The sequence below is a fragment of the Musca vetustissima genome, unplaced genomic scaffold (assembly GCF_032173495.1).
Source record: "Musca vetustissima isolate MV318-11 ecotype Yass unplaced genomic scaffold, APGP_CSIRO_Mvet_v1 utg37697, whole genome shotgun sequence".
Lineage (NCBI taxonomy): Eukaryota > Metazoa > Arthropoda > Insecta > Diptera > Muscidae > Musca > Musca vetustissima.
This window is the reverse complement of record NW_026886803.1, coordinates 8,561-79,467: the sequence shown is the minus strand read 5'-3', so window position 1 is coordinate 79,467 and position 70,907 is coordinate 8,561. Positions and strand designations below refer to the sequence as shown.

Genomic DNA, 70,907 nt, shown 5'->3' with positions numbered 1-70,907 from the left:
CCTTCACCACTGGGTATATTCAACAGATGAATCCTAACAGTCGTCGCATTTTTTGAAGGACCAGTAAATGAAATTGGATCCATAAACATGTCATTCTGCAACCTATACTAAATTTTTCATTTGATCAGATATAGAGTTGCTTCTTACAATGGGACAAAAAATTATATACATCAATTTTAAGCAAATATCAATCGGATACCCGTTTATTATTTGGATAAATATCTGATAAACATGAGAAGTTTGGTGCACCTATATCTAAATCTGAACCAATTTCAATTATTTATATTAACTACAGTTCATTGTACAAAATTGTGTGGCAATCGTACAAACATTGGGTCTTTAGTGCACAATTTGCATAAAATCGGAAGAAAAATTATATAGGAGCTATATCTAAATCTGAACCGATTTTCACGAAACTTTGTACACATCATTCTGGACCTAATTCATAACTCTATGCCAAATTTCTTGCAAATCGAAAGATATATTGGGACTTTGGTAGACCATTTACCTTAAATCGGACGTAAATATATATGAGAGCTATATCTAAATCTGGACCGATTTTCAGGAAATTTAACACACATTATTCTAGACTTAATTGAGTACTCTGGGCCAAATTTCTTGCAAATCGAAATATATATAGGGACTTTGGTACACCATTTACTTTAAATTGGACGAAAATATATATGGGAGCTATATCTAAATCTGAACCGATTTTTCCCAATTTCAATAGGGTTCGTCCCTGGGCCAAACAAATGAGCTGTGCCAAATTTCATCCAATTCGGATCATAAATGCGACATGTACTTTGTTTACAATTTAACATGGACAGACAGGCGGACAGACGGACGGACGGACATGCATAAATCGACTTAAAAAGTAATTCTATACATATTCTTAAAAGGAACCATGTGTCCTTTTGCCTGTTACAAACACATATGCAAAAAGACATAATACCCTGAATCACACTGTGGTGAAGGGTATAACAATTTTCCATTGACAATTTTCTCTAGAAATTTTTCTATTAAATATTTTCTCTAGAATTTTTTCCAATGAAAATTTTTTCTATAGAAATTTTTCTACTAAAAATTTTCTATAGAAATTTTTTATAGAAATTTTTCTACTAAAAATTTTCTATAGAAATTTTTCTACTAAAAATTTTCTATAGAAATTTTTCTACTAAAAATTTTCTATAGAAATTTTTCTACTAAAAATTTTCTTTAGAAATTTTTCTACTAAAAATTTTCTATAGAAATTTTTCTACTAAAAATTTTCTATAGAAATTTTTCTACTAAAAATTTTCTATAGAAATTTTTCTACTAAAAATTTTCTATAGAAATTTTTCTACTAAAAATTGTCTATAGAAATTTTTCTACTAAAAATTTTTCTACTAAAAATTTTCTATAGAAATTTTTCTACTAAAAATTTTCTATAGAAATTTTTCTACTAAAAATTTTCTACAGAAATTTTTTATAGAAATTTTTCTACTAAAAATTTTCTATAGAAATTTTTCTACTAAAAATTTTCTATAGAAATTTTTCTACTAAAAATTTTCTATAGAAATTTTTCTAGTAAAAATTTTCTATAGAAATTTTTCTAGTAAAAATTTTCTATAGAAATTTTTCTACTAAAAATTTTCTATAGAAATTTTTCTACTAAAAATTTTCTATAGAAATTTTTCTACTAAAAATTTTCTATAGAAATTTTCTATAGGAATTTTTCTACTAAAAATTTTCTATAGAAATTTTTCTACTAAAAATTTTCTATAGAAATTTTGCTACTAAAAATTTTCTATAGAAATTTTGCTACTAAAAATTGTCTACTAAAAATTTTCTATAGAAATTTTTCTACTAAAAATTTTCTATAGAAATGTTTCTACTAAAAATTTTCTATAGAAATGTTTCTACTAAAAATTTTCTATAGAAATTTTTCTACTAAAAATTTTCTATAGAAATTTGTCTACTAAAAATTTTCTATAGACATTTTTCTACTAAAAATTTTCTATAGAAATTGTTCTACTACAAATTTTCTATAGAAATTTTTTCACTACAAATTTTCTATATAAAATTTTTATGGACAATTTTTGAGAGAAATGTTTCTAAATACATTTTTCTACAGAAATTTTTGTAATGAAAATTGTCCATGGAAATTTTGTATATATGTAGTTTTTTCTAGGGAAAAGTTTCTATGGAAAATGTTATTTTATATAGAATTTTTTATTTTCATTTTTTAATAGGATCGCATTTAACACCCTCTTTCCCATCATAGCTGCCCTTAAGTGACCCAAAAAGTTCAAACATATTCCATGGCTTTTGTTTTCCAAGTATACCGCTTTTCCAACCCGACACTCTCACTGAGTGACACTCACATTGTCGTTTATTCAGTCATTTACTCTCATGTGAATTTATTCAACCACAAAAATGTCACAATAAATTTCCGGCCTTTTGGCTGCTACTTAAATGCGTTACAACAAAAGCAACAAAAACAACAACAAACGAAAAGCGAACGAGTCAACTGGTAAAGCAAACAAACATCGTAACCATATCGATAACTAATGACAGCGGGAAGTAGGGAGGGAAACTGTAGAGATAAAATATAAAATACTGTCTCTCTCTCTCTATCTCTGTATCTGCATGGCTTTTAATCTGCCACCGATACTGATGGTGGTGCTGGTGTTGTTGTTGTCGTTTTTTTTGTTGTTGTGATGGTATTTATTTAAGTTCTTTTTCAAAAAAAGTATCGACATTCAACTGAGACTTCAGCTGCTGCTTTTAACCACACAAAATGCAGCAGAAATGGCTTTTTAATATGCATCTCCATTGGGTTAACAAATACTGAAGCATACTTTAAGGCTGTGGTTTTTATTAAAAACCCATACAAAAGAAGCGAGAGAACGAAGTGTTCAGTTGGCACAATCAAGCACAATGAAAAACGACTCTGTAACCCAAAGTTAACATATATGCACACATATGTATGCATACATACATATATATGTATACATGTATATGCATATATGTATGTCTGCAGATAACATATATTTTTTTCTGCTATTCAAATGAATTTTCAATGTATCACTCAAGCATTTTGTTACAATTTTCCTGCTGTTTGACATCGTTTTGTTAAAATCATGCGTTTCGCTTCGTTTTATTTCCATTACACCAAATTCCACAGCCAGTACTTCAATGGTGTATCTCTCGATGTCGTTCTTGTTGTTGTTCTTTGCTATTCATATGTAATCTAAAGTGTTTTTGACATCGTTGACAATCACTTAAACCCCAACCCAACCAGCTGGCAGAAAGAGGTTGGTTAGGAAGGGAGAGAATGTGTCATTTTTTTCACAACTGAAATTCAAGATAAAGAAGAGTTTGGCGAAAAAATTGTATTTTAACATTTGACTTGAATTTCTTGCTTGTAACCACAAACGGTTCACACACACACTCTCAGGCATTTCCGTTATATTAAACTTCCGCCAGGGCGGAGAGATATTAAAAAAAGCTTTTTAAAAAAGTTTGGGCATAAAATGCAAAAGGGGACTAACTCCGCAATTTTCGAAAATTATCTATAGATATTTTCCCAAAGAAAATTTCTATAGAAAAATTTCTATAAAAAATTTTCTATAGGAAATTTTCGATTACAAAAATTTTCTATAGGAAATTTTCGATTAGAAACATTTTCTATAGGAAATTTTCGATTAGAAAAATTTTCTATAGGAAATTTTCGATTAGAAAATTTTCGATTAGAAAAATTTTCTATAGGAAATTTTCGATTAGAAAAATTTTCTATAGGAAATTTTCGATTAGAAAAATTGTCTATTGGAAATTTTCGATTAGAAAAATTTGTATAGGAAATTTTCGATTAGAAAAAATTTTCTATAGAAAATTTGCGATTAGAAAAATTTCTATAGGAAATTTTCGATTAGAAAAATTTTCTATAGGAAATTTTCGATTAGAAAAATTTTTTATAGGAAAATTTCGATTAGAAAAATTTTCTATAGGAAAATTTCTTAGAAAAATTTTCTATAGGAAAATTTCGATTAGAAAAATTTTCTATAGGAAAATTTCGATTAGAAAAATTTTCTATAGGAAAATTTCGATTAGAAAAATTTTCTATAGGAAAATTTCGATTAGAAAAATTTTCTATAGGAAAATTTCGATTAGAAAAATTTTCTATAGGCAAATTTCGATTAGAAAAATTTTCTATAGGAAATTTTCGATTAGAAAAATTTTCTATAGGAAATTTTCGATTAGAAAAATTTTCTATAGGAAATTTTCGATTAGAAAAATTTTCTATAGGAAATTTTCGATTAGAAAAATTTTCTATAGGAAATTTTCGATTTGAAAAATTTCTTAAAAAATTTTCGAATCGAAAATTATGAAAATATGAAATTTTTCCATGTAAAATTTCATATGAAATTTTTTTAATGAAAGTTTCATATGAAATTTTTTCATATGAAATTTTTTCAATGAAAGTTTCATATGAAATTTTTTCAATGAAAGTTTCATATGAATTTTTTTCATATGAAATTTCGTCAATGCAAGTTTCATATGAAATTTTTTCAATGAAAGTTTCATATGAAATTTTTTCAATGAAATAATTTTAATGAAAGTTTCATTTAAAAATTTTTTTTGTGAAGGTTTCCTATGAAATGATTTTAATGAAAGTTTCATATGAAATTAAATTGAAGCAAACTTATACCCTTTTGCATTTTACCTTATATTGCAAACAAATGTAAAATTAATGTATATTTTATTGTCGAGAAACAGCAAAAAAAATGTCATATCTTCTTGAAAGCCATACATTTCCGCACACACACAGGGAAAAAGGAAGCTCTGCAGAGGATTTTCCATTTGTTCAACAAAAATGGAGGCGTTTAATATGAAAACGATATTAAGAAACCAAGAAAACGAAATTTGGCATAATGCTCGACTACATATTGCAAAATTTACAAAGTGTTCTGAGACTAACACACAGGCGAATTGATGTGTTGCTGGTTGCTGCAGCTTGAAGTCAAAATGTTCGTGTCATATCCTGTTGCTGACTTCATTTCCTCTTCACTTTGCAAATATTTCTCATGAAGTAGTCTTGGTGACAAAGTATATCACTTTGGTATTTGGGATTTAGATTCTTCCGCTATGACTTTAGGGTACTTGAATTAATGCGACTCCGAAGGAGGAAAAGTGTTGAATGAGTAATTTCTTTGTAATATTTAAATATTTTTCATTGCTTCGAAATTGAATATAAATTTTTATTTACTAAGAGAAAAAGAGATTCTGCCAATTTTCCATAAAAATATTTTCCGGCAAATCCCTAGAGTAATTTATTTAATAATGTGAGTTCAATACACTATAGAAAAAAAAAACAGAAGTTTTTTTTTACTAAATTTCCGACTTTTTTGTTACCAAAAAATTACCTTTTTGGAACTGTGTCCAATTTTCTACTACAAATTGCATTTACATTTACCATTTTCCCCCGTGCATTTATTACAATTAATTTGAATTCGTCAAATAAATGTTATGAATACCCCAAGGTATGCTTTACAATATGTATGTGTATATTACCCGGAAAATATGCTATTGTTTTTATTACAATATTATGATTGTATGCGTATGTGTGGGCGTCAATTTGTTATATTATTTTTTTGTGGAATATTTTAACAATTTTTTTTTTGTTACATATTCGAGGAATTTGATTACCTGATGTTTTAAAGGATTTACAATTTTTAGGGAAATATTTTAAATGGAAACATTTTATGGAAGATTTTTATTTGAAAATTGCAAATGAAAACTGGAAATTTTATGATATATTTTATTAGAAAAAATTTATAGCAAATTTCATATGATAGTTTCACTTGAAAAATTCATGAGAAAGTTTCATAACAAAAATTGCACATGAAAGTTTCATAAGAAAATTTCATAGGATAGTCTCATAAGAAATTTTTCCGTCTATAGAAAATTTTCAACAGAAAAATTTCTATAGAAAATTCTTAACAGAAAAATTTCTATAGAAAATTCTTTTCTATAGAAAATTCTTAACAGAAAAATTTCTATAGAAAATTCTTAACAGAAAAATTGCTATGGAAAATATTTAACAGAAAAATGTCTATAGAAGATTTTCAACAGAAAAATTTCTATACAAAAATTTTCAACAGAAAAATTTCTATACAAAAATTTTCAATAGAAAAATTTCTATAGAAAATTTTCAACAGAAAAACTTCTATACAAAAATTTTCAACAGAAAAATTTCTATAGAAAATTTTCAACAGAAAAATTTCTATAGAAAATTTTCAACAGAAAAATTTCTATAGAAAATTTTCAACAGAAAAATTTCTATAGAAAATTTTCAACAGAAAAATTTCTATAGAAAATTTTCAACAGAAAAATTTCTATAGAAAATTTTCAACAGAAAAATTTCTATAGAAAATTTTCAACAGAAAAATTTCTATAGAAAATTTTCAACAGAAAAATTTCTATAGAAAATTTTCAACAGAAAAATTTCTATAGAAAATTTTCAACAGAAAAATTTCTATAGAAAATTTTCAACAGAAAAATTTTTATAGAAAATTTTCAACAGAAAAATTTCTATAGAAAATTTTCAACAGAAAAATTTCTATAGAAAATTTTCAACAGAAAAATTTCTATAGAAAAATTTCAACAGAAAAATTTCTATAGAAAATTTTCAACAGAAAAATTTCTATAGAAAATTTTCAGAAAATTTTCAAAAATTTTCAGAAAAATTTCTATAGAAAATTTTCAACAGAAAAATTTCTATAGAAAATTTTCACAGAAAAATTTCTATAGAAAATTTTTAACAGAAAAATTTCTATAAAAAATTTTTAACAGAAAAATTTCTATAGAAAATTTTCATCAGAAAAATTTCTATAGAAAATTTTCATCAGAAAAATTTCTATAGAAAATTTTCATCAGAAAAATTTCTATAGAAAATTTTCATCAGAAAAATTTCTATAGAAAATTTTCATCAGAAAAATTTCTAAAAAAAATTAAAAAAAAATATGAAGAAATTTTCATCAGAAAAAATTCTATGAGAAAATTTACCTCCGAAAAATTTCTATGAGAAAAGTTTCACCAAAAAATTTTTCATCGGAAAAGTTTCTGTAAAGAATTTTCAAAAAAAAAAAAATATATATATAGAAAATTTTCATTACAAAAATTTCTAAAAGAACTTTCGTCGATGGCGTAGGGTATGATAGATACCAATCAACGGATCTAATTGGCTTAAACATGGCGAAGTTCAGGCTTATCTTGGCCCCTCTTTCATCTTAATTGTGGACACTGACCTCCCCGTGATGCCACCTGGGGTAGCTACTTTCATCACCCGATGAAATTGTGATGCAATATGTGCCCCGAGTTTACTCATAAGAACTATAACAAAATGGGTTGAGGCGTCGGGTTAGTTGACGTGTGGTCATAGTAGGTTCGGGAAACCGAACCTACTATGAAAAAGCGACAGAAAACCAAACCCACCTAATGTTGACGAACGACGCAAACGTATAAAGGACTACGATCTGCGATTAACTCCAGTCTCCAGGTTCACTCCAGTAGATGAGCGGATTGCTATAATCCGTATAAAAGTGAAGTTCTTTCACATCAGTCTCATCTGCGAAGAAGACCGAAGATAAAGATGAACAGACCAAAGCCATATTTTCGGAGCGCCTAGAAACAGCATATGACCGTTGCCCTGGCCATGACATTAAAATTCTGCTGGGAGATTTTAATGAAAAAGTCGAAAGCGAAAATATATTTGGCTCCATCGTCGGAAAATTCAGCCTCCATGAAGAAACATCAGACAGCGGCATGAGGTTGGTTGACTTCCCGGCAGCAAAAAAACATGGTAGTTAGCAGCAAGCATTTCGATATAAACAAGGCCACCTGGATTTCTCTCGACCGAACAACGAGAAATCAAATCTTGTTTAGACGTCCGATCGATCCGGGGAGCGAATATCGATTCGGACCATTACCTTATGGCAGCCAAGTTACGCTCCCATCTTAATGTAGCAGCAAAGGTGCGATCTAATGTAACACGGAAATTTTACGTCGAAAAGCTGCAAACACAACAGATAGCAGAAGCCTACTCCGCTCAACTTACCCAACTGCTTGACAAAAGCACCCCTTGTCCCGATAACAATATAGAAGCCCACTCCCTACAAACTGCAGCAAAAGCAACACTTGGGTACCAAAAACCACCAACAAGAAATCCGTGGTACGATCAGGAGTGTCGTAATGCTACTGATATGAAAAACGCAGCGTATAGGGCAACCCTGCGGACAGTAGCAGCAAGTATTGCGATGGAGAAACGTATTTTCAGAAAAAAGAACAAGAAAAACGGGAGCGTGAGAAAATCGAGATGTACAGGAGTCAGATTGAAGTCCGAAAATTCTACCAACGAGTAAAACACCAAACCGAAGTCTTTGGTGCAGGCACATCCTCCTGTAGAGATGAAGAAGGAAACCTGGTGACAGATACAGACAGCATGTTGAGGATCTGGAAGGTGCAATAATAGATGACAGTATATGGTGTATACCTCCTAGCCAAGATGAAGTCAGAATGGCAATCAATCGGCTGAAGAATTATAAAGCAGCAGGTGCCGATGGGTTACAAGCCGAACTATTGAAGACTGGTTGTCAGATGCTGGTAAGGAGGATGCACCAGCTGATTAGTACAATTTGGCTAGAAGAATACATGCCCAATGATTGGAACCTCAGCATCCTGTGTCCCGTGCACAAAAAAGGAGACAAGACGATATTTGCCAACTATAGAGGAATAAGTCTCCTTCCCATCGTATATAAAGTGCTATCCAGCGTACTGGGTGAACGACTGAAGCCAATGGTCAATGACATTATTGGACCATACCAATGTGGCTTCAGACCTGTTTCCAGATTTTCACTCTACGCCAAATCCTGAAAAAAACCCACGAAAACACATCGACGCATTCCACCTATTCGTCGGCTATAAAGCCGCATTCGACAGCCCTATCCGTTCAGTGGTGTAAAAAGCCATGTCTGCGTTTGGCATTCCTGCAAAATTAATACGGCTATGCAGGATAACATTAACAGGCAAAAGATCAGCAGTTAATGTCGGAAAGGACCTCTCGGAGCCCCATAATACCGAACGAGGATTCAGACAAGGTGATAGTTTGTCGTGTGACCTTTTTTTACATCCTGCTGGAAAAGGTCATACGAGACGCAAAGGTGAACAGAAATGGCACTCTCTACACCAAACAACACAAGTTACTCGCCTGCGCCGATGACATCGACATAATGGGTCGAACACTGAGAGCGATAACAGCCACCTTTGAACAAATTGAGAAGGAGTCTGCCAAAGTGGGTTTGGCAGTAAACGACGAGAAGACCAAGCTGATGGTATCAACGCTCAAGACGTCCAGTAGACTCGGACAAACTGTGGAACTTGAGAACTACAGCTTCGAGGTAGTCAACGATTTAATATAACTTGGTACAGCCATAAACAAAACGAATGACATCAGTTTTGACTCAAAAGCAAGGCCACCTCCCGCCAGACCAAACTCACACTTTACAAGACGCTGATACTGTTATATGGATCTGATGCATGGGTACTTACGCAAGCAGATGAGGCAGCTCTTGGAGTGTTTGAGAGAAAAATTCTCCGAAAGATCTATGGGCAGAACCATGAGTTGTACCAGCTATTCTTCGACATTGTTAGACGTATTGAGCTGCAGCGACTACGTTGGCTAGGTCATGTTGTGAGAATGGATGAAGATGCCCCAGCCCAGGAGGCATATAAAAGCGAACCAGCTGATGGTTCACGCAGAAGGGGATGGCCACGAATTAGATGGAAAGACCAAGTGGAAGACAACATTGCCGAATATGGTCTTTCAAATTGGAAAAACTACGCAAAATACCGACGCGCCTGGAAATCATTTTTAAGCTCGGCTTATGGAACGAAAGTTCAGTCACAAGCCAGCTATGTAAGTAAGTAAAGGAACTTTCGTATGAAATTTTCATGTGAAACTTTCACATGCAATTTTTTATATATATTTTTTTAATTTTAATTTTTATATAGAAAATTTGACTGTTATGTAAATATTTTTAGCTTTGTGTAAATATTATTCCTGAAAATTCGTATAAAAAAATTACAGAATTACAAAAACAACAAATGATGATAATATTGACTAAATAAATAAAATCAAAATACTGAGGCTAAAGACTACAAACAAACAAAAACAACATTTGTTAAGACATTAACTCAGTATTTACATTATTAACAATAACACACCTCCACATATGTATGTGTGTGTAATTATTTATTTTGTGTGTATGTATGCGTGTACCTGTGATATTATCCAAAGATTTATTTAATGTGCTGATACGTTTACACAAGCGTTGCAAATAACCCAAAGGAATGTTATAATTGCGATAGAATTCTTGTTGGAATTTTTTACGATCAGCGGGGGAAGATGATGATGACAGAGGGAGTAATGAGAATATGGTGTTGTTGCGTAGTGCAAGGAGTTCCTCCAATATGTGAGAAGGTAAAGGAGATGATGCCATGAAATTATGAAATGAATGAAGATAATGCATCGAATAAGGTTTCTTGTGTTGCTTGTATTTGTGAGCAAATTTTGTGGAATTTTCAAGGATATTTTCTGGCGATCTGGATTTTCGAGATTTCTTCGGGTGATTTTGGTTCAAATTCCTTTCCAACTTAATATCCTGTGAAGTTGGACTTTCCAGGATATTTTGTGGGTTTTGGGTTTTCTTTTGATGGATGTCCTTTTTGTCGGATATATCCTGTGCAGTCTGAAGAGATTTATTGCCAATAGTTTCGCTATCTGCTTTTTGCCCTTGGCCAGGATATGAAGGTCCTTCGGTAGCAAAAATTTCAATATTTTTGTTTAAATGGTCATGGTGTAGGCTTTGACGATTTTTATTATGATTTTTATGTTGATTATTATTTTTAGAGATTTCTTGATGTCCTTGTCCAGGGTATGGAGGTCCATTGGATATTTTTGCATATCCTTCCGTGGTAATAATTTTAATATTTTCATTAACATTTTTTTGATTTCGATTTTGCAGATTCTTCGAATGGCTTTTTATTGGTTTTTGATGTCCTTGTTCAGGATATGCAGGTCCTTCTAAAATTTTCTCATATCCTTCCGTGCTAATATTTTCAATATGATCATTTGAGTGTTCTCCATTTTGGTGTTGATGGCTTTTAGTATGATTTTTAATTTTTTCCTGATATCCTTCTTCAGGATATGCATGACCTTTTGTTATTTTTCCATATCCTTCTGTGATAATTTCAGTATTATCATTGGCATTTTCTTGATCAAGACTGTGGTGGATTTTGTAATAATTTTCGTGTTGATTTCCAATTTCGTCCTGCTGTCCTTCTTCATATCCTTCGAAATAGTTAATTTCAAAATTTCTACTATTTTCGGTAAATACATCAGGAACTGTATTAGTAGATTTATTCTTATTGTTTTCATTATGCATTTTAATTTTTATATTATCCTTGTGTCCATCATCGGTATATACATGTCCTTTTAATATTTGTTCGTATCCTGTCGTAGTAATAATTTCAAAATTTTCACTTGTATTGTCTTGTTCTCGGTTTTGTAGGCCTTTGGTATGATTTGCGTGTTGCTTTTTATTTATTTCCTCATGTCCTTCCTTATATCCTTTGAAAAAATTATTTTCAAAATTTTTATTTTTATCCTTGAAAACATCCATGCCAAGATTCTTGCCAAAATTTTCTGTTTCGTGATGATTTTTAATATTTCCCTCAAGTCCTTTTTCAGTATACATAGATCCTTTGAGTCGAGTATCATATCCTTTCAAATTCAAATTTTTATTATTTCCAATGGAACTTTCTCGATTGAAATTCCCCATACTCTGATCATGATTATCCTTTTTATTTTTAAAATTTTCCTCATGTCCTTTTCCAGGATATGTAGTAGGTCCTTTGAAAAATATTTCTAAATTAAAATGGTCGTTGGAATTTTCTTTATCCGAGTTTTTAGGTCTTTTGTCATAATTTCCATTCTGATTTATATTTTTTAGTATTTCTCCGTGTCCTTCCACAGAATAAAGAGGTTGTTCGGTTGCTGTTTCATATCCTTCCAAATGGATATTTTCATTATTTCTACTGGAATTGACTGTATCTGGAATTTTGAGATTTAGGGCTACGCTTTCATTTTTAATTTTCTCCCTATATCCTTGCTGAGGATGTGCAGGACCTTTGACCTCTGCTTCGTATCCTAACATCTGAATACCTTTTTGATAATTTTCATTTTGAATATTTTTCCCATAATTTTCAGATTTATTTTGAATTTTGCTCTCGTTGCCTGGTCCAGGATATTCATATCCTTCGAACAGTACTTCAGTTTTTCGAACGTTCGTAATTTTTATGTTTTTATTATTTTCCTTTGAATATTCTAGATCTGGATTTTGAAGATTTCCATATTCATTTTTAATATTCTCCTCATGTCCTTTTGCAGGATATGCAGGATTTTTTGTTGATAACTTCATTTTCTTCAAGGCTTTCAATTGGAATATTTTCATTGAAATTTTTAAGGTTTTGAATAAGTTTGGGATAATTTTTGTTTTCATTTTCCAGCTCCCCTACATGTCCTTTTGCAGGATATAAAGGACCTTCGGTTATATTTTCACTAATACTTTCTTTGGAATTTTTTTGATCTGGACTTTGAAGATTTTTGCCATAATTTTCATAGTTATTTTTGATTTCCTCTTCATGTCCTTTTCCAGGATATAAAGGACCTTCAGACGTAGCCTCAATTGTTTTCATCTTTACAATTTGTATAATTTCCTTTGAATTCTCTTGATTTGGGGATTGGAAATTTTTGCCAAAATTTTTGTTCGATTTTTTTAATTTCTTTTCATGTCCTTTTTTGGGATATGAAGGACCTTCGGACACATCTTCAATTCCTTTTATATCCATAATTTTAATATTTTCATTTGAATTCTCTTGTTGTGGATTTTGAATATTTTTGCCATAATTTTCGTATTCATTTGCAATTTTCCCTGCATGTCCTTTTCCAGGATTTTCAGGATCTATATATATGGCTTCATTTTCTTCCTCATTGCTCATTATTTTAATATTTTTAATATTTTCCACGGAATTTTCTTCATTCAGGCCTGGCTGGAAATTCTTTGTAAAATTTATCCTTCCATGAATCCTTGTCAAAGGATTATTAACACTTTGTAATATTGTTGTTGTTGTTGGCATTTCACTTTCATTATTATTGTGATGGTCTTCTTTCATTGGAATTTCCATAATGGCTATTTCTGTGTTTCCTTCCTCATCGTTATCAAAGAATTCCACATTATTATCCAGAATCGGGACGCCATCCTTGCTCACCCCTCCCTTGTTATTAATGGCAAATGTTGCATTTGAAATTCCCATAAAATTGTTGTTGTTAATATCCTTTGTTGCATTGTGCCCGGCATTAGTAGCACCATCTATGTTGTTCGAATGGTCCGGATTTGCAACAGTTGGCTTAGTCGGAATGTGATTAGTTGTAACTTCATTATCATCATCATGAGACTCATCAGTTGCGTTATTATTGTGATTATCCTTTTTGTCATTTGCATTCATAACAACAACACCAAGTTTTTCATTGTAATTTTCATGTTGTTGTTGTTGTTTTGGGAAATTTTCTCCCTCATCACTCTCACTTGTGATAATCGGCTGCGAAGGGTGTTGATGCATTTCATCAACATCATTGTCAATATCGTCATCATCAGCAGCAGCATTGTCAACATCATCATCGGGATGTATGATGTCCTTGTTGCTGCCTGTCCTGCCGCCTTCCTCTTGTAAATCATATTTTTCCAACATGACACACATGATGTGCAGATAGAGTAAAGGATAATCATCATATGTTGGTAAATAACTCTCCTCTTCCACCTCCACCTCCTCCTCATTGCCATGGGAATCTTTAACCTGGATCTGGTGGGGTTTCGTAGCCATCAGTAGTGGTGGAGGTTGTTGCTCATTATTCGCATTATTGTTGTTACTGTTCCTGCTGCTGCTGCTGATGACGACTGGATGGCTGATTAATTTTGGAGTCTCAGCATAAATTATTGCCGTTTTCTCCATGGTGGTTGCGGACTCAAATGGAGGATGCTGAGCTGGCTGATGAGATGAATTGTTGTCGGCGACAAATGAAACCACATCAGCAGGATCTGCTGAATTATCAGTAGTATCCTCATCCTCGAACTGCGGCTCCTCCAGCTCCTCATCACCATAATAATTATAAAAATAGTACGAAGAGTCTTCAGAAGGATATTTTTTGTTGTTTTTGGTTCAGATTATGATGAATTTTTTTTTTGTTTCGGTGAGGGATTAAAGGTGTGGCGAGGAAAACATATACGTAAATGTGTTGGTGTTTGTATGTGTGTTTGTATGTAACAACATTCCATCATCATTATGATAAAGATGAGTGATGTGTAAGATGGTGTGTGTGTGTATTCAAAAGGGGGAAAAAGCATTACGTCCATTGTGATGAAAGTTGTATGTATGTGTATTGTGGTGATAGTAACAATGATGATTGTGATGTGATGAAGATGATGATGCACAAAAGAAAATATGAAAAAAGAAATGAAAGAACAAAAAAGAAAGAAGATAATGAATTAATGATCTGTCAGTTCAGCAGGTGGACAAACAAACAAATGTCTGCTCTCACACACACACAAATACTTACAAAACAGATATAGACACAATACCATAACGAATCACGAATTAATCTTTGTTGTCAAGAGATGTGTAACAATTATTACCAAGAGCCACTCACACAGACAGACAAACAAACAAATAATTGTTGGTTACAAAAGAGGAAGTGGGGGGAAAATATGAAGAAGTGGTTACATTCATCTAAACGGAAAACCGGAAATGTTTACATTTATAACTAGCAAATGAGAATTGTGAGTGGAAAAAAGGATGTAGAAATAGAGAGAAAGAGAGAGAGAGAGAGGGGAAGACACAAAGTAGGAAATTGAAGTAGATTTCCATTTATTTCTTTCTTTTTGGCAGTTCAAAATACACAGATGTTTTTAGAGATTTTGCTTTGAATAATTGTTGGAATATTTAAATGTGTACGGAGAAAAAGTAGAGATTTGGAAATGTGGTATTTAAAGGAGAAATGTGAATAAAGGACTTTGATATAGAATGGAAATTATGAATATTTTTCAGAGAACTATTAAGTGTAGATTTTAATTTCTAAATGTTGTCGGATGTTCTTGCTCAGGATATCCGTTTGTGGTAATAATATCAATATTATTTATACCACCCAGTGGTACAGGGTATTATGTCTTTGAGGATATGATGATATGTTTGTAACTCACAAAAGGAAACGAGATAGACTTATAGTTCCTTTCGAGAATATGCATAGAATCACTTTCTGAGTCGATGTCCATGTCCCTGTTCATCCGTCGTTGATGTTAAATTGTAAACAAAGTACAGGTTGCATTTATAATCCAATTTGGATAAATTTTGGTACAGCTCATTTGTTTGAACCAATGATGTACCCCATTTAGATTGGTGAAAATCGGTTTAGATTTAAATATAGCGTCCACATATTAGGTTGGGGAAGGAGAAATTCACTATGAAAATGTTGATAAAATCGGAGAAATGATCGAAGTTGACCGGCAAGTTAGCAGTCGTAACATCGACCAGTAGTCAAAAAATTGACAATAAAACAGTTTACAAAAAGCTGGATTCAAAAAGAAGCTCGATGTTTGGGTGCCACACCAATTAACAGAAAAAGTCGGACGGAGCCGACTATATGATACCCTTCACCACTATGGGTATATTAAACAGGACTATTAACATGAAATTGGATGAAATAAAATATGTGATATTTATCTAAATGTGAATCTGCCTAGATCTATCCATAAAGTATGTAAATCGACTTCAAACAAATATAAATAGGTCATCCGTTGGGCTATGTCTTTTACAAAACGCAACTACGTAATTCTATGCTCAATTTTGTAAGTAGTGCAAAATTGTATGTCAATCTGACTAATATGAGGAGTTAGATGCCCAATTTACTTGTAATCGGCCGAAAATATATATGGAAGCTCTATCCAAATATTAAGCGATTTCAAACAAACTTGTCACAGGTTAGGTTATACTAATTTCAGAACGTTTTGTTCCTATCAGCCTATTGGTTCCTGGGTTCGTCAATTACTTAAAATCAATCTATAATAAAAAAAAGCTATATCTAAATCTTGGCAGATTTTCACAAAACAAGGCAGACATCACTCTAGTCTCAATTCAGCACGTTATGCCAAATTTCGTGCAAATCGAAGGATATATAGGGACTTTGGTGCATCATTTACATGAAATCGGACGAAACTATATATGGGAGCTATGTCTAAATCTCGACCGATTTTCAGGAAACTGGGCAGACATCATTCTTGACCTAAATGATTAGGCTGTACCAAATTTCGTGAAAATCGAAAGATATATAGGAACCGTTTACATTAAATCGGTTAAATATATATATGGGAGCTATATCTAAATCTGAACTGATTTTTCCCAATTTCAATAGGGTTCGTCCTTGGGCCAAATAAGTGACATATGCCAAATTTCATCCAATTCGGATCATAAATGCGACCTGTACTTTGTTTACAATTTAACATGGACAGACAGACGGACGGACATGCATAAATCGACTTAGAAAGTGATTCTATGCATATTCTCAAAAGGAACCATGTGTCTATCTCGTTTCCTTTTGCCTGTTACAAACATATGCACAAAGCCATAATACCCTGTACCACAGTGTGGTGAAGGGTATAAAAAATAGGATGGATCGAATTTCCATCTGCGAAGCCTTGGCCAAGCGGAATGAGATAGACCCATTTCTTAAACGGATGGTGACTGGAGATGAGAAATGGATCATATACGATAGCCCTGTGCTAAAAAGATCGTGTTCAAAGAGCGGTGATTCACCTCAAACGGTGGTCAAACCAGGACTAACGGCCAGGAAGGTTCTGCTATGCATTTGGTGGGACTGGAAGGGGATTATTTAATATGAGTTGTTTCTCAACCGTCAACAGCTGGACCGTTTGAATATAGCAATTGACCAGAAACGACCAGAATTGGCCAGCAGAAGAGGTGTCGTGTTCCTTGGTAGGGAAGTTTTAATGCATCTGACATACCGTCCGGACTTGGCACCAAGCGATTATCATTGCATAACAGTGCATTGCAAAATTTCTTTAATGATGAAAAATTGATATCTAGGGAGGATTGTGAATATCGACTACTAGAGTTTTTTTTTGCAAATAGAGGGCAGGACTTCTGAGAGAGAGGCATTATGAAGTTATCGGACATTCCGAATCATGCTAAATAAAGTTCTATAGTTCATATGAAAATAATGCATTTCATTTTCCCCAACCTAATATATTTTCTTATTAATTTCTCTTTCGAGATGAGCTACATTATCGAGGTTGCAATGAAAAGGAAAGTCGGAGAGATACTACATTCCCAACATTATGCGACGCGTTTCGCCGTTGGTTAAGCGGCTCATCAGGTATATTGGGCAATGTGGCTTACAAATGTCGTTTCTTGATAAGTTGTATTTATGTCGAATATTGTTGTGAAATTGCATCTACCAATTAAATTCAACCGTCTCAAGGTTCGGACATTTGGCATCACACCAGTACATTCCTTTTCAGATCAGATTTGTCTACTTGTAGTGATGGACTTATACATACAGACTACACTATTTTACTTCAATACTATACGACTGCATATTGTGCAACCATGGGAAGATAAGGAGGTGGCTTTGAACGCTAAGGGGCCGGACAACAATCAACAGATGCCATGGGAACCAGGGTTCAAATCCCACGAAATTTGACATAGCCTATTAAATTGAGTATAGAATCATGTGTGTTGAGTTTCTATAGAAAAAAAAAAATTCTATAGAAAAAATTCGTCTGGCCCGCTGAGGATTATTTTTCTATAGAAAAAAATCGTCTGGCAGCCCAGTGAAAAAAATGCATCTGGTCCCCCAGAGGATTCTTTTTACTATAGAAAAAAATTCGTCTGGCTCTCAGAGGAGATCTTTGGCGAATTTGGCCACCGAAGTCACAGTAATTAGGCGCTTCTTCACAGAAAATCTTTAATATAGGACCATATTTCTATAAAAAAGTAATTTTATATAAAAGTAGACCCCAATAAGAATGCCACACATCGGTATATTCGAGGTCGACGTCGTTTTCGGTTTTTTTTACTTCTTATTTTTTATATACATTTTTTATTATTAAAGAATATAAAGATTTTAATTGAATTAAAAACTGGATAGTTCCAAATATACTTCTATAAAACATTTTTAGAACGGTTTAATATAAACACATATGCCGCATAAAATTTTATGAAGGGTCGATAACTCCTTTGATAATTTTTTGCATCCCAATTTCAAAGTTTTCAAATATTATTTCAATCTATTCACCACCTAAGTATTTTATATTTATACTCCTTTCAGCTTAACGTCCGCTTAATATCAAAATTACACAACCACAACAACAACGTCGAGTGGTGACCCACATTCAACCATTAAAATACTTTTAATTAATTAATTAAAATTGCAGAAAACAGGCTCTGCTACTTATAATAGACAAAAATTACAAAACTTTGTTGTTGACTAAATTAATTAAAATAAATTATATTATATTAGATATAAAATAAATATAAAACAAAACAAAAGCATTTCCATGTAAAAATAATTTTCAAAACAAAAAAATGGAATGGAATTATAGTTCATGGAGAAAAGTTACCGGAAATGTGGGAGGAATGTTAATGAAGAAGAGAAATAAAATTTACCAACACCATAGAACAAAAAAGTAAAAAAGAAACTAAAAACAAAAATAATAAAATAAAAAAAAAATTAAAACAAAAAACTAAAACAAATGAACTTGAAGGGCATAAAAGACCACAAATGAAAAAAAAACAACAACAAATATATAGGGAATAAGAGTGAAGGAGTGAGAGAGAGAGTAAGTAAGAGTTTTGGAAAAATTCGAATAAATTTTTAATGTGATTGTCAGTTAAATGTTCGTGACATTTGCAAACTTTATTATTATTCAACTGCAATGCCAATTTATTTTTATGTGTGTGAATGTTTTTATTTTTTGCTGTTTTGAGGAAAATGTTAAAAAAAGTGAAGACCACCACCACCACTACGACTGACAAAACAACAAAGGTTAAAAAACAAAGTTTCATTTTGCATACCATCTAAAATGTCAGCTCCTGCAACTTGCTGAGGTAGTTTGAGATCAGGGTATGATTCTGGCGAAGATGTGGTTAAATTAAAGTTCATCTTTGGTTTACTTGTGGTGGTTGTTTTATATCTAGCTGTAGTTGTAGTTGTATGCACACAACACATACAGTGATAGGATAAGAACAACATTATGAACCACAAGGTGATCGGATCACACCCAGAGAAAAAAGATCACATGATGAACATTTAACACAAAGAAATAAATAAAGAAACAAATTAATAAATAATAAATAAAAATTAAAAAAAATAATTGGAGTGCAACAAAAAATAAATAAAAAATTGCCAATCGAGAAAAAAAAATTATATTAAAAATAAAATTACTTTTAATTAAAAAATATGAAAATATTTTTAATTACAAAAAATGTAATTTAAATATAAAAATATTTTTAATTTAAAAAAATAAAATTATTTTTAATTAAAAAATAAAAATATTCCTAATTAAAAAAAAAATAAAATTATTTTTAATTTAAAAAAATATAATATATATAAAATTATTTTTATTTAAAAAAATAAAAATAAAATTATTTTTATTAAAAAAAATAAAAATAAAATTATTTTTAATTAAAAAATATTTGTTTTAATTGCAAAAAAAAAAAAATAAAAATATTTTTAATTTAAAAAATTAAATTATTTTTAATTAAAAAATAAAAATATTTTTAATTCAAAAAAAAAAATAAAATTATTTTTAATTAAAAGAATAACAATATTTTTATGTTTAAAATTAATATATATATATTTTTTAAAATTAATTAATTTATTTTTCTAAATAAAAAATATTTTATTAATTATAAAAAATAAATTATTTCTTATAATTAATTTTTTCCAATTAAAAAAAAAATAAATAAAAATAATTTTTCAATGAAAATTGGTGGATTTTGTTTAATTTTCTTTATAAGCAATGTGCATTGTTTTCCAATGAATTGTTTGTACTTACGATCTTCAACACACATCAGCCTATCTTCCATAAGCTTCAGGCCCGTGGGACAGGCACACGAGATGCGTGGACTGCGTTCATTAATTCGCGGCGCCGGCAGACACAAATGTGAACAATGGCCATTGACAGCTTGACAGTGATTGACACCGTCGGGTTGGCGATATGGATGATAGACATGGATTACCATGGGATGTTGTAGCTGTAGCAAAGGAAAAACAAAACAGAGAAATAAAAAATGAAGGACATTGTTAAAGAATATTTATTTAAGGGGTGAATTTTTTTTCAGGTTCTATAAAAGCATAGAGTTTAAAAAAATATTTTTTCTTTAATCGTATGGGTCTTTTATGGACTTTTCTTGGATCTTTAATTGGATTCTTCCAGATTTTTTTGGATTTGGATTTTTTTTATATTCTTCACCACTCTGTGATACAGGGTATTATGTCTCAGTGCATATGTTTGTAATAGGCAAAAGGAAACGAGATAGACACATGGTTCCTTTTGAGAATATGCATAGAATCACTTTCTGAGTCGATTTCTGCATATCCGTCTGTTCGTCTGTCCATGTTAAATTGTAAAGAAAGTACAGGTTGCATTAATCATCCGAATTTGATGAAAATTTGCATAGGTCATTTATTTCGCCAAAGGACGAACCTTTTTGAAATTGGGAAATATCGGTTCAGATTTAGATATAGATCTCATATATATTTTCGAACGATTTAATGTAAATGTTGCACCAAAGCCCCTATATATCTTTCAATTTGCACGAAATTTTGCACAGCCTAATGATTTAGGTCTAGAATGATGTGTGTTAAGTTTTCCAAATTTCATTTTATAGTCCTTTAAAATTTAGACGTCTGTTAGGATTCATCTGTTAAATATAACCGAAGTGGTGAAGGGTATCATATAGTCGGCCCCGTCCGACTTTACTACTTTCCTTACTGGTTTTAATGTCTCTCCTTTCTATGATAAATGTGGAGTTTTTCAATTAATATTTTCCAAAGCCCTTAATAGACATGCATTAAAAAACGGATCCTTGATAGAAGGGATTTTTTAAATAATATTTTTAGGCCTTTGATAGACGTGGATTTTTTTTTAAATATTTTCCCGGGTCCTTAATGAGCGAGACTTTTCTAATCATATTTTTCCTTGGTCCATTATAAAAGTTGAATTAAAAAAAAATATTTTTTTTTACATATTTTCACGGTCTTTGATAAGAGTGACATTTAAAACCAGTTAGGAAAGTAGTAAAGTCGGACGGGGCCGACTATATGATACCCTTCACCACTTTGGGTATATTTAACAAATGAATCCTAACAGACGTCGCATTTTAAAGGACCAGGAAATGAATTTGGTTTCATAAACATGTCATTCTGCAACCGATACTATATTTTTCATTTGGTCAGATATAGAAGCTATATCTAAACCTGCACCGATTTTCAGGAAACTGAACACACATCATTTTAGACCTTATTCATTACGTTGTGCAAAATTTCGTGCAAATCGAAAGACATGAAGGGACTTTGGTGCACCTTTTTCATTAAATCGGACGAAAATATATATGGGAGCTATATATAAATCTGAACCGATGTTTAGGAAACATAACACACACCATTCTAGACCTAATTCATTACGCTGTGCCAAATTTCGTGGAAATCGAAAGATATATAGGGACTTTGGTGTGCCATTTACATTAAATCGGACCAAAATATATATGGGAGCTATATCTAAATCTGAACCGATTTTCAGGAATCTTAACACACATCATTTAAGACCTAATTCATTACGCTGTGCCAAATTTCGTGCAAATCGAAAGGCATTAAGGGATTTTTCATTAAATCGGGCGAAAATATATATGGGAGCTACATATAAATCTGAACCGATTTTTAGGAAACTTAACACACACCATTCTAGACCTAATTCATTACGCTGTGCCAAATTTCGTGGAAATCGAAAGATATATAGGGACTTTGGTGGACCATTTACATTAAATCGGACGTAAATATATATAGGAGCTATATCTAAATCTGAACCGATTTTCAAGAAATTTGACACACATCATTCTATACCTAATTCATTACGCTGTGCCAAATTTCGTACAAATCGAGAGATATATAGGGACTTTGGTGCACCATTTATCTAAATCTTAACCGATTTTTCCCAATTTCAATAGGGTTCGTCCTTGGGTCAAATAAGTGACCTATGCCAAATTTCATACTTGTCTAAATATAAATAAAATATTGTTTCTGGCTCTACTTAACGTATTCCTCACATTATATATACTTTTTTTAGAGCACTAGAACCTGAGCTGAGCTACAAATCCATGTTTCTACAATTTTTTTAATCAGAGTGTCGGTAGTTTGATATTTCGTTTTCCCTTGGCCTCAATTTTCCATCACATATATGTGTGATGGAAAATTGAGGCCTGAACGATTTTTACATATTTTTGGAGTCTCCACCATATATGGAGGGTGGAATGACATTTTTAGTTGTTTTGCATATATTTTTTCTCACTTACATTGAGCCCAAAATTCCACCCAACAAATAATTTCTTATCTTCGAAAATGTTTCAGTTTTCTTATCAGCATTTTTTTGTTTTATTTCCAACGACTTTATAATTCCCCTCTAATTACTTCGAAAGTGCTTCGTATGGGTCACAAAAATGTTCTTATCAGTATCGACTGTTTGAAACGCCGACGCCATAGACGTCTGGGAATAAAATGCGACGTCAAATAATTAAAACAAAAACAATAAATAAAAAAATATGTTTTTTTTAATTTGGTCACAGAAAATCTCTAAGGGACTTGAACATGTGGAACCATTCTAATTTTATATGCGGCACTAACAAATTTGAACTTGCGGTAGGTCACTAATCTTTAGAAAATTCAGAATATCATAGATCTTTATGGGTGTCGTTCCAATAGGAGATTTCAGAGTATTAAGAAAGATTTTGAATTTACTGAAGAACTCAAAAAGATATTCTGTCATTAGACAATTACAAAAAGGTTATTTATCTATAGTATAGACTAGGTAGGGTTTTTTATATAAAATAGATCTTCTATCAGCGGAAGAACTCAGGAACGTTTTATAGGAATGTTTAAAAAGATATTATATTTATAGAGATCGCTGCGAAGATTTAAATCTATAAAATACCTTTGGATGTTCTTATAGCCGCAGAAAACCTCTGTAGATTATTCTCTTTATAAAAAAATCGGGATCAGAAATATGTTCTCTATATTTATAAACGATTTCAGGCAGGTCTACCTAAATCTATAAAAGATCTCAGCAAGGTATAAATATGGTATTTTGTTTATAAACGTCCTCTGGAACTCACGAAGGGTTTATGAATAATTCTATGGTCTTCTAAAAACATAGATTGTCAGGAAGATCTTTAACTATAGACTGCCTCAGAAAGGTTTTGATCTGACTCTAGATTTCAAATATTTCTGTTCTGTCTGTGTGCTTATACCCTTCATCACACTGTGGTACAGGGCATTATGACTTTGTGCATATTTTTGTAACCGGTAAAAGAAAACGAGATAGACCCATAGTTTCAATTGAGAATATGGATATAATCAATTTCTGAGTCGATTTTTGCATGTCCGTCCGTCTGTCCGTCTGTTGGTGTTAAATTGTAAACAAAGTACATCCAATTTGGATGAAATTTGGTGCAGCTCATTTGTTTGGCCCAAGAACGAACCCTATTGAAATCGTTGAAAATCGGTTCAGATTTGGATATAGCTCCCATATATATTTTCGGCCGATTTTACATAAATGATGCACGAAAGTCCATATATATCGTACTGAATTAAGTCTAGAATGATGCGAGAAAGCCCCTATATATCTTTCGATTTGCACGAAATTTTGCACGGCCTAATAATTTAGGTCTGGAATGATGTGTGTTAAGTTTCGTGAAAATCGGTTCAGATTTAGATATAGCTCCCATATATATATATATATATATTGTGGTCCGATTTAAGGTAAATTGTGCACCAAAGTCAATCTATATCTTTCGATTTGCATGAAAGTGGGCATAGCGTAATGTATTAGGTCTATAATGATATGTATCAAGTTTCCTGAAAATCGGTCCAGATTTAGATATAGCTCCCATATATATTTTTGCCCGATTTAATGTAAGTGGTGCAGCAAAGACCCTACATATCTTTCGATTTGCACGAAATTTTGCACAGCCTAATGATTTAGGTATATAATGATGTGTGTTAAGTTTCCCGGAAATCGGTCCAGATTTAGATATAGCTCCCATATAGATTTTCGTCCGATTTAAGGTACATGGTGCCCCAAAGTCCCTATATATCTTTCGATTTGTACGAAATTTTGCACAACCTAATGATTTAGGTCTACAATGATGTGTGTCAAGTTTCCCGGAAATCGGTTCAGATTTAGATATAGCTCCCATATAGATTTTCGTCCGATTTAAGGTAAGTGGTGCAGCAAAGACCCTACATATCTTTCGATTTGTACGAAATTTTGCACAGCCTAAGGATTTAGGTCTAGAATGATGTGTGTTAAGTTTCGTGAAAATCGGTTCAGATTTAGATATAGCTCCCATATATATATTGTGGTCCGATTTAAGGTAAATTGTGCACCAAAGTCAATCTATATCTTTCGATTTGCATGAAAGTGGGCATAGCGTAATGTATTAGGTCTAGAATGAAATGTGTTAAGTTTCCTGAAAATCGGTTCAGATTTAGATATAGCTCGCATATATATTTTCGCCCGATTTAATGTAAGTGGTGCAGCAAAGTCCTTATATATCTTTCGATTTGCACGAAATTTTGCACAGCCTAATGATTTAGGTCTACAATGATGTGTGTTAAGTTTCCCGGAAATCGGTCCAGATTTAGATATAGCTCCCATATAGATTTTCGTACGATTTAAAGTAAATGGTGCCCCAAAGTCCCTATATATTTTTCGATTTGTACGAAATGTTGCACAGCCTAATGATTTAGGTCTATAATGATGTGTGTTAAGTTTCCCGGAAATCGGTCCAGATTTAGATATAGCTTCCATATAGATTTTCGTCCGATTTAAGGTACATGGTGCCCCAAAGTCCCTATATATCTTTCGATTTGTACGAAATTTTGCACAGCCTAATGATTTAGGTCTACAATGATGTGTGTCAAGTTTCCCGGAAATCGGTTCAGATTTAGATATAGCTCCCATATAGATTTTCGTCCGACTTAAGGTGCCCCAAAGTCCCTATATATCTTTCGATTTGTACGAAATTTTGCACAGCCTAATGATTTAGGTCTAGAATGATGTGTGTTAAGTTTCGTGAAAATCGGTTCAGATTTAGATATAGCTCCCATATATATATTGTGGTCCGATTTAAGGTAAATTGTGCACCAAAGTCAATCTATATCTTTCGATTTGCATGAAAGTGGGCATAGCGTAATGTATTAGGTCTAGAATGAAATGTGTTAAGTTTCCTGAAAATCGTTCCAGATTTAGATATAGTTCCCATATATATTTTCGCCCGATTTAATGTAAGTGGTGCAGCAAAGTCCCTATATATTTTTCGACTTGCACGAAATTTTGCACAGCCTAATGATTTAGGTCTACAATGATGTGTGTTAAGTTTCCCGGAAATCGGTCCAGATTTAGATATAGCTCCAATATAGATTTTCGTCCGATTTAAGGTAAATGGTGCCCCAAAGTCCCTATATATCTTTCGATTTGTACAAAATTTTGCACAGCCTAATGATTTAGGTCTAGAATGATGTGTGTTAAGTTTTCTGAAAACCGGTTCAGATTTAGATATAGCTCCCATATATATCTTCGTCTGATTTAATGTAAATGGTGTACCAATGTTCCTATATATCTTTCAATTTGGATGTAATTTGGCATAGTGTACTGAATTAAGTCTAGAATGATGTGTGCTAAGTTTCGGTCCAGATTTAGATATAGCTCCCATATATATATTTTGTCCGATTTTATGTAAATGGTGCACCAAAGACCTCATATATCTTTCGATTTCCACGAAATTTGCCATGGCGTACTGAATTGAGTCTAGAATTATGTTTGCTAAGTTTCGTGAAAATCGATTCAGATATAGCTCCCATATATATTTTCGTCCGATTTTATGTAAATGGTGCTCTATCTTCGAAATGTTCGAAATTTAATGTCAAAAGCGATATGGGGCTTTTGAGATTAAATTTCGAACAGTGCAGCATACCAAATACCAAGTTTGCCTCAAATCGATTTACAAAATTTACGGAATATTGATATGAACTTTTTATAGTAACTTTGTATACTTAAGTCCATTGAAGATCTCTAGTAATATTATGTCTTCCAAAAGACCTGCGGAAAACGGAATACTTATATGAGACCTGTACCTGTCGAGTGCACCCATTATGTATACTACCCATATTCTGTCTCCGAAAGATCGAATACATTGGGAGATCTTTAGAGATCTGTAACTGAAGAATGCGTTTATAAGGTATTCTATCATAGAAGGTGGTCTCTACAAAGTATTACAATTTTAGAATACCCATAGAAGTCCTTCTAACTAGAGAATGTCTCTATTTTTTATGTTGTGTTCTTCTTATCACATTTTCTCAATGTTAAAAAATTTCTCCCACAAAGTTATAAAATAATTCCCCGATTTTATTTAAGTAAACCACAACATCCCCTAAAGGCGCCAATAAATAAATCACATTTGTGCCGAGGCATACATATGTAATACACATTGTATGCATGTATGTATATGTGTGTGTGAGTTTGTGGTATGCATATTATCCTACCACACCCCGTCATTTGTCAGTTTCTTCGTACTTCTCTGGATCTCAAAATCAAATTATAATAATTCATACCCCCATTCCCAGCATCTTTCCGCAGTCGACTTGAGGATGAACACATCAACAACGCAATTCCGACAAATTTGTTGCATTTCCTTGAAAATGTTGAAATTTTGCTGCGGCTGCTGCTACTGTCACAATGACAGCATGGAAAAAAACCCGAAGTGGAACATGAACGGCGTAACGGATTTACAGTTGTAGTCGTAGTTTCCCTTATAGTCGAACTACACTCTGTTTGGCATGATGTGGCTGTTTTTGTCTTTCTTTACACACATACATATGAGTACATACATAAATATATTCATGCACGTATGCTTGCAGCTGGAAACATGCACGCACGAACAAACACACACACACACCGATATGCTTCTGGTGTTGCGTGGCTGGTTATTGCATAATTTATGTGCGTATGGAAATCCTTGATGGTCCTTTGTGACAAAGTGTATATGTATGTGTGTATATGGAAAGTTTTATTTCATCATATGTGTGTATATACATTATGTGAATATGTGTGTGCGTTAATATGAGACCAGTGTTTTTTACCAAGCTGGTGTCAGAATATCTTTCATAATTTACAAGATTTACACACGCATGTATGAACGTTCTCTACCACAACCAAGTTTGAGTTACACTTTTTTTACCCAACTCAATATCAAAGCTGATGCATGTGGAAAGTTAAACACATGCATGCATGCACACACACACACACTATCTCTCACAATTTACCATCTCACATGTGTGGATAGCCCAAAAGGATACCTTGCAATAAAAAAAAACAACGAAGAGGAAATCATGAATTATTATTGTAGTGGTGGTAATGTTGTTGAGGACAACCAGCAACAATAACAACAACAAAAACCCAACGAGTGGGCTGAAAGCAACAACAATGGTCACACATTTTCACACTCAAAATATAGTGGCTTTTAATTTCGTAACGTAGTCATTGTCCGAAAAACCGAGGTAGAGAGAGATGCAGATGGAGTTACAACACCATGGTGTGTCATCACTTTGAATATGCTTCACTTCATGTTGTAAAATTTATTAACACCCTTATGGTACTTCAACACCTGAAGGTGTGCTGCACAAAAGAAAAAAAAAACAACAACAACGAAGGCAACAAAAATTACAACAATGAATAATAATAGAGAAAAACTTTACGTAATGTTGGATGGGCTTAATTTAGTACGCTGTGCCAAATTTCGTGCAAATCTAAATATATCTAGGGACTTTGGTCCACCATTTACATAAAATCGGACGAAAATATATATGGAAGCTATATATAAATCCGAACCAATTTTCACGAAACATAGCACCAATCATTCTAGACTTAATTTAGTACGCTATGCCAAAATTCGTGCAAATCGAAAGATATTTAGGGACTTTGGTACACCGTTTACCTTAAATCGGACGAAAATATATATGGGAGCTATATCGATATCTGAACCGATTTCCACGAAACATAGCACACATCATTCTAGACGTAATTTAGTACGCTATGCCATAATTCGTGCAAATCGAATGGTTTTCAGGGACTTTGGTGCACCATTTACATAAAATCGGCCGAAAATATATATAGGAGCTGTATATAAATCTTGCCCAATTTTCTATAACTCGTCACACGTCATTCTGGACCTAATTCAATACTCTATGCCAAATTTCGTGAAATCGAAAGGTATATAGAGACTTTGGAGACCCATTTACCTTAAATCGGACAAAAATATATATGGGAGCTATATCGATATCTGAACCGATTTCCACGAATCATAGCACACATCATTCTAGACGTAATTTAGTACGCTATGCCAAATTTCGTACAAATCGAAATATATATAGGGACTTTGGAGCCCCATTTACCTTAGATCGGACGGAAATATATATAGGAGCTGTATATAAATCTTGCTCGATTTTCTATAACTCGTCACACGTCATTCTGGACCTAATTCAGTACTCTATGCCAAATTTCGTGCAAATCGAAAGATATATAGTTAATTTGGTACACCATTTACCTTAAATCGGACAAAAATATATTTGGAGCTATATCTAAATCTGAACCTATTTTAAAGAAATTTGAAACACATCATTCTAGACTTAATTCAGTACGCTATACCAAATTTCGTGCAAATCGAAAGATATATAGGGACTTTGGTGCACCATTTACATTATATCGGACGAAACTATATATATGGAGCTATATCTAAATCTGAACCGATTTTCAGGAAACTTAACACACATCATTCTAGGCCTAATTAATTACGCTGTGCCAATTTTCGTGCAGATCGAAAGATATTTAGGGACTTTGGTGCACAATTTACATAAAATCGGACGAAAATATATATGGGAGCTATATCTAAATCTGAACCGATTTTCAGGAAATGTAACCCACATTATTCTAGACTTAATTCAATGCGCTATGCCAAATTTCGTGAAAATCGAAGGACATATAGGGGCTATAGTGCACCATTTACATTAAATCGGACGAAAATATATATGGGAGCTATATCTAAATCTGAACCAATTTCATCCAATTTCAATAGGGTTCATCCTTGGGCCAAATAAATGAGCTGAAGCAAATTTCATCCAATTCGATTCATAAATTCGACCTGTACTTTGTTTACAATTTAACATGGACAGACCGACGGACGGACATGCATAAATCGAGACAATGGTTCCTTGACTGAATTTCCCTTCTTCCTATTTCGACCATTATTGGATCCACCCAAAGCTTTAGCTTCACCTTTGTCGTTAGGCGCAGAATCGGACTTGGGGACAGAGCCCTCCATACGTTGATTACCCTTATGCGTGACATTTTGCTTCGGGATGTTCTCAATTGTTTTTTCCTGTGCATTCTTACTAGGGTTCGGCTTCGAGCTGGGTTTCAGGCAGAAGTCGGCTTAGCACCATTTTCAGAGACAATGGGCTTCGCCGATTCTTCCACTTTTTACGAGTAGTAGGGTTCGGGAGGAAGATCCTGTCCATTTCGAGTTCAATATGGAGAGCGTGCAGACAGATTCTTTCGAAGTTCCTTACGTATTTCATCTTACACTTGATGAGGGTAAGATGAGATACGTATGAGATGCGGAGATACGGAACAGCACGTTTGTAATGCTTTGCTTCTCTACTTCTCGGGCCTTCCCAACTTTTGAGCCGCTGTCCGTTGCTGGGGTCTCAACAGATTACCCATCGTCGGACATCGCCTCCGTTGCAGATTGCCTCTGAAGCTTGTCGGCGGGTGCCGACACAGGACCTGCTGTAGTCAGACTGGAAGTCGGTCGGTCAACAGGGTCTGCGCTTCCTTCGTTACTACTACAGCAATGCCCCTGTGTATACTTGGCTGGGATACCCCGGCGATCCCCAGCTCACCATCAGTTAGGGTAAGATTCAGTAGCAGTTCCTCCGGAAGCGTATCCCCACATTGCTCTTCCGGTACCAGTCTGTCTAACTGGTCGAAGAGTTTCTTACTTTGCTCCTCTAGACTATCGCGGATAGCGCGTAGAATCCCGTATAGGTCGTCCCCTCCCAGAACTACTGTCCTGTCAGCCAGAGACTGATTTTCATCATTCTTGACATGCTCATTTGCCAAAGGAAAAGCCGGTTCGTCAACGTTTTGGTTTTGAATTGATGCACTTGTTACAGATACAGCTGCTGGTACCAAGGCACCCACACCTAGAACAGCCGGAATCGCTTGATCTCGACGACATGTGGCTTGTGACCTCACCAACGATTGCCGCCGATACTGGGTTATTAACTCCCTGCACCGTAACTTTATTCTGTTTACTTCTTTTACCCATCGTAGTTGATTTATTTAAGGACACTACCCCGATCCATTTTGGTCCACGGCGAATCCGAAGATCCCCAAGGTTTCCACGAAGTGCAGAAAACAGCTGATCTAGGAGACCTAGGTTCGTTTCACTCTGCATATCATGGAGACCCCCTTCCCATCCGCCACCCGGGAAGACGCGCCTAGTAGGAGATTGTTTGCATTTTTTATTTCCCCATCAATTAAGAACCCCTGAAACTACATTGTAAAAATTCCTGCCCATTTCGGACCTTTGAAAAATAGTTTTTTTGAAAATTCACGTCTATTAGGGAAAATAACAATCCACGCCTATTAAAAATATATTTTTTTTTAAATCAACGCCTTTTAAGGACCCTGATAAATATTTACTTGAAAAATCCAAGATTATTGAACCAATTTTTTTTGTAAAAAAACCACGCCCATCGAGGAGCTGAATAATACTTTTTAAACAAATCCACACCTATAGAAGACCCTTAAAATTATATTTTTTAAAAAGTTCACGTCTATTGAGGACCCATAACGGTATTTTTAAAAAATCCATGACTGAGGTCTTTGGAAAAACATTTTTAATAAATCCGCTACTGTCAATTAATATTTTTTTAAATCCGAACTTATGAGGAAAGAGGATTCAGTAAAAAAATTAATTTTTTTATTAACATTACATGGAGACATATAAATTAATATTAAAAACTACCGTCTGTAGGACCCTGTTTATATAATTTTATACCATACATATACTTCTGCCCCACCCAATTTTTTTTTTTTACTCACCATATGCAAAGCGGTTATCGGCCGCACACCTTCACCATTGAATTTATTTGCCTTGAAAACGGTCTGTTTATCCCAATCGGTCCAATAGATGTTATCCTCGAACGTGGTGATGGAGAAGGGATGACGTAAATATTCCGTTGAGTATAAAATCTGGCGACGCTGCGAACCATCATAATTGGCCGAAGAGATGATGTTCAATTTACCATCGACCCAGTAGATGCGTCGTCGCACCAAATCCAAGGTAATGCCATTTGGCCATTTAACATCATAGTTGATGATTGTGGTGCGATGTGAGCCATCCATGCCGGCACGTTCGATTCGTGGTGAGGCACCCCAATCGGACCAGTACATCCAGCTGTAAATTGGAGAAGCAGAAGACGAACAAGAATAATATGAAAAGGAAGAAGGTAGATTATAAGCGAAGAAAAAAGTGGAAATGAAATTGTGTGGTTTATAAGGCGTAGAGTGTAAAATGGCCAGATGGCGAAGAAGAAGAAGAAAATGAATTTTGCAATCTTGAATCCTGAAAATAAACTCCCCAGCATGTGTTACAATTTTAATGTCCTGGGATGGCCAACCAAAAAAAGCATAACAATTTATTGAGATTTTTTTTTATTGTACAGTCGTTTTGCTTTAAAATTGCCTTGTTTTGCTAGGAGTTAGGGAGGGAGGAAAATAGAGATTGGGTTTGGTATCGGCTGAGGTCGTATGCCAACCACTTATTCATCTTCATCACAATGTCAAGTGTCAATCAAACGGATGTGTTGGCTGGGTGGCTGGTGAGCTTTGTCCTTTTCTCTGTTATTGTTGTGGGTATTACTTTATTCACTCCCCCTCCCCCTCTTAATGTCCTTGTGGTTTTTTCTTCTTCATCCATATTATATTGATTATTTGTTTTCATACTCTCGCTCTTTCTCTCTCTCTCTGTGTGTGGTTACTTACCCCTCAATGGGATCCAATGCTATCGACCGTGGTATATCCAATTCATCTTCGATGAGCACTTTACCCATATTACCATCAAAGTTTGTCAGCTCAATGGTACATTTGTGTGTATCGGTGAAGTAGATGTGATTGTAAATCCAATCGACAGCCAAACCATCTGAGGTTACGGTATGCTCCTTGAGTACGACTGTCTTATCACTGCCCTCGTCAATGGGTGCCCTGGAAGTAGAAGACGAGGAATACCAAAAATGAATTAAATGAATTGTGGCCAGACAAAGATTGATATACGACACCCGCACACACAAAAGGACAATGAATAAAAAATTAAGCAATTCTCCGGGTGGCAAGGTAACACACAAAAAAGGATGCATGGATTGCTATGTGTGTGTGAGAGTGTGTGAATGTGTTGTGGGTGTTTATAGATTGATGTTAGAAAATTAACTTAAAACCACATGGAAAGTGGTATTTGTTTGCACAAAAAAAGGATTAGAGAAATTTGTGAGAATGGAATTGACACAAACGTATGTAGAAAAAGGGTCAATGTTCAGGTCAGTGCGAGTCATATAGAAATTTCTCTTGAACCTGGCTACTAAGGACTTTCAAAATTTATTTGAAGGCATATTTAAAGATTACACATTTATAATGGACTCAATAAAACACCCAGCATTTTGAAGGCCACATTTATAATGTAATATAAAAACATATATATTTTTAAAAACAAGGATCCCGAAAAATCCTAGTTAGAACCCTGAGAAATATGTTTTAAAAATTCACGATGTTTTTGAAAACATATTTGTTAATACGCTTTTTTAATGATTTCCTCATCAAATATTAAAAAAAAACAATCAAATCAAGAACATAAATCAATATTTTTTCAAAAAAAAATTTCAAAGACCTCTAAAAAATATTTTATCCGAGACCCTAGTAAATATTTTTTTAATTATGACTTAAAAAGCAACGTTTATCAAGGACCTATAGACTTTTTTTTAAATTTACGCTTATCAAGGATCTCTAGAAGATACATATATATATATATATATATATTTGAAATCCACGCCTTTCAAAGACCATGGAAAATATATTTTTAAAACCCCAACTTCAATTTAAAAATCCATAGACGCAGGTAAATATATTTTTTCAAATCCTCGCCTATCAAGGACGCAGGTAAATATATTTTTTCAAATCCTCGCCTATCAAGGCAAATATTTTTTTAAAAATCCACGCCTATCAAGGACGCAGGAAAATATTTTTTTTCAAATCCTCGCCTATCAAGGACGCAGGAAAATATATTTTTTCAAATCCTCGCCTATCAAGGAAAATAGTTTTGAAAAATCCTTGCCTATCAAATCCACGCCTATCAAGGAAATATTTTTTAAACATCCACGCCTATCAAGGACGCAGGAAAATATTTTTTTTCAAATCCTCGCCTATCAAGGAAAATATTTTTTTCAAATCCTCGCCTATCAAGGAAAATATTTTTTAAAAATCCACGCCTATCAAGAAAAATTTTTTTAAAAATCCACGCCTATCAAGGACGCAGAAAATATATGTTTTCAAATCCTCGCCTATCAAGGAAAATATTTTTTTAAAAATCCACGCCAATCAAGGACGCTGGAAAATATATTTTTTTAAATCCTCGCCTATCAAGGAAAGTATTTTTTTTTAAATCCACGACTATCAAGGACGCAGGAAAATATATTTTTTAAAAATCCACGCCTATCAAGGATGCAGGAAAATATATTTCTTTTTCAAATCCTCGCCTATCAAGGACGCTCGAAAATATTTTTTAAAAAATCCACGCCTATCAAGGACGCTCGAAAATATTTTTTAAAAATCCACGCCTATTAAGGACGCAGGAAAATATATTTTTTTAAATCCTCGCCTATCAAGGAAAATGTTTTTTAAAAATCCACGCCTATCAAGGATGCAGGAAAATATATTTTTTCAAATCCACGCCTTTCAAGAAAAATATTTTTTAAAAATCCACGTCTATCAAGGATGCAGGAAATTATTTTTTTTCAAATCCTCGCCTATCAAGAAAAATATTTTTTTTTCAAATCCTCGCCCATCAAGGACGCATGAAAATTGATCTTTTCAAATCCTCGCCTATCAAGGACGCAGGAAAATATATTTTTTCAAATCCTCGCCTATCATGGAAAATATTTGTTAAAAATCCACGCCTATGAAGGGCGCAGGAAAATATATTTTTTTTCAATCCTCGCCTATCAAGGACCATGGAAATTTTTTTTAAATCCACGAGTATTAAGGACATTGGAAAAAATAAAAGAATTACATTTATCAAGGACCTTTATATTTTTTTACAAATCAACGGATAAGCGTAGACAGGCTTTAATATGTTTTAATTGTGACTTAAAAATCAAAATAAAAAATATTTTTTTAGTTTTCGCTTACAAGCATGGTTTGCTTGTCAAGGACTCCACACCAATCAAGGACTCTGGAAATATATTTTTAAAACTCCACGCCAATCAAGGACCCTTGAGAAAATATTTTTTTTTTCAAAAATTCACGACCTTTAAGGGCTATAGGAAAATTTTTGTTAATAATTTCAAGCCTATTAGGGACAAAATCATGTTTTACTTTTAAATCCAATCCGATGGATTTTTAAAATAACAAGCGGAATAGTAAAACATATTACATTATATTAAAAATCCATTATCCGACCCTCTGAATATTAAAACCATCCCCAATTGTATTTTTTGGGGGAGACTTTAATTAAATTACAACAACAACTAAACGTTTGTAATTATCAAAAAAGCCACAAAAAAGTCCTGGCTGGATTGCAAACAAATTTAAAGGGTCGACTTCCAGCTGTTTAGTTGGGCGCCACACTAAACAACCCTCCCTCCGAATAAATACAAATAAGTTAATTTAAAAATATCTACCCTCAACGAAGTTTTTTTTTGGCGTGCTGGAAATTTCAATTAAAACCCAACCATGTGGACCACCTAGTGGTTTCCATGGGGAAAAACAAAAATGTCATCAACCATAATCAAGAGAACTTTTTTTTACATTTCAGGTAGTACTGATATAAGTTCAACAATAGACCATATGTGGCGGATGGGATGTTGATATGACAGGCATACGGAAATCTCATTTAATCCAGTTAGCAATGAACATGGAAGTGTGTATGTGCGGAACATTACAACAAATGTGGGGAGAGCTTAACTAAGCCAGGGTGGTCTTTCATTCAATTCCCGCCCAACACACTCACACACATAAACAGAAACACACCCACACATTTATTATGCACAAACCTCATTGGCATTTCAAATTTTGTGGATTTTTAAACAGTACCCCGCAGCACCTCCAAAAACCCTAAATACTCACTTGTAAATGCTTTGTGTGGTCACATCACTCCAAAAGATCATTCCCGTGCGGAAAACGAAATCCAAAGCTGTCGCTGATTTTGTATTATTCACAATCGATGTCATTTCCATGTGATCCAAAGCAATTTTCCGTATATCATGACGACGTGCCAACAGCAATGAGGCATGACCCTCGGTGGCCTTACAACGGGTGTGATTGCGTGGGTCACGCATATACCCATCGATACATTCACATTTATAGCCGCCAATTTCATTAATGCAGACTTGGGAACAGGCACCGGGATTTTCGGCGCACTCGTCGATGTCCACACAGGTTTTGTTGTTAATTAATTTATAGCTGCGAAACAAGAGAGAGAGAGAGAGAAATGGGTAAACAGGGAGCAAAATAAAGTTAGGTAATTTGTATGTGGTTTTTCTACAATTTAAAAATTTAATTCAGCTCAGCTGAATATGTTTTCCCAAAAGAAAATCTGTCATTCAACTGCGATGAATGGGGTTTCCAATGGGAAATCTTCAATTCAGCCTGACTGAATAGTGATTTCTATAGAAAATCTTCAATGCAGCCTGGCTGAATAGTGATTTCTATAGAAAATCTTCAATTCAGCCTGGCTGAATAGTGATTTCTATAGGAAATCTTCAATTCAGCCTGGCTGAATAGTGATTTCTATAGGAAATCTTCAATTCAGCCTGGCTGAATAGTGATTTCTATAGGAAATCTTCAATTTAGCCTAGCTGAATAGTGATTTCTATAGGAAATCTTCAATTCAGCCTGGCTGAATAGTGATTTCGATAGGGAATCTTCAATTCAGCCTAGCTGAATAGTGATTTCTATAGGAAATCTTCAATTCAGCCTGGCTGAATAGTGATTTCGATAGGGAATCTTCAATTCAGCCTGGCTGAATAGTGATTTCTATAGGAAATCTTCAATTCAGCCTGGCTGAATAGTGATTTCTATAGGAAATCTTCAATTCAGCCTGGCTGAATAGTGATTTCTATAGGAAATCTTCAATTCAGCCTGGCTGAATAGTGATTTCTATAGGAAATCTTCAATTCAGCCTGGCTGAATAGAGATTTCTGTAGGAAATCTTCAATTTAGCTTGGCTGAATAATATTTGGCATGGAAAATTTTCAATTCAGCATGGCTGAATAGGCGTTTTTTGTTTTGTCTTACCCCGTTTCACATTCACATCGATAGCCAATCGGTTGATCCACACACTTATGCATACAGCCACCATTGTCCAGGGCACACTCATTAATACCACACTTATTGGCCGGTTCATCTTCACCATCGGGGCAATCCTTGCGTTTGTCACAAACCTTGGTCAAGGGAATACATTGTCCACCACCACAATCGAAGTGCGTTACTGAATCGCATACGGTTTGCTTACGAATGCCTGAAGCAAGGGAAAACAAAACCAATAATAGAAAGGAAATTAGAATTTGATGTAATTTCATTGAGCTTTACGAAGCAGGAGAAAAAAGAATTTGAATTTGGACTTACCGCAATTAAGCTCATCACTTTTGTCGGCACAATCATTTTGTCCATTACATGTCAGATGACCAGCAATGCAGGAACGATCGCTGCACTGGAATTGATCGGGACGACATGTACGATTTTTACAATTACTTTGGACCTCATCATCGCCATCGGGACAGTCACGTTCGCCGTCGCACAACCAGCTGGAATGTAGACAGGTAATGCGATCCTTACATTGGAATTCGTGGGGCAGGCAGGGTACCTTGGTGTTGGTTACATTTTTACAACCCTGCAAAATGGGGGAAAAGAAATCAAATGATGAGTAAATATAGGAAAACAATTGTAAAGCTATCCTGATTTAAAGGGGATGATAAATTGGTTTGGATCTGAGTCGTTTTGGTACACTCCAATCCAAAAAACAAAAAAATCCATTATGACAAAAATTCCTCTCAATCAAACCATTTGAATACCAAACACGTATAAATTCCCAAAACTCTGCGGAAAACAAAAACATATCCAACCAACCAGCATCCGGAATCTAAAACTTCAACTCCAAAAAAATGAAACAGAAAAACTTTTCCACTGCATTGATGTGCCACAAAAGTCCGCAAGTAATCTAAGCAATCAACATGTGCATCTACCGGCTGGATGTCCGTGCGGCCACTCACTTCGATTCATTGAAAAAACATTTCATTTGTTATGGTCTTGAGCTGAATGGTCTTGAAACTGCTGTTCCATGGTTTTGTTGCAACAACTTTGGGGATTAATTACAACATGAATTAAAACTGGTCGGGATGACCGTTTTATTTTTTCTCCTCTTTACTAAAAATTCCGATCCGATCCCATCAATGTCAAAGTTGAGTGTTTTGTTAGCTTCCCAAAGGCAAAGAAAAGCAATATAAAGTAACGGGAGTAGTGATATAAGACTTGAAGTAGCGCTATAAGCCACATGGAATTCTTAAATTTATTTAGGAAATCTTCAATTCAGCCTGGCTGAATAGTGATTTCTATAGGAAATCTTCAATTCAGCCTGGCTGAATAGTGATTTCTATAGGAAATCTTCAATTCAGCCTGGCTGAATAGTGATTTCTATAGAAAATCTTCAATTCAGCCTGGCTGAATAGTGATTTCTATAGAAAATCTTCAATTCAGCCTGGCTGAATAGTGATTTCTACAGGAAATCTTCAATTCAGCCTGGCTGAATAGTGATTTCTATAGGAAATCTTCAATTCAGCCTGGCTGAAATCTTCAATTCAGCCTGGCTGAAATCTTCAATTCAGCCTGGCTGAAATCTTCAATTCAGCCTGGCTGAAATCTTTAATTCAGCCTGGCTTAATAGTGATTTCTATAGGAAATCTTCAATTCAGCCTGGCTGAATAGGAAATTTGCAATTCAAGTCTTTATAGACGGATTGTAGGCCGTAGGAAGTTCTTATAGAGACTAAAGCTGAGGTAATCTTCACATATAAGGTGAACTTCTGTAGGACAATATAGACGATCTGAATTTCAGGAAGTATTTATAGAGCTGTAGATAAGGAAGTTTCTCTGGACGATCTGAACTTCAGGAAGTCCTTATAGATGCTAAAGTCCAGGTACTCGTCACAGACGAGACGAAATGCTATATGTCTTTATAGACCAGGACGTTTTCATAGACGAAATAAAGCCGATCTGGGAATTTCGACAGCGCTTCGGAAGGTCAAAAGTTTTTTTTTAGAATAGCTAAAAGATTAGGAGAGCTTTCAGAGAAACTATAGGACCAGGGAGATTTTGTAGGTAAGAGTATGTATGGGAAAGCTAAAAATCCGGTGATTATATACAGTTGAGCTGTAAACTCTGGGAGTCTTACGGGGAAGGAAATTTCCGTGGATATCTTTCTAGGAGTTTCTATAGCTCTTCGGGGAGTCAAAGAGCCGATTTAGTTTAGAGGGTCTGAAGAGGAACTGAACTTTGGGTGAGTTTAAGACCATATGAGTATGAGAAGTTTCTATAGATGAGCTGTGTGGTCGTGGTATCCCTATAAATGATCCACACGACCAGACAGCATCATTAGATGAGCCATTGGACCAGAGAATTTCTACAGGCGAACTATAGAAATAAAACAAGAATTTCTATGGACAATCAGGCCGGGTGGACAAGAGAGTCTATATAGACAAGATAAGGGCTCGTCTACGTGGCCGAGCTATATGTCTACGTGGCCAGTGAGTCTATTTCTGTGGAGAAACTTATGGTTCTGTGAATATATTTCTATGGAGAAGCTGACTGTTTAGTGATCTACAGGCGGGTCAGGGTGCGTAAATACGAACTGAAGGCAGGTCAGTGTGTCTGTATTGCTCAAGGATAGGCCAATGGAATTGGCCAATCTCATTTTTAATGTATTCTTTTTCGGTTCGCTGACCAAAAGGGTAAATCGTTCATTGGTAGTTCAGTTAATTCCGTCGATAAACGTGCAGATCTAGGTGAACGATCGGAACAAAAGAAATTGAGCGATAGAGAGTAAAAAGGAACGATTGGAGCAAAAGGAAAAAAATGGACGCAAGAATCGGACTTAATACCAACTGTTCCATTTGCCGAATAGTTCCTTTGAACTAGTGCATTCCGGAACAAACCAACTCTACAAGCCAGGTCTCTCCTTGTTACATACTAAACGTGAAGTCGAATATACCTTTCCTTTACCAAATACGACTCACTTTACTGTCATTGGCGTGTCATCTAAACTTCTTTAAATTGGGAAGTTCGCTTTGTTTTCTATTTCCCAGAATTCGATCCCGTTATTCACCCTTTTATTGTTTTGTCTAGAAACACTTTCGCTCAGTGGCAGTTTAAAATAGCCGCCATTCGGTATTGTGTCCTGATTCACATTTTACAAGACTTTGACAGCATTGACAGGCTGTAAGGAGGTCGGTCGGATTGTTGGCTACCAGGCACCTAGACATTGGTCGTTAACTTAGTTCTGTTTTGTCTAAAACATTGTGTTTTACTATAATTTTCTCACATTCACACTTCGCCTCGGTGTCCTTTGGATGAAGTATTTCCTAGAATTTAGTTTTTTCTTCTCCTTTTGCTTTCTCTCTCCCTGTGTTTTTGTTTTGTTTTTCTTCCTCCCAAATTGATTCACACAAATGATTGTCCATTGCAGTAGAAATTACAGTTAATTTGTTTTGAGATGAACATAGCATAGGGGGCTAAGTAGAATGCGTGTTTTCCTCAGAAAAATAATGTGGGGGAATAGAGGGGAAATTGAGGAGAGTACCGAAGGGAACTTGAACTGCAATACGAGAGATATTTATATTAAATTATTTGAAGCCCATATCCTTATATAGACCTCTATTAGAAATTCGAAGTCTAAAAAATTCCACCGTATGGGTACAAGGATGGCAGTTTTTCTGTTCCCTATTATTTTACCTTTTTTTTGCGGAATTTGCTATACCTTAGTGACTTATATAGAGCTAATAAAAAAATATTCCGACTGAAAAAGATGTAATCAAACACTACACCGATTTTAAATTGAAAAATTCTTCATACCACCCTGAAACATCAAAACAAGTGTTCTTGTTCCCATTTAAGCAAAAAAGGACGAAAAAAAAGAATTCTCCTCTGATACCCTCATTGGTTTAGCCATCTCAAATACCTCACGAACTACATACACAATACATGTAGTATTCCGCACACACTCACCCAATATCATATTCATTTCCCTGGAAGCCTTTGCCGAGGAAGCAAAAAGAGCCTCTGGGAAATGTCCAATAAAACAATCTTCACTATGACGTTACTGGCCTCATATCCTCGTCCTGCCAAGCTAGCAACCAAACTATAGCATTGCCAATACTTTTCATACGAATTCAAATATCCCAAAAGCATTGAACATAAAGTGTACTTTGTTGTTGTTGTTGCTATTTTCTTTCTTTACTTTGTCGGAAAAAACTGAGTTTATAAAATAATCAGAAAAAATGAAAAAACATCGGGATGATGGTTGCAGATTTTTGTTCTTTCAAGGCTAGTTATAAGTGAAGGAAATGCTAAATATTTATATGAAAAAATTGGAGAATGGAGAGTTAAAAATATTTTCAAAATTGGAAGACCATAGTTAGCTTCCTCGCCTCATCTTGGCTCTCTTTTCCATTGAGAATACCGGGAAAGGAAACCCAATACCAAAAGACAAGTATAATCCTTGGATGCTAGGGAGTTTTTATAGATAAACTGAAGGATCAGAAGTCTTTGTCTATGGGATTTTTATGGACATTTTACAAGCGAACTGATGTTCCAGCAATTTTTTTCGACCATCTTAAAGTTTAGAAGGTTTAAAACTTATAATATTCCTTACAGCTGAACGAGCTGAGGAGGCATGAGATCTATACAGAAGAGCTGAAAGGCGGGGAGTCGTGAAGAGCCAAGGTAATGAAGTAAAAAATTCCGGATAGGCGCTTTGAAAAGCCATGATATATTTTTCTAACTACTGAAGGGCCAGGGCATTTGTGTAGACAGTCTACAAATTACGAATGAGCTGAGGGGTTAAAAATAATAAATGCGCGATCAGAAGGCTTAGCGGGTCATTATAGATATACTAGAGGCTGGGGTGTTCTTTAAAAAAAACGGGTGTCCTTATATATATTCACCATATGACGTGCTGACGGAGCAGATTGTCTTTGCAGATGGGTTGAAATCTTTACCGAGGACCTAAAGCTCCGGCATATTTTTATACCTGCTGAAGGACCTGGGAATTTTTGCAGACGAGCTGAAGTGGCAGCTAATGAATGAGCTGAGAGATATAAAAGAATATATGGGAGACTAGAAGGCCTAGCGGGTCATTAAAGATATACCACAAACTGGGGTGTCCAAGCGCCGATAAAGGTCAGAAAATCTCAAAAGTTGAGATGGAGCCAGATAGTCTTTATAAGCAAGTGGATGGACCAAAAAGTCGGTGTAGACAAAACGCGAATCTTGATCAGGAAGTTGAGGAGTATTGTCTGAATATCTGCAGCAAGGAATATTTCCAGCAAGGAATATTTCTATATCAGATAAAGGAATTTTGGCAGATGAGAGTCGTAATTAATGAGCTAAGAGGTTTACAGGAATATATGTGCGATCAGAAGACCTAGCGGGTCATTAAAGATATACCAGAGAGGATGTCCAGGATGTCCTTAGATAAACTCACCAACTGGGGTGTCCTTAGATAAACTCACTATATGGCGTGCTGAAGAATCATGTTGCCTTCATTGATGGGCAGAAATCTTAACCGTGGATCTGAAGTTCCTGTAAAGGCCTGGACATCTTAAGAGCTGAGATGGATGCGGTCAAAAAGTCGGTACAGGCACACAGCCAGTCTTGAGAGGGAAGTTTGGGAGTATTGAACTTTTTATTGAATTTATGGGTTAAAATGGCTTTATGGGTGTTCAGAAGCCCATGAGCGTCATTGCATATGAACTAGATGCTAGGGAGTCTTTGTAAACGTTGTGTCCAATGCCATTGAATCAATTTAGACAAATTTTAGTCGCAATGAATTCTCTATAGGCGAACTGAAAGGTCAGGGAATATTTATATAGGAAAATAGAATATCCATTGAATCTCTGAAGACAAGCTCGATCATGTAGTCTTTCCAAATGGTTGGAGGTCAGAGAAGAATTCAAAATGGAGGTAAACTAGTATTTGAGGGTGATCTGAAGCGGTGGGAAGTCGTTATTAACAAGTTGAAGGACGAAGGACAGCAAAGAAAAATTAATCTTCCAAGAAAGCCCAGGGAAAGAGCTATAAGACCAGTAGCCTTTATTGACGACATGACGTTTGGAAATCTTTAACGACGTGAAAGGGGCCCAAAAACTTGCATAGCGATCGGAATTGCAATAGGCAGAAGGAGGGACTAGAGGCCTGAGTGCCCTTATAAACCAAAGAAAAGCCTCATAGGCAAGCAGAAATCACATTGAATCCTGCCACACAGATTTTAGGGTAGAATGGATTTTCTATGGGCAAACTGTAATGCTGGGGAAGCAGAATTTCCATAGAATCTCTCAAACTGAAGGACTATGGAGTCTTTACAAATGGCTGGAAGTAAAAAAGAGAGTCCCTATTGGAAAGTTGAAAGACAAGGGAATCTCTACAAACGAACACCAAGAAAAATGAGAATGTCCAAGGGTGTTATAGACCTGGGCCATGAAATCTTTATGAATAGTGGTAAAGGATATTCAATATCAATCGAAAAGAGGCAAAGAGTCTTGTTGGGAATGGTTTTACAAACGAACTGATAGCATATATAAACCAAGAGAAGTGTGGGTGATATATTTGATGAAGAGCCATTGAATCTTGTGGTCAAACTAGGACGTCTGTACAGCAGGACAAAATGTTAGGGAGGCTTTTATGAGGATCACAAGGGCTAAAGAGCCATACAGTCATATGCGAAGTTTTAATATCCTTCGTCAAGAGCTTTTATGGAAGAGCTGAGTGTCTGACAGGGTATTTACATACGTACGGGGGTCTTTACAAACGAACAGAAGGACCAGGGCCAGGTCGAGGTAACCAGTGGCCTATGTACACCTTTCAGGTCTTGAGTTTTTGATCATCTTCAAATATTCCTAAGCTTCAGTACGTTTTAAAACATTCCTTGCGCCTCAGCTCGTCTTTAAAGATAGTATTTAGCTATCGAATAAAGACGCCCTACATCATGGCAGTACTGTTTACCTTCAGCTGATGTGTAGAGATTCTCTCAGTTCCTCCCAGCGATTTTCACTTGAAAATTTAAAGGGGCATTCTTGAATTAGTGTATGTTAGAAAGCCAAAATTCATTATTTATTGAAACCGCAATAGGGGTGGGGTCCCCTTAATCTCGTCTATGAAGACTCCTTTCGGCTCATCTACCAAATTTATTCATGAAAATAAATTTCGCCGTAATGTATGCTTTAAAATTTTCGTTATTCTTTAAAAACTACAAACTACCAATTTGTTTGTGGACCACAAATTTTGTATGCCACAACAGCAGCAGCAACAACAACAAGAAAACAATATAACACTGACCAAATGGAACAAAATAAGTTTTGATGCTTTGCTTGGGGTTTTTCCAGAGTTGGTGGGTTTGCTGGTGGTGGTGTCTTTATATTCTGGCCACATAAATCTTAGTGGTTATTTTGTGAGAAACTTTTATGCAATTTTAAATGGCATGGTTTTTGTATGTGTATTTTTTATATTCCATTTTCTCTATTTTCCATTGCATACTTATAGGAGAAGTGGTAACGAAAACTGCAAAAAATATTCCTTGCATATTTTGTGGATAGTCCACAACAAAATGGCCAAAAAGTCTTGGAATTTTGTTGATGATATATAACGGGGAGGGTTTTTGTTTTTTGGGTTCACTTTCCAGAGCAGAGCTCAACTGAAATGAGAGCGGGGGGGAGGGGGAGGCATAAATAGATTGTTTGTCTTAGCCTTAGTGAAGGGAATTGTTTTTTAAATAGCTTGTGACGGGGAAGCTTTATTATGTTTGTTGGCTTGTATCCCCGGCACTGAGTGCAAGGAAAGAAAGAGAGCCCAAACACAAAACAAAAGCTAGTCAGTCGCTCAGGCAGTCAGTAATGCATAAATTATGGACTTCCATTGCCAGTTGTGTGGATAGTTTTGTTTTTGTCTGTCTGTCTGTCTGTCTGTCGTTGTTGTTGTCGTTTCGTTTTCCCGGGGATTTCATTTGACCATTTTTGTAGTTCCTTCATTTGCCTTTGTTTAGGGAAATTATTTTTGTTTTCAGTTTCTCCGCAATTGTAATTTAATCGTGGGCGTTTATTGTCAGCGTGTGAGCGAGCGAGTGATCCAAAATAAAAGGGAGACGAAGTAAATGCATTTACCACTGTGGTTTATTGTTTGAAATTGTGTTGTTGCTGTTCTGCGTGTTTTTTTTTCTGTGATAATACTTTGGTAAATATTTATGACAACCATAAATGATGACGATGATGATTACTTGTGTTATTATTTAATTATTAATGGTAAATAATTGTTGAAATATCCTTTGTTAAGGGGAGCTAAATGGGTAAGGATTAAAAGGATTTTAAAATGATTTTTATAGTATATTGTGATGGCTATAAAATAAACTTTTCATAATATTATAGTAATGGTTAAAAATTATATTACTTTACTATTGAGTAATATAATTAAAAATGCATTTCGAGAGTGAAGGATTATAAGGAGTCTTTCATAGACGAGATGAAGACTCCCTTTCAGCTCGTCTATAAAGACTCCCTTTCAGCTCGTCTATAAAGACTCCCTTTCAGCTCGTCTATAAAGACTCCCTTTCAGCTCGTCTATAAAGACTCCCTTCAGCTCGTCTATAAAGACTCCCTTCAGCTCGTCTATGAAAGACTCCCTTCAGCTTCTTTAGAGACGAGCTGAAGGGAGTCTTTCATAGACGAGCTGAAGGGAGTCTTTCGTAGACGAGCTGAAGGGAGTCTTTCGTAGACGAGCTGAAGGGAGTCTTTCGTAGACGAGCTGAAGGGAGTCTTTCGTAGACGAGCTGAAGGGAGTCTTTCATAGACGAGCTGAAGGGAGTCTTTCATAGACGAGCTGAAGGGAGTCTTTCATAGACGAGCTGAAGGGAGTCTTTCATAGACGAGCTGAAGGGAGTCTTTCATAGACGAGCTGAAGGGAGTCTTTCATAGACGAGCTGAAGGGAGTCTTTCATAGACGAGCTGAAGGGAGTCTTTCATAGACGAGCTGAAGGGAGTCTTTCATAGACGAGCTGAAGGGAGTCTTTCATAGACGAGCTGAAGGGAGTCTTTCATAGACGAGCTGAAGGGAGTCTTTATAGACAAGCTGAAGGGAGTCTTTATAGACGAGCTGAAGGGAGTCTTTATAGACGAGCTGAAGGGAGTCTTTATAGACGAGCTGAAGGGAGTCTTTATAGACGAGCTGAAGGGAGTCTTTCATAGACGAGCTGAAGGGAGTCTTTATAGACGAGCTGAAGGGAGTCTTTATAGACGAGCTGAAGGGAGTCTTTATAGACGAGCTGAAGGGAGTTTTTATAGACGAGCTGAAGGGAGTCTTTCATAGACAAGCTGAAGGGAGTCTTTATAGGGAGTCGAGAGCGGAAGGTAGTCTTTATAGACGATGAAGGGAGTCTTTATAGACGAGCTGAAGGGAGTCTTTATAGAAGAGCTGAAGGGAGTCTTTATAGACGAGCTGAAGGGAGTCTTTATAGACAAGCTGAAGGGAGTCTTTATAGACGAGCTGAAGGGAGTCTTTCATAGACGAGCTGAAGGGAGTCTTTCATAGACGAGCTGAAGGGAGTCTTTCATAGACGAGCTGAAGGGAGTCTTTCATAGACGAGCTGAAGGGAGTCTTTCATAGACGAGCTGAAGGGAGTCTTTCATAGACGAGCTGAAGGGAGTCTTTCATAGACGAGCTGAAGGGAGTCTTTATAGACGAGCTGAAGGGAGTCTTTATAAAGAGCTGAAGGGAGTCTTTATTCTTTTAATGCCCTTCACCACACTATGGTACACATCGCATTCACATTCTAAGTCGATTTATGCATGTCTGGTCGCACTTATAATCACAATTTAATAAATTTCGAATAGGTCACTTATTTGGCCCAAGGACAAACCCTATTGAAATTGGGAAAATCGGTTGCGATTTAGATATGGCTCCCATATTTATTTTCGATCGATTTCATGTAAATGGTGTACCAAAGTCCCCATATATCTTTCGATTTGCACGAAATTTGGCACAGCGTACTAAATTGAGACTAAAATGATGTGTGTAAAATTTCCTGAAAATCGGTCCAAATTTAGATATAGCTCCCATATATCTTTTCGTCCGATTTTAGGTAAATGGTGCACCAAAGTCCCTATATATCTTTCGATTTGCACGAAATTTGTCACAGCGTAATAAATTAGGTCTAGAATGATGTATGTGAAGTTTCCTGAAAATCGGATAAGATTTAGATATAGCTCCCATATATAGTTTCGTCCGATTTTATGTAAATGGTGCACCAAAGTCTCTATATATCTTTCGATTTGCACGAAATATGTCTCAACGCAGTAAAGTAGGTCTAGAATGATGTGTGTGATGTTTCCTGAAAATCGGATAAGATTTTGATATAGCTCCCATATATAATGTCGTCCGATTTAATGTAAATGTCCCTACATATCTTTCTTTCTTATTGAAGTTATTATAAGATAACGTGTTGAAATCGGTTCATATTTAGATATAGTTCCTATATAGTTTATACCCAAAGTTAGTCCGATCGACACAAAATTTTGCACAATGTTCTGAAGTTTATATAACCTAGCATGTGGAAAGTTTTATTGAAATCGGTTTAAAATTGTATAGAGCTACCATTATTTTCTAGCGATTTTAAGCAAATGGTGCATCATCCAAGAACCCAAAATGTGGACGATATTCTGTTACAAATTTCGATGAAATCGGCATAGATTTCGATATAGCTTTTATAAATATTTTCGTCCAATTTTATGTAAAAATGCGACGTCTTTAGGATTCATCTGTTGAATATACCCAAGGTGGTGAAGGGTATCATATAGTCGGTCCCTTCCGACTTTACTACTTTCCTTGCTGATATTTAATTTGGTATCAATTGGCCAATGTTTGGGGTACAATAATATATATTGGAGCTATATCTAAATCTTAACCGATATCCACAAGAGGCTATACGTTGTGCATAATTTGTACGAATCGGCGAATCGGCCATATTTTGGGGCTTTGGTGCACAATTTACTGAAAATCGGATGAAACTCAACATGGGAACTTTATCGAAATTTGAACCGATTTCAACAAAACTTGACACATGTTAAGATGTAGTAACTTCAGTGCGTTGCGCGAATCCGCTATATTATGAGGATTTTGCGCACCGTTTACTGAATATGGGAGCGATATCTAAATCTGAACCGATTCCCACAAAACTTCGCATACACAAATTTGGACCTAATTCAGTATGCTGTGCAAAATTATGTGCGAATCGTACTAAATTTGATTATATGGTGCTCCATTTACATAAAATACTTTTTTTAAAAAAATTTCCTAAGCTTGGATTTTTTTTAATATTTTTTTTTTTAATTTCTCTTTCGAGATGAGCTACATGATCGGAGTTGCAATGAAAAGGAAAACCATTTGGCATCACACCAGAACATTCCTGTTCAGAGCAGATTTTTCTTGTTGTGACGGACTTTTTTTTCCATACAGACTGCCATATTTTTCTTCAATGGTATGCATCTGCATATTGTGCAACCTTAGGAAGATATAGAGGTGGCTTTGAAAGCTAAGGCGCCGGACATCAACAGATGCCATGGGAACCATGGCATTGGATTTTTTTGATTTGATTTTTTTAATAAATAATTTTAAAATATTTTTGAAGTTTTTTAAGATCTTCCATCAATGAAAACTATAAAAAACGTATTAACCGAATTTCACGAAAAGAGCCGAAAAAATGTAAACCTTGCTCTTGTGTTCATATTCCAACTATCTTGACTCTTGGCCACCGTTTATTTATACGGCTAATATAATTTTGAATACAATTGAATTAATTGAATAAATATCCAGAAAAAATGGCGGTGAATACATTTTCCAAGAGATTCCAACACTGGCGAATAACAATATTACGTTGGCTGCCATTGTAACATCCAGCCGCAACAGAGGTAGTAGCTACAGCAGCAACGAGTCCTGTAGAATATTTTCTTATTAACACTGAAGTGCCATTTGGCAGTTGTGGTCGTCGGCTACAAAATACAAATGTATTCTCTTTATAGAGACTACAGTGGAGATGGCTGGCTGGCTCTATGGTTCCATGGTGGAATGTGTAACCACAGCAGGAGCAGTAGTTGTAGTAGCATAAAACATTCGTTACTGCTTGGCTACCACCATCCAGCCGTCCGCCCTCTGGCTATGTATGTGTTTTATGTGGTTGCTGGTATCGACATAGTGAACATGGTTGGGAACCAAACATTAATTTTGTTTAAAAGGAAATGCAGCAAGGACCCTAGTGTCCATATACACACACAAAAAGGCGCACACACACACAGAGACACAGTCATACAGCTACGCACCAACTGGCCAGCATAAATGACATAAAAGAACGGCAAATGTGTTTAGTGTGGTTCACATTTCTATCCCTCCTTTGTTCCTCTCTCTCCTGCCTCTCTTCGTCCTTTTTACCATTCTTTATATAGATTCCTTCCTTCGCATAACATATGCAATGAGTCGCAGTAATGTTATAAATGAACAAGGCGAATGGTAGCCAACATTTCTCCAGCCATGTGTTCTATTACAGGGAAATGATGGTGAAAGGGAAGCAGGACAACAAATTGATAAGGGAGGAGGATGGTGTATAGTAGGGGGATATACTACTGGAAACTCTCACAAGTAATAAAGTAAACCAGTATGGCATTTTTCGTATGCATTTTCCCTCTTTTAGAATATGGTCCAACATATCCTGGTGTATATATATATATATACACAAAACAGTATCCCGTATTTCCATGAATGCACAACCATTCACACATATACACACATCTCACAATTTTGTCAATGTGTGCAAACTGCTGTTTGTATTTTAAAAGAAGTGAAAAAAGAACTCGGTTGCAATTTTTGCCTCTTGCTATTTATTTAGAAAAAAGGCCGGATGGCATAGAATCGGTCTGGGTTAGAAATAGGGAGAGGATAGCAATACTAAGCTAAATTTCATGGTTTTGCGGTCAGAGTTTATTTAGGTTATAAATGCAAAGGCACATTCACTCTATTTAATTTAGACAAAAGTAAAGAGTGGGGCAAAAAAAATCCAGTTTGTTCTGGAATGGACAATGAGGAAGTCTAAACGAAAAATGTGGTGTAAATTATAGATACAAAATTTACGGATTTAATGTTCGCCTTTAAAGACTCTTTACAGGTAGACTATATATACTTCTTTAGTTCATATATTACACCCGATTACGCCCTGTATTATAGCTGCCACGAAACGAGACATGAATTTGGCTGTTGATGTATGGTTAACAGGAGAATAAAAGACCTTGTCTCCAGATTCACACCAGTAGGTGAGCGAATTGCTATAATCCGTATAAAAACGAAGTTCTTCTACATCAGTCTCATTTGCGCCCATGCGCCGACCGAAGATAAAGATGAACAGACCAAAGACATATTTTATGAGCGCCTAGAAACAGCATATGACCGTTGCCCTGGCCATGACATTAAAATTCTACTAGGAGATTTTAATGCAAAAATCGGAAGGGAAAATATCTTTGGCCCCACCGTCCGAAAAATCAAATTGATCATGTTGTGATAGACGGAAGGCATTCATCCAGTGTTTTAGACGTCCGATCGATTCGGACCATTACCTTGTGGCAACCAAGGTTCGCACTCGTCTTAATGTTGCAGCAAAGGTGCGATCTAATACAACACGGAAACTCGACGTCTAAAAGCTGCAAACACAACAGGTAGCCGAGGCCTACTCCGCTCAACTTACCCATCTGCTTGAATAAATCACTACTTGTCCCGATAATAGTATAGAAGCACAATGGCAAAGAATTGCCCACTCCCTACAGGAGTGTCGTAATGCTACTGATGTGAAAAACGCAGCGTATAGGACAAACATGCAGACAATAGCAACACGTAACGTGATGGAGCATAATCGGGATAAAAGGAGAGAGGAGAAAATGTTTTCAGAAAAAAGAAGAAAGAACAAGAAAAACGTGAGCGTGAGCAAATCGAGATATACAGGAGTCAGAATGAAGTCCAGAAATTTTACCAACGAGTAAAACCCAAACCGAAGGCTTTGGTGCAGGCAAATACTCCTGTAGAGATGAAGAAGGAAACCTGGTGACAGATACAGACAGCGTGTTGAGGATCTGGAAGGAGCATTTTGAAAAGCTCCAAGTATCAAAAAGTGGCGATGAAGAAGATACCCCAAAACCAATAATAGATGATGATTGGAACCTCGGCATCCTGTGTCCCGTGCACAAAAAAGAAGACAAGACGATATGTGCCAACTATAGAGGAATAAGTCTCCTTCCCATCGCACATAAAGTGCTATCCAGTGTGCTGTGTGAACGATTGAAGCCAATGGTCAATGACATCATCGGACCATACCAATGCGGCTTCAGACCTGGCAAATCCACCATTGACCAGATTTTCATTCTGCGCCAAATCCTGGAAAAGACCCACGAAAAACACATCGACACATACTACCTATTTGTCGACCTTTTTGCCATGTCTGCGTTCGGCATTCCTGCAAAATTAATACGGCTATGCAGGACAACTTTAAGTGGCACAAGTTCAGCATTTTTCGTGCGTTTATCAACCGGATTTGCTGCAATTTGGTATATTGTAGTCGTATTTGGTAACAAATCTCCCTTCAAAAAATTATTAATATTTGTCCCCATTTTGGGGAAGTACCCACATAACCCCCTTTTTATACCCAAGAACGAACCCTATTGAAATTGGGAAAAATTGGTTCAGATTTAGATATAGCTCCCATATATATATATTCGTCCGATTTTAGGTAAACAGTGCCCAAAGTCTCTATATATCCTTCGATTTGCACGAAATTTGGCATAGCGTACTGAATTAAGCCTATAAATATGTGTGTAAATTTTCGTGAAAATCGGTTCAGATTTGGGTATAGCTCCCATATATATTTTCGTCCAATTTTAGGTAAATACTGCACCAAAATCCCTATATATCCTTCGATTTGCACGAAATTTGGATTAATAAGTAAATGAAGGACTCAAAATGTGGCCGAATGCAAAAAAAAACATACTGAAATAAGTGTAACCTAATATGTGGCAAGTTTCGATGAAATTGGTTTAGATTTCGATATTTTGCTTTAAATTTATTTACATAATATTGTCCCATTGTAAGAAGCAACTCTATATCTGACCAAAGTTTAGTATAGGTTGCAGAATGGCATGTTTAATTTCATGTTGATGGTCCTTCACAAATGCGACGTCTGTTAGGATTCCATCTGTTGGATATACCCAATGTGGTGAAGAGTATCATATAGCGGGCCCCGTCCGACTTTACTGCTTTCCTTACTGGTTTATATTAAAATAGTTAACAAATTTGTTCCGCATTTTGAGTTTGGTTCTATGAATCTGTTGTAATCATTTCACCTGCGAATGATATCGAGATAAAAAAGTAGAACGTAAGGTTCGATAATGAACTATAGCCCGCATTTAGACCTAGTCCCTTTGTGGAGGTTTCAGAAGGAGTGGACCGATATTCCCCATCATCGAATTTGACAAATATTTTGGAAGAAATAATAAGATAGGCAAAGTTTGGATGAAATGTAAATGTTTTGAAACGGATTTGGTCCAAAGAAACATGGCGTCTAGAACCAATATTTCGATGAGGCACATTTTAACCGAGTTAAAGTGTATACACCCTCATTAGGCTGAGCGTATAATTATCCATTAAAAAAATTCTGAAATTTGTATTGTGGTTTACATAATCCGTTTTTAGAAATGTCGATATAGGTCCACATCTTAGTATGTTCCCCATATTTTCATTTCTAGTACCTGTCAGTATACCTATGGTGGAGGGTATCCAAAGTTCGGCTCGGCCCTCCACTTTTTCACATGTTATTATTATTTATTTTTAATTCAAGACTTTATTTTTTCTTGGGGGAACCCAACATTCTTGGTTTCAAAAATTTAAATGCTGTATCCTTTAAATCCACGCCTTAAGTGCCAGGCAAAATTGCCAAAACATTTTTACCTCTTTAGTGTTCACAAGTCTTAACATATAGTTTTTTTTTTTTATTAAAAATCCGAGTTTTTATATAATTCTTAAATATATTTTTTTGTGTTTTTAAAAGTCCATAAAATTTGTTAAGACTCCCTTGTGTTCGTTTATAAACCCTTCTTTCATCATATTAAAACTAAATATTGTACTCCCAACTTCGACTAGTTGCTTCCCACAAAAGTTTTAAACATCGAGCAAATATAAATGGATTTTTCATGTAACCAATTGTTGTTTTCCATTTCTTAATGTTTTATTTCCCCTCCCGATCTCTCTCTCCTTCTCGCCCAGCCAAACATAATAATACTACTACAATTTTAATATAATATTTCCATTTATGATGACAAGTAAAAATTCACAAAATGAAACAAAAAAGCAAACTGCGCAAACATCTGAACATTACTTACCACTTCATCGGAGCCATCATAACAATCTGGTTCACCGTCACATTTCCATTTCTTGTGAATGCAAGCACCATTCGAACAGGTAAATTCATGAGCGCCACATGGCACTTTGGCGCAATTCTTCTCATCCGAACCATCGCCGCAGTCATCGTCGTGATCGCATATCCAACGTTTTTGTATGCAACGGCCATTGCCGCAGGTGAACTCATCAGAGCGACAGGTATCATCTTAAATTGTTTTTATTTCGATTTTTTGTTTTTGTTGTTGTTTTTGTGTAAATGATTAATTGCAAGAATTTCAGAGAAGAAGAAAAAGGGAAAAATCGTATTAAAAATTGGGTCATGGAAATTGTAGCTGTTTTGTGGTTAGTTAACAAATATTTATCTGTATCAAAAAGGATTAGTAGTTGTGTTAGTATTTTTGGTGTATATATAAGATATGTGCAAAAAATAGGGATTTCATAATAAGGATTTCACATATAAGGAAGACAATAACCCGTAACCGTTATTATATAGAAATTATACATGTAAAAAAGTAACATAAATACATCATAAATTAAACCATCACCATAAAATATATTTCAGATATGTTTGCAGGAAGTATAAAAGAAAATTTATGTATAGAATCATGGCTAAGTAAAAACTATAGTCTTTGGGTTTCAATGCGAACTATTATAAAAATCCCTCAAAGACAGATAAATAATAATTTATTCCCGATAGTTAGCCATAGCGGTCGATAGTGTATCATTTAAGTTACCAATAATTTTCATATAATCCTCCAGTGCGATTTTAGTCAATCAGCATTTAAATATACTTAACATTCAATGTGATGCAATATTTCTAATTTTGGGTTGCAATGTGACGTATACGTTGTGACAAATCTTATACGCATCAAGGTACCGAGGATATATGTCATTAGTTTCAATAGCGTTCGTCCGTGGGCCTAACGAAAGAGCTATGGTCAATTTCATAACAATTGGATAATAAGTGCGACCTGCACTTTCGTTAGAAAAACTCATAGACAGAAGGACGGATCGATATGCATAGAATTTCCGATTGAAATTTGGCAATCATGTACCTTTTGGGAAATTCGGGGACATTTTCCAACAGAAGGGACTGTAATTCAGTCCATGTTCTGTCATAGCCCCTTTAAAAGAGTTCTTGTCGATTGGCTATTTAGATATGTTGAAAAACTAACGATATTCAGAAGGCCCCAATGATATGCCTTCAGAACTTAATACAAACTAATATTTTTACCCAACTTATATTGTATCCGGATATGAGTTCTATCAATTAAATACATTTGCGCCAACAAGTTGATCTGTGAAAACAATGAATTCTGGAAATCGTTCATCAGAATTGATCCGAACTTTTTCACATCGAATGAAATTCATCGGACCAATCCTTCTGGTACACTATCCCCACAAATTTTTTATTATTTTTAAAAAGAAAGATATCGGAAGATGGTCCGCTGAAGAATTCCGTAGATGCTCACTTTTTCTGTTACCTTCGATTTACCAATGTCAGTCTGTTAGAATCAGGATAAATCTAGCAATATTGAAGAAAGATTTTGAACATATATTGTTACTTCTCCTGGGATGTTTGGAATTGACAATGGAAAATATCGGACCATTTTTACGGTTGCCCCTATATTTTTTAGGGCTTTCCCTATTAGTCGGTATTTTGATGCTTTTGGGGTAGTTTCTCAACCAAACCAGCTGTAATATGATATTTTGGGTTGTCAATAGATAGAACATTTTCCTGCTAGAAATTATAAATGTTAGACACTTTACGGATTTTATGTACGATTTTCAACCAAAGTGGCTGCATTTTTTATTATCTTGGATTCCATTGGGTAGAAAATTCCCCTAAAAATATATCAATATTGACAGAACCTCCTATCAAACTATTATTAATATTGGATCAAAATTTAAGGCATCCCCCCATTCTCGATTTTAATTTTTCAAGATTTTCAATGGGCTGGTAAATCAATACCAATGCTTGTTAAGGTTTGTAACTTTGCATGTATATATTTGAAGATTTAAAAGAGAAGAAAAGTAATTTACAAAAAAATTTTGTTATTGTTTTGTTGTTGTTTTTTGTAATTAAAGAAAAGTCCTAATTTTTGATCCGAAAATTCCAACGGTGTTAGAAAGAGTACATGTCTGGCTCTCGTATGAACTAGGATTATTGACTTTGCTCTAAAATTAACAAAATGGCGGACCTTTGTAAAAATATTTTTGGAAAATCGCCTATTTTTGACCACAAACTAAGTTAAAAAATAAGGAAGATCTTCATCGATTGGCTTTATCCTAGTTCATACGATAGCTATACACTCACAGAGAAACGTGTTGGGTTATTAGTTTTTGAGTTATCGTGCCCGCCATTCGCAAAAGAGAAAATCCCGTTTAAAGTTTGGGAAGCTCTTCAGCCGTCACTTGATGCTGACACAAAAAATCGGCTATATCTTCAAGAGTTCTTGAGATTTTCACATGAAATTTTGTAGGGACATTCTTGAATTAGTGTAGATTCGTATTAAATAAAAAAATGACCCCGAGAATGGGGGGTCTCCTTAAGTTAACTATCATATTACGACAGTCCCCATTACTCGATATTTTAGGGATTTTGGCACGGCTTTCAACCGAATCGGCTCTAATTTGATATTTTGTTAATTTTCCTACAAAAACATTAATATCGATCCACGTTTTGTTATAGCCACACATAACGATACCACAATAGTCGATATTTTTTAGGATTTCAGAAACCTTTTTAAAACGGATTTTTGGTTCGCAGTCGGCAGTATATTGAGGATTTGGATGTCTATGTAATGGGTGAGGGTATAAAAAGTTGAGGCCGGCTAAAATTAACGACGTATATTTTACTCGTTGTAGTTATTTTGATATACCGGGTGTGAAAAATATCGATTGAGGTTGAAAACCCTTGGCGTGATAATTGTATTTTCTTCTGGCGACCCTATTATACTTGAAAATATTGTTTCATATCCACATTTGTAGCTATTGTATATATTTTAGATTAGTTTTCTTCAGTTGAAGCGAATGAGGAATTTTTATGTAGATTATTTTATTCTTCTAACTCGTTTCCTTGTTTGCCATTTTCGTCCTTAATTTATGGAACCGGACTCCAATTATCACAAGATGCTATTTTGCATCCTCGCAATAATTTACAAAAATATTGTAATAGGGTTTTAGATTGGGTCCTCACAGTCTATAAAACGACATTTTAAAGTTTTAATGACCGATTTTCAATTTTACCCGTTTCTTGTACTAAAACCCTATATGTATGTATTTCAATAAAATCAGTATTCATTCTCTATTCTGTAGAACTATCGGATTCATTCGAAATATTTTTAAAAAACGCATATAATTATGCAAAGTATGTCAAAAAATAAATAATAAAAAAATGTCGAGGAAAAAATAACCGGGTTTATACATTGTTTAAACCATATCATTAGAAATCTAGTAAAAATCGTGCAAATTTTATTCATCTATTACCTGCATATCCGGTTCAAAACCGGTTCTTTTTTATCAAAAAATTTTTTTTACGTATTTGGCTTAAATATATTTATTTTCTAGAAAATAATTCGAACGAATCCGACAGTTTAGCATAATAAGGAATGTGTACTGAATTTATTGAAATGTATACATATAGGGTTTTAGTGACAAGAAACGGGAATCGGAATCGCATATTAAAACGTTAAAATATCAATTTTTCGTCTTTGAAGACCCCACCTGAAATCGTACGAGCAACAATTTTGTAGAATATTGCAAGGATGAAAAATTACATCTTATGACAATTGGAGTTCGGTTCAATAAATTAAGGACGAAAAGGTCGTACAAGGAATCGAGTTAGAAGCATGAAATGTTAAAAAATGCCCATTCAATTTTACTACAGAAATTTAATCTTCAAAAATACATACAGTAGCTACAAATGAAAATATAAAGATATCTCTACAAGTATAATAAGGTCGCCAGCGAAAACACGATCTTGCCGCACAGTGTAATAAAAATGTAATGATTCCGTGAAATAAAACCTGGTCGAATTTCTCACATTTATAATGGAAACACTTGTTACAAAATTCATAAATGTATATATCTTGGATGTCCTGGAACTGAACATAGTACAAAATATATAACTCTGTATGTATATAAATATCGTACCTATCGCTTATAATATAGTAGTAAACATATATACAAAATATTAGTTACAAAAGAAACGAAGAATACAGTCAGACTTCGATACAATGAACTGTCATAAAAGCCTTAATGACCTCATGAAAAATATTTTTATTTTTCTTTTCTTATTCTGAAAAACTCGTTGTATTTAGGTTCGACTGTATAATTACATTACACAACCATCACCAAAGAAATATATACGAAAAAATTAAATAACTGTTAAGCAAACATACATATATAGTGTACCATCACCAGAATACAAAGTAAAAACAAGTAACTAAAAATATAAAACGTAAATATTGGACTCTTTGAGAAAAGTTTGTTAACATATTAAGTAAATATATGACACATACATTCTCAACTGTTGCATTTTAAAGTACACATATATATATATACTTCAAAACAGCAACTAAGATGAAAGCATATATTTAACTAATTTCTTAACAAACATTTTCACAAATTCTAAACAAAAATAATTCACAGTAAAAAACGTGTTTTTATTAAGATATACAAGTAAAGGAGTAAAATAAGTGCATACATATTTGCATTTGTGTGTGTAGGTTTTTGGATATGTGCGTATGTCTGTATTAAGTGCATACGTGTACGGAAATCTCTTAGTGGGTTGTTTGGAAACTTTTTAAAAGCTTTAAAGATATGAAAAAATATTTGCATATTTTTAATTAAATTAATCTTGGTAATAGTTCGAAAATAATATTTTTTTTATATTTTTAAAATTATTTTTTGATTTCTTTTAAAAAGTTCCCAAAATAATCAGTAGATATTTCCAAATTATGTGACAAAAATAAAAACTAAAAAAGCAGCAGCTAACTAATTCCATTTAAGGAAAATAAATTTAAACACATGGATAAAAGCATTACTACCGCAAAAAGAGATAGCCAAAAGATACCAAAAAAAAAAAAAAAAAATCCTCTAAAAAATAAGGTGTACATATACAATTGCAGGTGTATAGGTGTGTGTGTGTTTTTTTGTGTGCATTACAGACATTAAATAACAAGTGGACAAATTTCGAATTTTATTTGAATAGAAATTTTGAAAAAAACAATCTTACTGCATGAAGCCTCATCGGAACCATCTGAACAATCTTTACTTTGATCACACATCCAGGCCAGTGGTATACATTCACCCTCACCTGTCTTACAGGTGAACTCTTCGGGTGAACATGTCTTAATTTCTGCAAAAAAGAAATAGTTTTGTGAAAGAGAGAATAAATTTAGTATAATTTTGTATGGTGGTTTTTATTTCGAAAAATATTTTCCAAAATTTATAAAAAGAAATAATTATATAATTTTCCAAATAAAAGTGTATTGAAACTAGTGTTTAAAACAATAAAATAATTTATAAACAAAACAATTCGTGATCTTCAATTCACGAGAAGGAATTTTTTTCAGCAGCCAAATTTCAAATTCAATCTATATTTTTTTGTGTTTAAAGAAAATATAAATTTCAAATCTCCCTATATGATTTAATAGCATCTAATGTGAGTAGAAGTTATATTTAAAATATAATATATAATATTATGCATACGCTCCATATCACTCAATTATTATTAATCATACGCCATTAGGATCGAATGTATAACAGTTTATAGATCTCGATTTCATCTACTGGGAGTATGAGTAATATTTTAAAAATATAATAATTAATAATATCAATACGCCCTATAATACTCTATTATTATTAATCATAATGTACGGAAATGTTAATGGTTTACAGTAAAAAGAACTCAGCAACGTTTCAATAAAATACAGTGTATTTTTAAGTGACTACGATACTGAATTCGATTGTCATATTCCTCAAGACTAATAAAAATAGTCTCATAGGGAGTATGAGCAATAGTTTAATAATTTATAATATCCATACGCTCCATAACACTCTATTGTTATTAATCATACGCCACTCTAAAATAAGGCAAACTTTGTTCAAGTTCGAAGATGGGAAATATCGATCCACTCCTTCTGGTACGCCCCAATCCGGGCTATAGTTCATATATAGTACATTATCGAACATTACGTTCTCACCTCCACAGGTCAAATGATTACAACAGAGTCTTAGAACCAAACCCAAGACGCATAACAAATCAGATAACTATTTTAATATAAACCAGTTAGCGGAGCAGTATAGTCGGACGGGGCCGACCATATAATACCCTACACAACTTCCACGAAAATCTAACTTTGGGTTATTTGCACCCTCTTGAAACCTGACTAAAGGTCAGCATATATTACTTATATTCAGTAGACGAGGGCTGTATTTGTCCAGATTCTCTTTACCGTGGGTTATGTTGTCATGTTGGACTTTCAATTGTGGCCTACAGATCGACTCAAAAATAAAATGTTAAGTTTTCGGTCCACTTCATCCCAAAATTATTATCTGATCATCACCGAAAGTTATAGACGTTGTCCTTGACCATAACTGGAATCTCATGGAAATTTTCAAAGCGATCAGCGCTATATTTCCGCCGTCTAGTGTGGTAGTGGGTTACTAAATAATGTCTGAATACGTAAGAACCTGTAAATATTTAAGTGTAGCTCCCACATCTGAGTACATATGACCATATAATTGGTATCAATTTAAAGGTCAACCACTCCTCCTGAACATACTATCAACTTTTTTGGTCTAGGTCATTCAGGGGCAAATATATACGCCATAGAATACACATTTTGTCATTTTTCACACAAAAGTCAGGGTCCATTTGACCCGCTAAATATTGACCGATCTTTATCAAAACAGGCATGCTTATTCTTTGACCCGATCCCCTTCTCCATGCAAAACTTCGCGGTCATAATTGCGGCCTCCGGAGCGACCAGAAAATCAGGCAAAACTAAAGTTTTTGGTCCATTTCATCCCCTAAATATTAACCGATCTTTTCCAAAAACAATATGGGTCTTCATTGGCCAGAACCCATTCTACATGCAAAATTTTGTCCAGATTGGTTCATAACTGTGGCCTGTATCGTGTTTACAAATTATAATGGACAGACGGACGGACACACATGTCTAGATCGACTCAGCTAGTCGAGATATGACGATCGGTATACTTAAAGGTGGGTCTAGGACCAATATTTCGCGGCGTTACAAACTTTTGGGACTGCACAAAGCTATTATACCCTGACAACATAGTTGTGTAGGGTATAAAAAGGGGGTTATATGGGGACTACGCCGAAAAGGGTGCGAATATTAATAATTTTTAGTAGGGAGATTTGTTACCATATACGGCTACAAAATATTAAATTGCAGCGAATTTGGTTGAAAAACGCGATCAAGAACCCCAAAATACCGAAATTGGGGGTACCCTTATATGGGGGCTATCCGAAAATATTGACCTATATTTATAATTTTTTAGTGGAGAGATTTGGTACCTATTCAGATCTCAAAATACTAAATTACAGCCAATTCGGTGGAAAAATACGACCAAAACACTCAAAATACTGAAAATTAGGAGGTACCGTTATATGGGGGCTACAAGAAAATGTGGACCTATATTTATAATTTTTTGTGGATACATTTACTTCCCAATAAGAACCCAATCTACCAAATTTCACCGAATTCGCCTAAAAAACGCGCTCAAGAACCCCAAAATATCGAAAATTGGGGTACCCTTATATGGGGGATATTCGAAAATAGTGACCTATATTTATAATTTTTTGTGGATAGATTTGGTTCCTATTAAGAACTAAAAATATTAAATTACAGCCAAATCGGTGAAAAATACGATAAAAACCCCCAAAATAATGAAAATTAGGAGGTACCGTTAATGGGGCCACCAGAAAAAGTGGACCTATATTTATAATTTTTTTGTGGAGACATTTAGTACCCAAGAAGAACCCAATGTAGCAAATTTCAGCGAATTCGGTTGAAAAACGCGCTCAAGAACCACAAAATACCGAAAATTGGGGGGTACCCTTATATGTGGGCTACCCGAAAAAATGGACCCATATTCATAATTTTTTTGTGGAAAGATTTGGTACCTATTAAGAACTCAAAATACTAAATTACAGCCAATTCGGTTGAAAAACGCGCTCAAAACCCCCAAAGTACTGAAAATTAGGAGGTACCGTTATACGGGGGCTACCAGAAAAAGTGGGCGTATACTTATAATTTTTTGTGGAGACATTTAGTACCCAATAAGAACCTAATGCAGCAAATTTCAGGGAATTCGGCTGAAAAACGCGCTCAAGAACCCTAAAATACCGAAAATTGGGGGGTACCCTTATATGGGAGCTATGCCTAAACGTGGACCAATATATTCCATCTTCGAACTTGACCTGCCTTCGGATAAAAAACAACCCTATGCAAAATTTCAGCACTCTATATCAATTCCTTCAGAAGATAGCGTGATTACAACAGACGGACGGACGGACGGACAGACGGACGGACATAGCTAGATCGTCTTAGAATTTTACCCTGATCAAGAATATATATACTTTATAGGGTCGGAAATGAATATTTCGATGAGTTACAAACAGAATGACAAAATTAATATACCCACCATACTATGGTGGAGGGTATAAAAATAATCATACGACTCATAACACTCTATTGTTATTAATCATACGACATCATAAACAAATGTATGGAAATGTAGACGAATTATGATGAAAATACAAGAAGAATTCCAGAATTCAGCACAATTTCAATAAAATGCTATTTCAAAAAGGGATGATGCAAAGTTTTCAATTTAGAAATGTTATGCACCACTTACATTGTCCCTTTTCCTACTATTATACTATTGTATGTTGCATCCGTTTGTGTGTCTTACAGTTCAGTTCGTTTTTCTCTCCCAAAAATTATATCCTTTTGTTGGCTTCACTAAAAGGCACTTTTTCACCGATCAAAATTCATATTTAAAGGATTCTAAAAAACTTAACATATTTTTAGGGGTTTCCATTTCAAAATGAATACGATGCAAACTGGACAAGTCATTTTTTAATTTAATAAAACAATGTTCCTTCACCATCATCATTTTTCCAAATTTTCCAATTCATATTAAAACTTTATATTTTTATGTTTCCTAAACATTCCTCCCCACGTGATTATTATACCATGTACTATGGGTATACGAAATATTTTAAATAACATTATTAATAATATTCATACGCACCACAACACTGTAATATTATTAATCATACGCCATAACAACCGGGATTATGAAAATTAAAGGATTCCACCTCTGTTTCAATAAAATTTAAAATATTTTAGGGGTTTTCCATAAAAATGAAATTTATACATAGTGAACATGGGAATCAAATCTAATAAAAAATCCTCCTTTATAACTTCATTTCCTCCCTTTCCCAAAAATGATACCCTTGTGTGCTTTACCACCACTTTCTGTTTTCAATTTATGAAAGTCATTTCACAAAGTTTATTATTATTGTTGTTTTTGTGCTTGGCCTTTTGCTGGCCATATATATATATATATATATATATATTTTTTTTTTTATGTTTTTCAATAATATTCTGATTATCGATATTCGATTAAAAAGTTTCAAGTTTTAACGCTGTTTTTTATATTAACAATTTCGTTTTGCTTTTGCCTTCATGACTTTTAAAATTGTGTGTGTTGTTCCTCAATGCCGCGTTTTTTGTAATGACCTTTTTTGAAAAACAATAAAAAAAACTTTTTGTTTCTCAAGGGACCATTGCCATAAAGTTCTTGGGCCCTGAGTGCTTGACATTCGAACAGATAATGGCCTATATTTTTTACTTTTTTTAATTTTCATTCTTTGTATTTATTTGTTTGAGAGTTTTTTTTTGTTTTTCATCGTGATGATGGAGTTGTAAAATATTTTTTTTCATTTTTTTATTGATATTTAAGTTTTGATGAGTTTTTTTTCTTTGGCTACAATGTCCATCTTAAATATAAAAAACACACACAACAAAAAATATTTATGTTTTTGTTTGGTTTATGGAAGTTTTGTTGTTTATGACCTTAAAAGAATTTATTGGCACTTTAAAGGGCAGCTGTACGGTAGATAGCAAAAATTCCCAAGTCGCAATAGCTTAACGAGTTTGGTGGGAAAAGATAAACAATGGGGGTGGGGTGGATGAGTACCTCACAAGCCGAGAAAACATAAAGAGTGGGGTGGCAAATAATAAACATTTGAGTATTTATGTAGGTATCAGATTCATTTAATGATAACAATTTTGATTTTTATTTCAGTCATGAAAACTCATTATTATGACAAAGGGCTCAAGGCCCACATCCCACTTAACCTAATTTAATAACATTTTTCGATTCTTACAATTTCCGCAAATTACATAAGCATTAAATTAGCATCGATAATTATGTTTGCGTGTGTGTTCGTGGTTTAATAACCATTTACGAAAAATTATTGTAATGCCGGTTTTTTTTCCAATAATTCTGTTTATCTTAATGCTTCATACCATTCTAATTATAAACATATGTATATGCATATACTCACACATATGTATGCACATAAATTGGATATTTTTTCTGATGATCCAATTAAGTCAGTATGTTACAAAATTAAAGATAATAAAATCATTTTAATTGCTTCTAATTATCAACGCAATTATAATAAAAATAAAGGCAGAAGGCAAATGGGATAATAACAGCAACAAAAAATAAAAAAAAAACACTAACACGCGAAGGATCAAACATTTACGGAAGATAATGAAACATTAAAATATAATAAAACAAACAAATATATGCAAAATTATACAAAACAAAGGGTATTTACAATAATGGCGATCTATAATTAACAATTAATGCAAATTGGAATATTTCCAAAGTCAAATGAAAATTACAATCAGTACTTCATATTTTTCTTCGAACCGTTGAGTGGAAGGGTTACTTGAATGCTGGCATGCTATTTTTTGCATGGTGTGTCTTGGGAAAGTATACTCAAAAAAAAAAAAAAAACTCCCATCTGTACTGTGGGAATAAGTAATATTTTAAATATAACTAGCGGGCCCGGCAAACGTTGTCTTGCCTAGCAATATTGTTGATGTATAATTTTCGGCGTTCTACTTATATGATAGTTGCTATTGAAAATTTAACATTTGGTTCCCTTTTAAGGGTAGCCTCCATATAACGGTACCCCCAATATTCAACATAATTGCTTCTAATTTTATATTAGCTATACTTATTGAGCAGAAAATCTCCCTAATTAATAATATCAATATTGACCCAAGTATTCGGATAGCTCCCATATATATCCCTTAATATTCGGTATTTGGCTGAAATTTTTTATTCGCCCAAGCTTCCAAATATCCCTCATATAATTTTTAAATCTAATCGGCAGTAATTTGGTATTTGGTTGTTTTATTTGGTAGAATGAATCGTACTAAAAGTATCTATATTGGTCCACTCTTTGAGGTAGCTCCCATATAACGGTACCCAAAATATTCGGTATTTTGGAGAGTTGGTTCCAGTGTGTCAACCAAAGTGGTATTAATGTTTTATTTGCTCCAAATTTTCTCATAGAGTTGGTCTAAAGTATTAAAAAGGCGCCATACATATTTGAAGTTCTTAACCCTTTTTCTAACCTGAGTGTCGGTACATTATTTTTAAAGAGCATGGGCAACCTACTATCACATAGTGTTGTAACATTGTTCCCATATAAATGTCCCGACCGATTTAAGGAATCTACATATTAGGAGATATGAATTTTTCACAGAAAATGGCATCGTATATTAGTTTTCTCTGTGATACACATTTGTGGTATCGGATATATGCGAGGTGTTGTGTTTATGACTTCAAAGGCATTGACCAACGATTGGGCATATAACCACCATATAATGGTACCATCAAATTTGATATTTCCCGTGCCACAGCAACATTTTAAGTACTTTAAAGAACAACGTGTCCTTATGGAACTATTACTATTCATATTTTAAGAAAAAAAATGATCTAGGGAATGGATCTTAGAATCAAAACAGACTACTAACAGAAACTTTAAGTCAAATCGGTCCAGCCGTTTCTTTAAAATAATTTTTGCAAGATTTTCGCGGATTTTTCTCAAAATTTTCTTTCATAAAAACCTTCCCACAGTAATTACCGACAACTGAAAACAATTTTGAGTCAAATCGGTCCAGCCGTTTTCAATTGATGCGTTCCTCCAGAAAATCGGTCCAGATTTAGATATAGCTCCCATATATATTTTCGTCCGTTTTTAGGCAAATAGTTCACCAAAGTCCCTACATATCCTTCGATTTGCACGAAATTTGGCATAGCGTACTGAATAAGCCTTGAAATATGTGTGTAAAATTTCGGGAAAATCGGTTCAGATTTAGATATAGCTCCCACCTATATATTTTCGTACGATTTTAGGTAAATAGTGCACCAAAGTCCCTATATATACATCGATTTGCACCGATTTTTGGTAAATAGTGCATCAATGTCCCTATATATCCTTCGATTTGCAGGAAATTTGGATTTATAAGTAAAGCTTGTCAATACAGATTGTCCTCAGTTTGTTAATAAATACTTCTTTGAAATTGCCATTAAATACAGACTTCGTCTTGGGCATAAAACTCTTGTCCTGTTAAATTATTATTAATTTGTCATGTATTCGAATTTAAGCTTCACTTAATTTCAATTAACTTTATTTTCTCATATAGCTTTTCAATAAATTTCTCCGGGCATTTCAATTTAATATTCACTGATATAAGCTGTACCGACAAGCTATTCAATATTTACTATCCTTGTATTTGATTAAGATATGAATATTTTGATGAAATTCTCTGCTATGTCGCAAATGAAAGATACATGAATGTGCAAAGTACAAGTTAATTAATAATAATTCCTAGAAGCTGAGACAGGAGTGACGTATGATTATTGCTAATAATGTAATATTATGCGTATTAGTAATATTATTTTCGTTGGCCTTGATGAAAACACAGTAATAAACTACTGAGAACTAATTTAGAAAAGGTAGATAACTACCTTCCTACATACAACGGGGCTGAGATACATGTGGCGTATGATTAGTATTAATATGGGAGCATATTGCGTATTAGTAATATTAAATATTTTTTTCTTTAGATTAAAAATAAGTATACGTTTCTAGGGTTTAATTTATCATTTCATAAAAATGTCTGAAGGTCATACATTTTAATATATATTTTTTTGCTTTTTATTGTTCCACTGTGATAATAATAAACTTCTGCCATCATAACTATTAGTTACATTTTTGCAGAGCAAGTAATGATTTAGAAAATTAATTACTAGAAAATATTTTCCAGCTTTAGGTGAAATTTGTTTTACCAAATTAAAAGTGGTAGTGCTTGATGGAAGGAAATTACGCGTACATTACCATGAAGAAGAAGAAGCAGATGAAATTTCTAATTCTATATTGAAGCAGGGATGAGATGACAGCTTCATTACAAAGTGTTGGAACTTAGGAGGATGAATAGCAGCAGCAGTAGAGTAGTCTATTAAAAGTGACTGAAATAGTTTTTATTCTTAATTACTCAGACTCCAAAATGATGAAGAAGAAGAGCGGAATACATAAAGGAGAGAACGAAAAGTGAGAAGAAATATATTTATGATAATTTTTATATTTCAACAAGCAGTGAATTCTTCCACATTCTCCTCCTCCTCCCTCAAATTCCTCATGGCAGCCATAACAAATTATGTTGTACGAACTGGAAGATATGTACGCATCTGCCACAATGTTGATGTAAAATATCAAAAATTAATAAGACACTGTACGCAACGCAATGAAAGAACAAAAAAACTTATATTTACTTATAAAATATTTGCTTTGTAATGTTTCATATTTGCTCTGGTATTTATTTATTCATTCAGTTCTTCTACCCACCATCAACTCTTTGTCTTTTTCATGCAAACCAAGGTTGTCGAGCAGAATGAATAAATGAAGAAGTAAAAGTAACAGCCGTCGAAAGCGAAAGAAAATATTTAATTGGTATGCGAGAGTATGCCATTTAGTATATATATATATATATTTGTATATTTATTCATTAGCACGAAGCTGAGCAGTGACATTTGCTTTATTAATTTTAATTACACAGAGGCTGAATAAAAATAAAGTTGACTTGTCAGCAAGTAATAAGTAATGCAAGGAAAGACATTTTTTCAGTTCGGTTGATTTTTTTAAGAGCTGTGGAATAATTAAGAATATATTCGAAGGTGAATTCGAGTCCCCTAGATATAGACTCATTGCCCAGACTCTCACTGTGTAGTAAGTCCACCTGACTTCAGCCCTTCAATACCCCGCCAGCTATTCAGACTGCCTTCATATTGACTATAGGTTGACTACACTGGAGACTTACTAGCCAGCTAGACAGGCGTCAGTTTGTCTCTGTAAATAGAGTCCGTGGTCACCAAGGCTGATGCTTAAGTTCGACTGTGAAAATTGTCTAACTGAAAAATCAGTCTGGCTAGAAACCCAACTCAGCTTATATATATATATATATATATATATACATAGACTCACTGACCAGCCAGCGTGGCAAGAGACTCCCCTCAGCTAGTGTATAGAATTAGGTTCACTGGCCCCTATGGGTCTAAAGACTCCAATCAGCTCATCTATTAAATCCCTCTTTTACTCATATATAGAGACCTCCTTAAGGGTCGTAAAACTTCATCCAGCTCATCAAAAAGTCTTCTTGAGTCTGCCAATAAAGACTACAAATGCAATGGCGTATAAGTGTTGGCATAAATCATACGCCACTATTCTCATATTTAGTTTTTCGATTATATCAGAAAGCTGCCGTCAAAATGCTTATAACTCACCAAAAAGTCTGCTTGAGTCCGCCAATAGAAACTCAAAATGTATTTGCGTATATGTGTTGTCATAAATCATACGCCACTATTCTCAATTTAAATCGTTTGTTGTTTCTCTCAGAGAGATTCCGGTGATAAAAAAATTTTCAGCTCGCTCTGGCCCTTCTCCTTGAGCCTACAGAAATAGACTCATTGGCCAGGCTCTGACATAGCGTATAAGTGTTGACATAAATCATACGCCACTATTTTCAGCTTTAGTTTCTTTTGTTTATCTCAGAAAGCTGGCGACAGCTTGTCTCAAGAGATTCGCGCAATTAGAGAAAGTTTTCAGCACGCTCTGAACCTTCAGCTCGCCTGCATAAATAAACTCACTGCCCAGTCTCTGATCCTTCTGTTTATAGACGTAGCGTACAAGTGTTGACGTAATTCATACGCCAGTATTATCAAATTTATTTTTTTTTCATTTATTTCAGGATGCTCCCATCAGCTTGTCTCAAGATATTCCGCAGCTCGCTCTGGCTCTTCAGTTTATAGAAATAGTCTATAGAAGTCATGGAAATAGACTCACAGGTCAGTCTGACTCGTACAATAATCATTCGCCCGACACATTGTGATCTTAAAATAATCCGGTCATATAAAACTGCCTTCAGATCATTTACGGAATTAGACTCATTGTCACACCAGCCTGGATGGTCCTTCAGCACGTCCATTGAAATGGAATATGGCACCCTTCTGGTGACATATAAAGACTTTCCTCAGTTTGTATGTAAATAAACCTGCAATTGTTCTGGTCTTCTATTGAGACTTCGTTCAGAAGAAGGTATCTTTGTTGGCAACTATAAAGACTACCTTCTCCTGTCTACAGAAGACTCTCGTCAGCTTGCCCAAAAACTGCATATAGCTCGTCCAGACTACTTACAGCCCGCTAATTAAAAAACCAAATTCAATTACGTATAAGTATTGGCATAGATCATACGCCACATGATAGCATAAAAAAATACCAACCAGACTGTTCCTTCTATAAAAGCACCCTTCTGGTCATATATAAAGACTTTCTTCAGTTCGTATGTAAATAACCCTGCAATTGTTCTGGTCATCTATTGAGACTTCGTTCAGAAGAAGGTACCTTTCTTGGCAACTATAGAGACTACTTTCTGCTGTCTACAGAAGACTCTCGCCAGCTTGGCCAAAAATTGCATATAGCTCGTCCAGACTCCTTGGATTAAAAAACAAATTTCAATTACCTATAAGTATTGGCATAGATCATACGCCACACGATAGCAGAAAAACCTTCAAGTTCCAAATTCTCTGTTTTTTTTTTCAAAGGATTGCCATCAGCTTGACCCTAAAAGGATTCGGGTTATAAAAATCCCCTTCAGCTTGCCTATAAGACGCCCCTTCAATTCGTTGAAATTATTCGAAGCGCCCCATACAGCTCATCACCCGGCTCAACTTGCCTATGGCTATGACACTTGGCTAGACTACAAAAACCCTCCCCAGATTCCTTTGGTCTCTATGGCTAGCCTTTCAGATTGATCACTGAAATGAATTTACTGAGAAAGTCTATAAAGACTAACATGAGATCTTCTTAAATAGAATGAGCTCTACAGAATTCTCGCTGTCAAGCCAGCCTGGCTAGGCTTTTAGTTCGACCAAGGACGTCTATAAAGAGTCGCATGAGTTCTTCTAAAAAGTTCTTCTCAAAGTATACCCTTGTGGTGTTCCACTGGGACTTCCTCCAACTCGGAATTTCCTCGAATAATGGATTCAGCTTGTCCAGACTCCCAAAAATACGCTATAAGTGTCTTTCTTTTTATATCAGAAGTTTTTTGGCCAATATAACTCGAAAGATTCCGAGCATGTAAAGCTTCATATAGCTTATCTACAGAATTAGACTCACTGTCAAGACAATATGGCTGGACCTTCAGATCGAGATAAAAATTTAAATACTGGCCAGTCTGGCTCTTCTATAATGGCTCCAATAAGTTCGTCTAAAAACTACCCTTCTGAGTATCTTTTCTGGCGGGCTTTCTATAGCCCGCCAGTAAATCAAAATGCAATAACGTATAAGTGTTGGCGTACATTTCATTTTTTTCTTAGAAAACTTCCGCCGGGAGATTGCAGCCATGGTAACTACCCCGAGGTCATCGTTTCCACGATCCGAAACGACCCATCATTTCAGACCATTCTGTAAAAGCAGTAAGGCTGCTGCAAAAACAACCTGTTTTTCTATAAAATGTCCCTTTAGCTCATCTGTAATGACTCCCTTCAACTATAGAGACTACTTTCTGCTGTATACAGAAGACTCTCGCCAGCTTGCATATAGCTCGTCCAGGCTCCTTGCAGCCCGCTAATTAAAACACAAAATTCAATTACGTATAAGTATTGGCATAGATCATACGCCATATGATAGCAGAAAAACTTTCAATTTCCAAATTTTGTGTCTTTTTTTTTTCAAAGGATTGCCATCAACTTGTCCCAAAAAGGATTCGGGTCA

The 70,907-nt window shown here is 34.6% G+C and overlaps 1 protein-coding gene across 1 annotated transcript; it reads right to left on the bottom strand.

Annotated features, from left to right (window-relative positions):
• Positions 1 to 13,685: 13,685 nt before the first annotated feature.
• On the bottom strand, positions 13,686 to 58,865 carry LOC133334280 (very low-density lipoprotein receptor-like; the record flags this gene model as incomplete). Its single annotated transcript, XM_061542570.1, has 10 exons — positions 58,749 to 58,865; positions 53,491 to 53,714; positions 37,398 to 37,662; positions 37,068 to 37,290; positions 35,898 to 36,233; positions 32,550 to 32,768; positions 31,608 to 31,962; positions 20,226 to 20,424; positions 19,183 to 19,365; positions 13,686 to 14,285 (listed from the first exon to the last, which is right to left on the bottom strand). Coding segments are annotated over exons 1-10 (2,656 nt in total), but the record flags the coding sequence as incomplete, so codon positions are not given.
• Between the last annotated feature and the right edge of the window lie 12,042 nt (positions 58,866 to 70,907).